Source organism: Vombatus ursinus, unplaced genomic scaffold (assembly GCF_900497805.2).
Source record: "Vombatus ursinus unplaced genomic scaffold, bare-nosed wombat genome assembly UNPS02014785.1, whole genome shotgun sequence".
Lineage (NCBI taxonomy): Eukaryota > Metazoa > Chordata > Mammalia > Diprotodontia > Vombatidae > Vombatus > Vombatus ursinus.
In genome coordinates this window covers 79,449-151,537 of record NW_020954563.1, presented here as the reverse complement: position 1 = coordinate 151,537, position 72,089 = coordinate 79,449, and the positions used below count along the sequence as shown (strand labels likewise).

General features: G+C 39.9%; 1 protein-coding gene across 2 annotated transcripts; it reads left to right on the top strand.

Annotated features, from left to right (window-relative positions):
• The first annotated feature begins 16,729 nt into the window (after positions 1-16,729).
• On the top strand, positions 16,730-43,731 carry CDK5RAP1 (CDK5 regulatory subunit associated protein 1). Of its 2 annotated transcripts, none has more exons than XM_027867346.1 (14): positions 16,730-16,784; positions 21,422-21,766; positions 22,696-22,799; positions 26,602-26,636; positions 27,218-27,318; positions 29,185-29,395; positions 29,675-29,795; positions 31,665-31,895; positions 33,252-33,349; positions 34,031-34,086; positions 36,572-36,702; positions 36,952-37,101; positions 41,882-42,022; positions 43,349-43,731. In XM_027867346.1, the coding sequence occupies exons 2-14, from the start codon at positions 21,454-21,456 to the stop codon at positions 43,427-43,429; spliced, it is 1,773 nt and encodes a 590-aa protein (XP_027723147.1). In that variant the 5' UTR covers positions 16,730-16,784; positions 21,422-21,453; the 3' UTR covers positions 43,430-43,731. The 2 variants fall into 2 exon arrangements, with proteins under 2 accessions (XP_027723147.1, XP_027723146.1); XM_027867345.1 differs by lacking the exon at positions 16,730-16,784 and adding an exon at positions 17,040-17,318.
• The last annotated feature ends 28,358 nt before the right edge of the window (positions 43,732-72,089 follow it).

Sequence of the window (72,089 nt, the reverse complement as noted above, 5' to 3'; positions counted from 1 at the left end):
AAAAAATTTACAAATTTTTTTTATTCTCAGTTTCAAATTATCTCCCTTTTTCTACCCTTTTCTCTTTCCATTGAGGAGACAAGAAATACAATACCTATTATACACATGAGGTCACGCAAAACATATTTCCACATTAGCCATGTTGAAAAGAAAGCAAGAAAAATAAAATGAAAAAAATATGCTTCAATCTGTACTCAGAGTTCATCAGTTCTCTCTTTGGCGGTAGATGGCATTTTTATCAGGAGTCCTTTGGAATTGTCATGGATCGTTGTATTGATCCCAGTAACTAAGTCTTTCACAGTATTTATCATTACAGTGTTAGGTCCTATTCTTTTTTCTCTGATCTCTTTGGGATACAGATTTAGTAGTAGTATTGCTGAGTCAAAGGGTATACACAGTTTTGTAGCCCTTTGGGCATAGTTGTAAATTGTTCTCTAGAATAGTTGGACCAGTTCACATCTCCAACAACAGTGTTGGTGTCTCTGTTTTTCCACATTCTTTCCAGCATTTGTCATTTTCCTTTTCTGTCATGTTAGCCAATCCAATGGGTGTGAAGTGGTACCTCAGAGTTGTTTTAATTTGCATTTCTCTACTTATTAGTGACTTAGAGAGCTTTTTTATATGACTATTAATAGTTTTGATTTCTTCCTCTGAAAACTGCCTGCTCATATCTTTTATTTGTCAATTAAAGAATGGCTCTTATTTTTATAAATTTGGCTCAGTTCCCTATATATCTGACAAATGAGGCCTTTATCAAAGAGACTTCCTATAATTTTTTCCTCCAGCTTCCTGCTCTCCTTCTAATTTCAGCTGCCTTGGTTTTATTTTTTTCTTTTTTTTCCCTTTGTTTTATTTTTGCAAAATCATTTTCATTTAATGTAATCAAAATTATCTGTTTTACTTCCTGTTATCCCCTCTATCTCTTATTTGGACATGAATTCTTCTTCCCTTATCCACAGATCTAACAGGCAAAATTTTCCATGCTCCCCTAATCTGCTTATGATATCATCCTTTATGTCTAGATTATATAGCCACTTCGATCTTATCTTGGTATATGGTGTGCAATGTTGGTTTACATTTGGTTTGTAACAGATTGTTTTCCAGTTTTCTCATCAGTTTTTGTTGAATAGTGAGTTCTTGCCCAAATATCTTGGATCTTTAGGTTTATCAAACATGAGGTTACTGTGGTCATTTACTTCTGTATATTGTGTATGTAATCTATTCCATTGATCAATCACTGTATTTCATACCCAATACTAGATTGTTTTGGTGGTTATTGCTTTGTAACATAGTTTGAGATCTAGTCTAACTACACATCTGTGTGAAGCCAGATGTTCTTCAGATACCTCAACCAAAATAACCTATCACAATAGATTGAATGCAGAAGCAGATATGAGAATCCAGTCATCTCCTATTAAGCCAGATATTAAAGAGATTTGTGAAAATACATAAAAATAACAGCACTTTTCTCACTTTTTTGGGAAATGTAGTTATTTTTATTAAAATATGTTATCTGTGATACTATTTAATGGGTTTATTATTTTTAAAGGATTAATAATTTTTTTTAAACTATGAGCTTTAATTTCTAACATGGTAAATTTCAATAGATATAACCCATATAAACAAAAGCTCTTTGGGTTCTCAATAAATTTTAAGAGTGTAAAGCAGACCAAAAAGTTGGAGAACTGCTGTCCTACTTCAATGGAACAATATAGAAAAACCCTGCAAGTGTTCTTTGTGTAGAGAAGAGAAGCAGAAAGATGAGTATTTTGTGTGTTCCCCAAGATATGGAGCTCCTCTGTTGAAGTCTTAAGGATTTTCTGTACAGTTTTTCATTTTTTCAACCTTTCCTGTTAAAAGGCACTCTGTACCTCTTGCTTCCTTCTAGGTGGTGAGAATAGAGAAGATTCTGAATTTCTTGACAGCTACCCTCTTGATACCAACTGTCAATGGTAAGATGGAACTGTCACCAATGCTTTTTACAAGGTATAAATGAGCTTAGAAAGAAATTGAACAATGTATAATATGGCAAGTTCTGGTCCCACAATCAGCAGTCCTAGGTTCTAGCTCCTTTGTGTGGTACTCCCTAAATCTTGGGCAAGTCATGTCCCCTCAGTGTGCCTCAGTTGCCACTTCTGTAAAGTGAAAATCAGAATCTTTGGCTAACCTTTGTCATAGGGCTGATTTGATATTGGATGATATTGGATGAAAATGATATTGAATGAAAAAGCACTTTGAAAATCATGAAGCTCCATATATGGTTATGTAAAGTAGTGATGAGTTCAAGGACTGACAGCTTGGGCACAGGAGCGTCTTGTCTTTAATCTCTTTCCCTTGGCCTGATGGGAAACAGTTGGGTGCTAGGCTAGTGCAAAGCTAAAGGGTCTAGTAGGCCTCCTTCCTAAATCAGCACCTTTGTTCTGAGATCAACCTCCAAACTCCCACTGACAAAAGGTAGCCTCAATTACCTAGGGGCAGGCAAATGTATTTTGAGCTTTCACCCATGTTCTGATTCCCTGGACAATGATTCTCTCTCTCTACTCTTCACATCTAGAGAAGTTTCAGAAAGGCTTCATCCTCCCTCTGCCAGAAGACATTTACTTTTACGACCTGGTTTTGCAACCCTATAAGGTCAGTGAGAAGCCCTGCTCCAAGGAGGAGCATGTGGTGGTAGGATTGTTGAGATGACCTGTTGCTCTGGTTGTGAGTGGTTTTTCACGGGTGTTGAAGGGAATAGAAGAATGTCTTTGATGGGGGATTAGCCTGAGACTTCACTAGGGTGCTGCCATGGTATGGACGTAGAGAGGTGACTGGTCAGGGGTAAGGATAGATGGACTTCCATTACACACAGCTATGGGGCTGCCAGCCATTCACTGACAAACGCTGCATCTGCCTTGGCCCTGACAAGTGAATCTAAAACAGGAGAACTTGATTCTAGCCCCCTTCCTCCCAACATATGTCTTCCTCCCACCCAGTAAACCAGACCAGCTAGAACTTCTGAGCCAGTCCAAGTTTCCGAAACTGATTTGGGGACTCAAGGAGGAAGGGAGAAGAGTGGCTTGAAATCTCTCCTGAAGTTGGTTTCAAGGCAGTATCCCTGGACACTTATACTAACAGAGTGAAACCGGGGATGGATGGAGAAAGTTGTGCCATATAGATGGCAATCTCTGTATTTGAGCTCCCAAAAGGGACTTCACCAAAGACTGCTCAATTCTCTATTTCACAAACATCAATGGGGAGAGCCAATAGAAGCACACTAAAGACTGGATCATTTGAAAGTCATTTCCAAAAGTCTGGGTACCTAGAGTCAAGCTGAGATTCAGAAAGCAAACAAAATGGCCCCTGAGTCTCTACAATAAATGGGATAAAGTTTATACTCTTAGGATGCCTCTCAGGCCCTCAGACCTAGCCAATTCACTTTTAATTTGTATACAATTCTAATGAACTGGGCTCTAGTCTTCCAGCCCACAGGACATTAGAAGGGGGAAAAAAAGTATAATGTATCAAGAAATAAGAAGTGACGGCTTACAGCTGGGGAAGATACAATATTATTATGAGAGTAGGTCTAAGATTTTAAAAATCAGAAGTCTAAGCCCATTAAGAAAGAAGTCAAATCATATTCCTTAGTCATTTAAGAAGAAAATAAAATGTCCAGTATGGTTTAGAAGGTTTTCCTACCAAAATGATTCAAATTTAAAAAAAAAAAAGAGTCTTTCACTTACGTGGAATCTGTATGAAAAGAAGAGGACTGACTGTTTTGGAAGCTAGAAGCTCTAGGTTCAAATCCTAGCTCTACTATTAACTTGCTTTCTGACCTTGGCAATTTTTTTTCCCTTCTCTGGGCTCATTTGCATTTCTTTATAAGCAGTTGGATGGTATAATGGATAGAACATTAGGCTTGAAGACCTGATTTCAAATCTGGCTTCAGACACTTTACTAAAATATATGATCCTGAGCAAGTCACTTAGCCTGTACCTCAGTTTCTTCATCTGTAAAAGGGCCACAATAATAGCACCTACCTCTCAAGGTTGTTGCAAGGATCAAATGAGATCATTGTAAAGCACTCAGCACAGTGTCTGGTATCTGGTAAACGGTCTAGAAATATTAGCTATTATTATTAATCTCTGTGCAATGAGGTTGAACTATATGACCTTTAAGATACCTTCCAGTCCTAAATCTATGTCTCTAAGACCAGCTTGTTTTCCAACCTCATGAGATGAATGAGCTGTTTCTTTCTGATCCAAACTAAGGGTAGTCTTGCTGAGATGGTGATGATGGTGGTGGGCTCCATTTGCTGTCTGTCCTCCAGAAGCAGCTTCCTCTGACTATTCCTCGGTGAGAAAGAGCAGTGGAAAGGGATCTGGCATTTCCTGAAACTTTGGAAATATCTTCTCCTTTGGGTGATGGGAAATGTAACATGGGGCAGGAGAGCAGCATGTGGCACCCACAGCTTTCTTGTGTGCATTCAGCACACAAAATTTACAAGGCAGTTGACATTTTTCTGTGTCTTCCAGAAAATAAACCATCAGTTTGTGAAATGATAGATAGGGCCCAGGAGCTGGACTCAGTGAAGATCACAGGGTTGAAGGAAAATTTGATTCCTATCAGTTGACCTGGTTTTAGGTCAAAGTGAGTATTTGCTTTTCCATGAAAGGTGTCTCTTCCTGCCCTGCCCCACCCCCCAAGTTAGAGAGGTGTCTTTTGTGAAGAAAGGTTCTTTACTATTTGTCCTCTTCTGACCCTTCCCTAGAACTTTCTGCTCTTAGGAGCCAACGTCCAGTAGACCAGAGTGAATACTGGCTGCGGAATATTGAAGAAATATCTGGAAATGAAAAGGCCACATTCCCACTTCTGTGGACTTGGGCAGTATTTCTCCTGCCTCTTCATCTGTTTTGGTGGATACTGGACGTTGTAACTCCTGCTAAGCAGTTTTTGAACATAGCGCAAGATACTTCCAGAGTATACTTTCTTTTTCTCATCCCACCCTCTCCCCTCTCCAGGGTCTAAACCAGGGGTGGGGAACCTGTGCCCTTGAGGCTACATGTGTCCCTCTAGGTCCTCAGGTGTAGTCCTTTGACTGAATACAAACTTCACAGAACAAATAAGGGAATTTGTTCCATGAAGTTTGGGTTGAGTCAAAGGACCACACTTGAGGAATTAGAGGTGCCACATGTGGCCTTGAGGTCACAGGTTCCCCACCCCTGGTAAACCATCCCCCAACGTCCCTGAAAGCAGAGCTCATGAGGCTTAAAGGAGTGGTGGTGCTTATTGTTTCAAGACAAAAACCATTAAATATTTGTTGCATCAACTTTGGTGTCAGAATTGATTTCAACAGGAAATATTTTTGCATATTTGCTCAGGCTTTGGAAGATTTCATAGAATCATAACTACAAGATTATAATTAGATAAATTTAATTTGGGAAAGTTCATAGGGAACGTCTGTCCTGGTCATGTTCAGTTGCACCAGGCAATTTGATGAAGAGGTAGGCAATGGGCAGGAGAGACAGGACCCTTGTGACGTGGTACAAGACCAGTAGAATATCATGATATATGTGGGTGTTGGGTCAGATGAATGCTATAGGGGAATGTCTACCCCAAGAGGTTGGCACCCTGGGAAATATCATTGTTGATTTTTCCAGGAGTGTGCTGGAGCCAGATCAAATTGGCTTATAAGAGCCAATTATTAAATTTTAAATGTAAGCATTTATACTTCAGAAATCAGCAAGTTGTAAATCAGAGCTCCAATTATTCTTTTGTTCTACGTGTGTAGCCATCTCTGCTATTGGGCTACCAGCTCAAGCTACACACAGAGATATTGTCTAAACATCCCAGGATTGAAATGTTGCCATAAAAGCAGCCTCATGGAACATCCAACTGAGTTTTCATTCATTCATTCATTCAACAATATTTATTGAGTACCTACTTTAAATGGGCTTGGCTTAGTTGTAAGAAGGAGGATATAGATATGAATAAGGCAAGCCTTTACCCTCAAGCAGCTCACCATCCATTCAGAGATGCAGTACATAATTCTCCTTCCTAGGAACCCCCCCTCCACAGTCCTATGTCTTTCTTTACCTTTGTCATATTTCCTATCACATCTTCAATTTTCATTATTTGGTTAAAAAGATTGAGAATTTAAAGCTAGAAGAGACCTTAGAAATCATGTAATCCAACCTGCCCTTTTGCACAAAGGTTCAGAGTTGCCAAGTAATTTGCCTGAGATCTGAAAGGTCATAATTAGCACAGGGGACATCCGGACCACAGTCATCTAAATGTAAATCCAGCATTCTCTCTGAGAGTAAAGTCTGTGCCATATTCATCCCTGCCTCCCTTACATCAAAGCCATGCATAGAACCCTAGTCATACGTAGCAAGGAATCAACAACATTTTTTGAATGAATTATTTCACACCCAACTATATATCAAGGAAAACATAAGACTTACCCCCAATTAAATACAAGACACAGGTCATGAGATTTTAAATGCCCAGTGAAGGGTGCATATAGTAAAGGACTGAGGGGAAGACAGGGTCAAAGCCAAATATTGATGTAAGGGCTGAAGTAGCCAAGGGAGGTCTCCTGGAGAAGATCAGGTTATATGCTGAGCCTTGAAGTATGCATGGGCTTTAAAGAAGGTATTGTAATCATTCACTCACAGAAGATCCTGCTACCTGGGAAATTTCCTCCTGTTTCCCATACTACACCATCCACCACCAGACAACATCTTTACAACCTGGTCGTGAGCCAGTCCAGGAGGGATTTGAAGTATCAGAATTGACAGTAGTGAGATGAAAGAGAAAGGCAGAGGGGGTTAACATTCCCTATAATGCTGCCCTTCTCCCTCACTGGATCTGTTATTCCCTCAATCCTGCCTTCACAGCACTTGTCTTCAAATTAGATTCCATAGCCCTCTTGGTACTGAAGTAGCTCCTGGTGTCCAGAGACATGGACTGAGGGCAGGCAGGATGCTGCCTGCAACCAGTGCAACTAGTGTAACCAGCTGCACTAGGAAGCTGTGGCTTCTAACTTCCCATTTATAACCCAGACTTTATGCCACAGGGAAAGTGAAATGTGTGGACTTTCCTTTCCCTAAGTCTCCATTCTGGTAAGGCTAAGGGAGATCATTGAACTGGGCACCACTTCCTTGCGGGGAGAAAGTGGTCCCAAGTTCCCCATTGTGGTTTCCCTTTGTATCTCCCTTTGGATGGTGATAAACACTCACTTGGGCACCATTTGATCTCTTAGTTCAACACAAGATCATAAGATTACGTTATTTAGATTTGAAAAGAACCTTCAGAATTTATCTAGTTCTTTACCTCCCCATTTTATGGAGAAGGAAGTTGAGGCCTATAAACAGAAAAGGGTTTGCCTAAAATCACAAACATAGAAAGTAGCCATTTTCTTTTTTTATATAACAACTAAATAAGTTTGGATTTTCATATATGCATATATATGTATATATGTATACACACACACATATATATGCCTTGTTTTAAGTAAATTTGTATGTGAACATCTACATTTTTATAGATATTAATCATGTCATCTCATTTTAGACCTAGAATCATAGAACCTAATTGAGATAATAATGTTAGAAAGGCTGCAGAAATACAGCCACACTGTACGAAACACTTTTGGTTTTGAAATTGTATATGACCATTCTGGGAAACAATGAGATATTATCCTGAGAAAGTAACTAAGACTTCTATACTGATGGCAGAGATCCCAATCTACACATATACCCTAAAAAAGTCAAAGGTAGAAAGGAAGATCCCATATGCCCCTCAAACATCTAGAGTAGCACTAGTGTGGTATCTAAGGAGTGGGAAAAAAAGCAGATGACACTGAGGAATGGCTAAACATATTGTATACATGAATATAATGTTAAAATAATATACTGTGACATAAGAAATGATTAGTCTGAAGAATTCAGAGAAGCTTGGAAAGACTTACATGATCTAATGCAGAGAGAAGTAAATATGAATCAGGAAAACTAGGTAAAGGATGACTACAGAAATGTAAACAGAAAGAACAAAACATTTCAGATCAAATGTTGTGTAATTATAATAGCAAAGCTCAATGGGGACTTTGAGATCATCTCATCCAACACACCCTCATTTTATAGATGAAGAAACTGATCTATATTCTGCCTTTTGCTTATCTTTTTATTATATTTGGCCAGTTCTGAGAGAGGAGTACTAGTCTTCTTCAAGTATTGTTTTAGTAGTTACACTTGTTTGTATTTCATTTAACTTTATTTTTATGAAAGTACATGCCATGCAATTTGGTGAATATACATTTACTATTGATATGTTTTCATAATGCAATTTCCCTGTTTGTCTATCTTGAGACTGTGAGTTTTTGTTTTTCCTTTTATTCTGGTAACAATATTTCCACTACTACTTTTTTGGAATTACCAAATGCAGAATAAATTTGGCTCCAGTCTCTCCTTTTCACTCTATAAAGGTCTTTATTTTTAGATGTCTTGCTTACATGCAGTAAATTGTTGGGCTTTATTTTTTAACCATTCTAACATTTTATTTACTTTTATCAAAGTGTTTGAGGCATTCAAATTTAGGGTTATAATTGCTAAGTTTGTGCTTTTCTCCATCTTTTTGTATTGCTTTTTATTCTCTTCTTCAGTCGGTATTTTGTCCTTATGATTAGTTGTGCTTTACTATTTTTATTCTCTTCAATTCCCACAGTCTCTCAGCCCACTGCTATTAGCTTACCTTATCCCAAATTTCTTAAATTTAATTAAATTGTCAATATCTTTCTTTTTTTATTTGTTTGCCTCCTACATACCCCTCCCACTTTTGGTCCTTCGCTGTCTATATCCAGATAAGAATGTAGTTCAAAATGTTAGGGTATTCTGAATTTTTTCCCACCTATTCATCAGTTATACTTGTGCTTATTCCTCCTTCATTCTCCCTTAAGGAGAGGTAAAGCTGGGAAATTTGAGCCCCCTCTTCTGTCCTGTTTCTTTGTCATTGTATTGTAAATTTTACATGGTTGAGCCTTTTACTTCTGTGTCTCTTTGCAACCTTAATCCACGAAGGAAGCTGGGTCTTGTGGAAGGAGGTACTCTTACTCCTATACCATGAGGTTCAGTACTTGTCTCTGCCTTCATGATCTCTCACTGCTCCTAAAGCCATACTATCCTATCTATGGCGTCCTGACTCCAAGTCCAAGACTTTTTGTAGTATATAGGACCCACTCTGCCAAATTCTTCTCCTCTTGCAGTTTTCTCTGCCTTTCTCTTCTTCCCTCTCCCAACACTTCCCACCCCTTCTACCTGCAGCCCCAATGCTCCAGTGTTCATGTGTGTACTTGGGAGGATGGAAAGCAAAGATACCAATGTATAGTAGTTCATGGCCCCTTCTACCACTCTGGATTGCTAGTTGCCTCTGGGGACCCATAGATACCTTATCCTGGGGTGGGATGCAGTTACAAGAAATTTTTTTTCTTACATTTCCAGTCTATCACCTGGGCAAGGATTGGGCATTGGGCAGAAATTGAGGCAAACCTGAAGACTTGTATTCTCTAGTATGAACTATTCTATTTCTCTTCACTCTGCCTTTTATAAATCTTCCCAAGTTTATCTGAATCTATCTTTTTATCATTTCTTAAGGCACAAAAGTGTTCCACTACATTCATATCCCATAATTTCTTTAGTTACTCTCCAATTGGGGGACATTCACTTTGTTTCCATTTCTTTGCTACAGCAAAAATTGTTGCAATAAATGTTTTTACGCATTGATGTCCTTACCTCTGTCTTTGATATCTTTGAGGGTATATATCTTATTAGTGGTATCACTGGGTCAAAGGTTATGCCCATTTCAGTGAAATTTTGGTTATAGTTACAAATTGCTTTCCAGAAAGTTTAAACTAATTCACAGCTCCACCAGCAGTACACTAATATGCCTTTCATCCCAAAGCCTCTCTAACAACTGTTATTTTCCTTTTTTTTAAAAAAAATCATCTTTGCCAATTTGAGGGGGATGAGGAAGAACTTTAGAGTTGTTTTAATTTCAATTTCTCTTGTTAGTGTTTTGGAGCACTTTTTCATGTGGATATTGATAGCTTGCCCCTTTTCCTTCGAGAATGGCAGGGATTGATTTCTAAAGGGTCTGGGTGACCCCTTTCCCTCTGCTCTACTAACATTTCCTAATACCTCTCCTTAAGGACTCAAACTGGAAGACTAATAATAGGGTGTCCTTTTGTGTACTCCAAGCATACATGTGCTCATCTTGTACACAGTTGATACAAAATACTCCTTTTGGTGCACTTTTCATACAATTTCTGAAGCTGTTACCTTGCATCCTGAACCTGAGCTTCTTTTCAATTGAACAGATATGTATTAACGTGACAATGGTATAGGCTGCATGAACATTTGGTCAGCATCTTAGGTAGGAATGTACTGGTAAATGCTTAATAACCAGTTCTGGGGGGAAAAAAAAGCAGACACAACATACTTTTAAGTTTAATTTGCATCATTAACATTTTTTCCATCACTTTCTTAAGTCTAGACAATCAACAAAAGAGTAAAGTAAGTTTTAATTTGTGGTGTTTGCCAATTTCGGAGGATTAAATGCTCACACTGAAAATTTAACAATGAGCTCTTGCTGGTTGATAGGAGCTGGCTCCAACATACCCTTTGTCCTAGGTAATTTGTTGCAGTAGCCTACCTCACTGTCCAGCTTTCAGCAGATCTACAGAAAGGAGTGTAGTATGTATTTTGGCCACCAGATGGCTCCATCCTCAAAGTACTAGACAATTCAGAGCTTATCCATTGCACATGTGCTATTAGGCTTTCCCAAAAGCTACAACGTTCTTGATACTCAACAGAGGGTATTCACCTATAAGCTCATAGAGTACTATCTTTCACACTATAGAGACAGCTGGGTAGTTTTAGTCACCTTCACTAGCTAGCTAGCTTTGAAATTTAGTCTAAGGGAAAAGAAAAAGAATTATCAATCTAAAATATCAAAATCATTAATTCTCTCATCCCACATCAACTTTGGGAAATCTGCTTTTTGTTGATCAATCTCATTCATAAGACTTAGACAATTGGTTTGTCGATGGACACGTGGTTGATTAAACCCAGTAAAGGAATATAAGTAGTTATATATGAGCTTTTGCATAAGAAAACCAGAAACAATCCCCCCAATAGTCTCTGCTTTCCAAATCTCTGAGCTAATAGGTCATGAGATAGATAGGCCACTGAGGACATCTAAGAGAAGGATTTTTGCTTCAGAAGACTGGCTCTGAGTCATATAGATAAGGGGAGCAGGAGCTAGGATTCTAGACCGCAAAGACAATTTGATTTGGTAGAGAAAAGGAGGGAAATTTGGGTTTGGAACTTGCAAAAACTAGATCTGCAAAAAAAAAAAAAAAATTGGAGAAAATAGAGAGTAAGAGGATGGGATAGGATCAATCTACCAGCCCGATCTTGCCAACAACTTAAAGTTTCACTGCAGTTGTCAGTCTGGACTCTGCTATCACACTGGTTCTTCCTAGCAACAGTGGTCTGACTCACCAGCACAATGTTTCAGTCTTATCTCTGTCCCACGATCACCGTCATTGCCAGTCTTTGAACACCCCTTGCTACGTCCAGCTTAGGATACAGTAGCAGTGGCAGCTCCAGAAAGAAGAAAACAGTGAACAGTAAGAGGCTGCTTCTGGCTGCCTATCTCACCAGCAACCTGGGAAAAGAAGGTTTTCAATGTCATGCTAGAAGTTTCTTCAAAAGGAAGAGAAGAGGACACTCAAGGATTTTGTGATGTCTATGTATGTCTATATAGCTTTTGCTGCCTTCCCACTTTCTCCCTGATCACCTGCTCTTTTCAGTCTTCAGAGAGAGGGAGGGGCTGGTTCATAGCACCTATACTATTAGGTACCTATTATATGCATATGCATATCATATGGGGTGTATGAAGTGTTCTAGGAAGACTAGCATCTCTAATGTGAGGGCTTGCTGAGCCCTTTTCAGGGCTGTTCATCCACATTTGGTGTCCACCTGATTCATCCAACTCTCACCTGTGGTTCCAAGAAGCTATAGCATGTGCAGTAGTCATAGCCCAGTAAAACCATCTTGGCAGATGCTAAACCAGGTTGTGGGTAACCAATGGGCTTCAAACCTTTCAATGAGTTAGGAGTCCTAAGCAAAACAAACTCTAAAGATGTACAAAATATTTGTAGCTCTTTTTGAGGTGTCAAAGAATAGGAATCTAAGAAAGGGTGCTCATAAATTGGGTAATGGGTATACAAGTTATAGTATATGAATGAATAGACTACTATTATGATGTAAGAAATGATGGGAAAAGTTTCAGAGAAACCTGAGAAGACTTTTATGAACTGATACAGAATGAAGTGAATGGAACCTGGAGAACAATTTATACAATGACAATAAACAATTTTGAAAGAATTAGAAACTTTTATCAGTGTAATGACAAACCATAATTCCAAAAGATTGATGATAAAATGTCGTTATTGTAAGACTATGGTGAAACATGCTATCCTCCTCCTGATAGAGAAGCAAAGGACGCAGAATGTGGAATGAGACACTTTTTTTTTTTTAATATGGCCTACATGGAAATTTGTTTTGATTGACCATAGATGTATGCAATGGGCTTTATTTTTTCTTTTATTCTCATTTGGGAGAACAGGAAGAAGGGGTTTGGGATGAGAAAATTTAAAAAGTTGATTTTTGCTGATTGAAACAAAATGTATTTTTTAAAAACCTGTAGTCCTCATGAAGTAGAATGAGGACTAGAAGAACAAAAACCATTCTAATTAGCAGGTAAGAGGTCATGGAAGCCTTCGGTTATGAAAGTGACAGAGGATGTACGGTAGCTTGAAGGAATTGCGGGTTCAAGTAAAAACTTTTTAAAGGGTAGAGTAGGCCTGGGTATAAGTGTAGGTAGCTAGGAAATAAGCAGCAGCTAAGAAAATATTGAAGATAAGAGAGGAGGAGGCAGTGATTTGTGGGGCCAATCCCCAGAGGAAATAGGAGGGGACCTAGAGCACAAGTAGAGAGATTGTTTTACGAAGGAGAAGGGCTACCTCTTCATGACAGACTGGAACAAAGGAGGAGAGGGCAGGGCATGATGAAAAAGGGCTTTAAGGTGTGAAAGAATGTTTTTAGTAACTGGGCAGTTTAAGGCTAGATTGCTCTGAGCCAGGAGTGGGGAACCTGTGGCCTTGAGGCCACATGTGGCCCTCTAGGTCCTTAAGTGGCGCTCTTTGACTGAATCCAAACTTCACAGAACAAATCCCCTTAATAAAAGGATTTGTTCTGTAAAACTTGGACTCAGTCAAAAGGCCAAACCCAAGGACCTAGAAGGCCATAGGCGGCCTTGAACCCACAGGTTCCACCCTGACTCTGGCCCCTTTCAGTTGTTCTTGAAGATTTGTAAGTTATAATCAGCCAGGATTCATGAGTTTGAGTTCCTGGACTATTTTTTTTCTGAGTGGTAATTGACCTACCCAGCTGACAGTGTTTTCTGCATTCATGATTGGTTTTTTACTTTCAAGGGTCTCAGATATAGGCAGGTATCTATAGTCTGGGGGAAACCAATGGTAATCTGCTTCCTGTAATTAAGTAAAGGATTACATATGGTCAGTGACATTGGGAAGTGAGAGTTGTCTTGGGATGGTCTGCTCAGTTTCAGTACTAATAAATATCCTGAGAGAGACATTGACAGAAACTACTGTTATCCTAAGAGTATGAGTGTGTGTGCCACACTCCCACTATCCTGTACATGGGTGGGAGAGGGAAGGTATTGAAGATGGAGTTGAGAGGAAATCTTTTGAAGAAGTTAGGGGGGATAAAAGGGAAAAAAACCTGTTAAACTTATGACAAGCAAATTTATGAAGCTATAAACAAGTATGCTTCAAAGAAAACTATTAAATTTTAACATGCAAGCAAAAAGGATTATAATAAATCATACTTAATACAAAAGGTTTTCTATTCTTAGGAAAGCAATCTCTTAACATGGGGATTGCAATACAGTTTCAAGAGATAATAAATAATAACTGCTACAACAATAATGGTTTGATCCATCAGCAATCAACAGCTAGAAATTCATGCATTAATAGGGCCTCAAACTAGGAGATGAATCATAGAATTGAAAATGCACACTGGCTAATGAAAAAGGCCACCAAGGACATCTAGGACAAGGATTTTTGCTTCAGAAGACTGGGTATGAGTCATACAGATAAGGGGAGCAGGAGCTAGGATTCTGGACCACAAAGACAATTTGATTTGGTAGAGAAAAATGGTGCTTTAAAGGCTTTCCTCTGACAAGTTGTCTCCCATGCACATGTCAAAAATAATACAAGTTTCCTTTAGAGATAGAACAACAAAGATAATTTTGCTTGATGACCCTGATTGTTAATATTAAGTGAAGGATTCATTCATTCATTCAATAATAATTACTAAGCATTTACAATGTGCCAGATACTATGATAAATGTTAGAGATGTAAAGGGGGTAAAAAGCACCAATTTCTGCCCTCAAGGTATTTCTGGTTTTTATTGGAAGAAAAATAATGTACAGAAAATTAAATTCAAAATATGTATGATGAAAATAAAAAGTAGTTTCCAAGGCTCAAGGGCATGAATAACTGGAAAGAAGGATCAGCTTTAATGTAAGAAATGGTATTTGACCTGAAATTTGAAGGAAGCTAATTATTCTACAAGAGAAAGTCTAGAAGAAGATACATTCCAGGTAGAGAGCATGTACTATGTAAAGACATGGAGACAGGACATATAGTTTATGGCAGCAGTGTGTGAAGCCAGCTCCTATTGATCTGGAGTGCTTACCCCTTATAAATGAGCAAATTACCAATCAGGGCTTGATTCATTATTTTTTGTTGTCTAAGAGGCTTAAGAAAAGAATGGAGAAAATGTTAATATAAATTAAGCTTAAAAGTATGTCATGGGCACTTTTATTTTTCTAGCAGGTTAAACATTTACCAGGATATCCAAGTTTATGAATAACATTAAGAAGGGCCGTTTGGCCATAATGTAGAGTACCTGAAAGAGAATAATGTGTGCAATAAGACTAGAAAGGGAAGGAAGAGTCAGACTGAAGGGCTTTAAATACCAAAGAGGTATTCCTAGAGGTAAGAGGGAGCCACTAGGGCTTCTTGAGCAGCGGAGTGACATAATCAGACTTGAGCTTTAGAAATATCAATTTGTCAACTGTGTGGATGCTGCATTGGAGAAAGGAAAGATCGGGGAGTTCAGTTAGGAGGCTAGTGCAGTAGTGGAGGTGAGAGGTGATGAAGGCCTGAATGAGGGTGGTTGTGATGCCAGTGTCCAATGTAAAATACATTAGGGAGGTAGAATTGACAAGATTTGTCAATCAAGAGATCATTGGTAACCTCTGTGGAGCACTTCCACTTGAGTGATGGGGAAAGCCAGATTGTAAGGGGCTGGGAAGTGAGAGGAAAGTGAGAAAGTGGAGGAAGTGGTCACTCAATAAACATTCATTAAGCACTCCATGTGTGTCAGGCACTGAGCTAATTGCTATCAAAGATTCAGTCAGGACCTGAGTTCAAATCCAGTCTCAGATACATGACGCTTACTAGCTGTGTGACCCTGGGCAAATCACTTAACCCTTATTGCCTCAGCAAAAAAAAAAAAAAAAAAAAAAATTCAGTCTAATGGGGGAGACAATTTACAAAAAAAAAAAAATGTACAAATAGGAGCTATACTGGTTAAATTAGAGATAACAACAGAGAGAAGACATCAGCATTAATGGGGATGGAACAATGAAGGGAGACACTTTTTCTAGGGATTTGGCAGTTTCCCTGTATCCTGTTCCCTAAAGGTGTTTGCCATGGGCATGGAGAATATCCAGGGCAGAGTCCAAAATTGAAGATTTCCTTATAGATACTGAGGTCTTCCAGATATTCCTGTTTGTAGATGAGATTTGTGCCGATTGTACAATGCCCGGAACACTGCAGAATCCCTTAAATTAGAGCTATAATCACTGGAAAGAGTTTAGCCTGATTGTCCACATAGGAAAAAATGATGCCTATTGCCCAGTTTTAAGACGCGTACTAGAACAGATAATCCTTAAAGCTTTTCCATCAGCACTCATGTCTTGGAAAGATCCTGCAAAATGGATAAAGGCTTTCAATCAGAATTGAACAGAAGGAGAAAAACCTTTGGGAAACTGGAGTTCTTTTAAGGACCATGAGCTTGCCCTTGAAACAAAGGCTCATGATTCTAACTACACTAATTTTCAGGCGACGATGTACGACTGCAGGTGGTGGAATACTATAGCCTCTACTAATTTCCTTAGAGCCAGTGTAACGCTTCCCTTCTGAGACTTCCACCCACTGCTCTTAAGCCTGTCCTCTGGGGCCAAGCAGGACCAGAACATTCCCCTTCCACATAGCAGACTTCCAAAGACTGGGAAGGCTGTCATCTTGCCCCACACGTTGCTTCTTCGGATTCAAGATCCCCAATTCTCTAGTGGATGCAGGATCCATAACATTAGAAGTCATAGGATTTTCCCCCCAGGCCCTCCATATTAGTATCCTTATCATTATTTCCTTGGGAAGGGGAGGGTTGTCGCCCACATTAGTGAAGGTAAGACTTTTCCTGTTGCAGGGAAGCCGAGAGAATGGAGCCGGGGGCGGAACTCATCTCCCGGGGCGGAACTCATCTCCCGGGGCTTGTTTCCGCCAGGGCCCGCTGCGGACCGGACCAAACGCGCCTGCGCAGTCGTGGAGGGAACGTGGAGTGATCGCGCTCTCGGGGACCTGGAGGAGGTAAGGCGGTTGCCCGGCCTCTGGCTGCCGGCTCGGCGCTCTCCGCAGCGTCCTTGCAAAGTTGGGAGGGTGACCACGGACGGAGAAGTGGGAAGGAACGATATTTTCCGGGTTCAGCTTAGCGAGTTAAAAGGCCCTAACGCCAGACTGTTGGACCGACTGGCGTGACTGGGCGTCCCCCACGTGTGTGCCCCGCCCCCCCGCTCCCCCCCCTCTCCCATGTGATCTGGGGTGTCAGGACGGTTCCTCCCTCGTGACCTTGAAGCCCTGGGTCCCAATGGCGAACTCGGAGGGACCAGCGGGCAGTCAGGATAGCTAGAGCTGGGGGAGGAGGCCGGTGACTTTGCACAGGTCGTGTCAGGAAGTGACTACCCCGAAGCCGGGTGGGGACCCCCCCAGGAGGTGGTGCCTTGCAGGACGGGCAGAAGGTGTCAGGCGCAGATCCCGCATTCCGCGCTTGCCCCACTGTATCCTGAAATCGAATGGGCTCCGCGTCTGAGTGGATACATTTCTGGAATTGAAACTTGTTCCTTTGTAAGTATTATTGAGGTGGAAGAGCACAGTAAAATGAACACACACACACACACACCACCTACACTATACAGTAGAACTTAGGATGACACACCGTCCTAGATAAAAGTAAGAAGGACATAGCACAAAGTGCACTAATACTCGAGAGGAAAATTTATCTCCCTAATCCTAGTAGGAGTCTGCAAATTTTCTGGTAATATATAGTCATGACGTATATAGTCACGAAAAAAAAATTCTGTCTCCCACCTGAACATTTAAGATTTTTTTTTGTAGAAACATTCTCTCTCTTTCTCTCACACACACACACTCTCCCCGCCCTCTCTCTCACACACACACACACACACACTCACACACTCACACACTCACGCCTGTATTTTAGACTTGCCATCTGTTTGATCTTTGTTTTTAGCTTTTCTGGGACTAAAAGGTAAAGTCTCCAGCCTTCTTTTCAAATCAGAAGTTCTCATTAGTCATTCATTTTCAAATAGCATTTGTTGAGGTTCCACTGAGTGTGATTTGGTGTACTTTGGGAATAAACAAAAGCAGTGAGAGTTGTGGGCACTGATACAATAAGGAAATGGAAGTCTAATTAGGTAGTCAAAACATTGGCATAACATGAAACAACTAGAAAAATAAAAAGTATAAAAGAGAATGTTACATTAGATGGCTTCTTTCTGCTCTGACATCATGATCCTGGAGTAAGGTGAGATTAATTGGCAGATTTCTTGCAAAATGGCAATATTTCATACAGTTTTGGAAAAGGAAAGAGTATATGTAGGTGAAAAGGGTGTTCTAAATGTGGATTTTGTGAGAATGAGAAATTCCTTTGCTAGGATATAATGAGATTTACCTGGCAAGTGTGCAGCATGAGTTGAAGAGGAATGTGATAGGAAGTTTGTGATTTGAGGGACTTTGTCCGTGGAAAGTTTTAACGATTTATGTGTAATACTTCACATTAAATGGCTTTATGTGGGAGAATTGCAAAAAAAAAAAAAAACTGTAAGATTCAAGTATTTACTGTTTTTCAAAAATTTTGTTTCATTTATCATACTTTGAAGCTTGGGATCAATGACTTTGCTGATGTGAACACATCCTCTAAATTGCACTCTTTTTTTTCTTTTTCTTTTTCTTTTTTTTTTCTTTTTAACATGTGTTTTTAAAACTTTGGGTTACAAATTTTCTCCCTTCCTCCCTTCCCACTCACCCTCATTGAAAAGGCAAGCATCTCAGTACAGGTCATAGATGTGTAGTCATGCAAAACACTTCTGTAGTAGTCCTGTTGTGAAAAATTAAGGATATTTCCCTTCATCCTATCCTACCCCCCATTTATTCTATTCTCTCTTTTGACCCTGTCCCTCCTCAGGAGTGTTTGCTTCTGATTATCCCTTCCGCTAATCTGCCCTCCCCTCTATCATCCCCCTGCTCTCTTATCCCCTTCTCCCGTATTTTCCTGTAGGGTAAGATAGATTTCCATACCCCATTGTGTATGTTATTCCCTCCTTAAGCCAAATCCTATGAGAATAAGATTCACTCATTCCCTCTCACCTTCCCCCATTTCCCCTCTATTGTAAAAGCCTTTTCTTGTCTGTTTCATGTGAGATAATTTACCCCATTCTACTTCTCCCTTTCTCCTTCTCTCTTTCTCTCTCACCCCTTAATTTTATTTTCCAGATACCACCCCTTCATCTTCAACTCACCCTGTGCCCTCTATCTATCTGTCTGTCTATCTATCTATCTGTCTATCTATCTATCTATCTATCTATCTATCTATACATACATACATATAATTTTTTTCCCTCTAAGTACTCTAATACTGACAAAGGACTCATGAGTTACAAATATCATCATTCCCTGCAGGAATGTAAACAGTTCAACCTTAGTAAGTCTCTTATGATTTCTCTTTTCTGTTTACCTCTTCCATGTTTCACTTGAGTCTTGTATTTGAAGGTCAAATTTTCTATTCAGCTCTGGTCTTTTCCACAGGAATGCTTGAAAGTCCCCTATTTCATTGAATGACCATTTTTTCCCCTGAAGGATTATACTCAGTTTTGCTGGGTAGGTGATTCTAGGTTGTAGTCCTAATTCCTTTGCCCTCTGGAATATCATACTCCATGCCCTTTGGACCCTTACTGTAGAAGCTGCTAAATCTTGTGTTATCCTGATTGTGTTTCCACAATACTTGAATTGTTTCTTTCTGACTGCTTGCAATATCTTCTCCTTGACCTGGGGATTCTGGAATTTGACTACAGTATTCCTAGGAGTTTTCCTTTGGGGATCTCTTTCAGGAAGTGATCAGTGTATTCTTTCAATTTCTATTTTGCCCTCTGGTTCTAAAATATCAGGGCAGTTTTCCTTGATAATTTCTTGAAAGATGATGTCTAGGCTCTTTTTTTGATCATGGCTTTCAGATAGTCCAATAATTTTCAAGTCCTCTCTCCTGGATCTATTTTCTAGGTCAGTTGTTTTTCCGATGAGATATTTCACATTCTCTTCTATTTTTTCATTCCTTTCGATTAGTGTTACAGTGCCCTGATTTCTCAAATTGTTACTAGCTTCCAATTTCTCCATTCTGGTTTTTAAGAAAGTATTTTCTTCAGTAAGTTTTTGGACTTCCTTTTCCATTTGGCCAATTTTCCTTTTTAGGGCATTCTTCTCCTCATTGGCTTTTTGGACCTCTTTTGCCATTTGGGTTAGGCAATTTTTTATGGTGTTATTTTCTCCAGTCTTTTTTTTGGGTCTCTTTTAGCATCACTCTCAGTTTTTCCTCTACTTCTCTTACTTGCTTCTCAAAATCCTTTTTGAGCTCTTCCATGGCCTGGGACCAATTCATATTTTTCTTGGAGGCTTTGGATGCAGGAGCTTTGGCTTCATTGTCTTCTTCTGGTTGTATGTTTTGATCTTCTTTGTCACCAAAGTAAGATAATATAGTCTGACTCTTTGTGCTGCTTGCTCATGATCTCAGCCAGTTACTTGAGTTACAGACCCTTTGTTAAGGTAGGAGTCTGTTTCTAGTGTGGAGAATGTACTGTCCCAAGCTTCAGGGGTTTTGTGCAGCTGTTTTCAGAGATACTTCTAGGGACCTGTAAATTTTAAGTTCTTCCAAGGCGCTATGATCAAGGGCGAGGTGTTTACTCCTTTTCTGGCCTGAGCTCTGGTCTATGAGTACTTTTTTCTGTCTTGGAACTGTGAGGAGGGTTTCCTCTCCACAGCCACTAAAAGCTCCACCACACCAGCGCTCCTCCTTGCCGCAGGACCACCACATAGAACTGTGACCCAGATCCAAGCACCAGTAAAGCAAGAGATTCCTGCCTCAGTACAGGCAAAGAGAGATCAGGCACTCAATTCCCCCTCAGTCTGTGGGCAGGAAGCTCAGGAGGCAGGCAGCCGCGGCCAGAGCTTGGGACTTGCGGCTGAGCCCCAGCTTCTCTCTAACCGAAGTCACAGACTTTTCCCATTGACAAGTTGTCTTTGACGTGCGTGGGTTGAGAAGTCTGGAAACTGCCATAGCTGCCCGCGATTCAGTTCTCTGAGGCCTGCTCCAGGGTCGCTGCGGCCTGTGTACCCATGCTGAACTACGTTCCTCTCCCCGCCCGGCACGATACACCTTTCTGATCAATCATCCAAGCTGTCTTTGGGTAGAAATGTGTTTCACTCCGTCTTTTTGTGGGTTCTGCTGCTTTGGAATTTGTTTAGAGCCATTTTTTATAGGTATTTGGAGAGGTTTGGGGGAGAGCTCAAGCAAGTCACTGCTTTTACTCTGCCATCTTGGCTCTGCCCCCAGTTGCACTCCTTTTTAACTTGATTTTTTAACTTGATAGATCCCTCTTCAGAGATGCTTGGTTAAAAAATTCATCACCTGTGGCCAAGCTAGTGCCGAACCTCTGTGAATTTAGATAGAACCGCTGGATAGCCAACTTACAGTTGGTCACTGAGTCCATACTCAAAGTCTTTCTCAATTGATAGGACAACCAGGGCTTGCACACTGTTGTTATGGTCTGTGAGGATCCAGTGTTGTCTCCATGCCATAATGAGGCATCAGAAGCAGACTTCAGTAGAGGTTGGTTCATTGATTGTAATTTGTTTGTAATATGTTTGTGTTTTTTTAGTCTTTGCACAGTTTGGATTCCTTGCTCCCAACATGCAACCTTTAAAATATGCATTTAAAACCAGTCAGACTCTGAGGCAGAGTCCATTATTCTCAGTAATCTGGCAGATCCTCAGGACCTACAGAAGAACAAGCCATCTCAATGCAAAAGTATATCCAGAGTTAGAGAAACAGCAAGATGATGGAGTCCAGAGGGATTTCAGCTCCAGACTGGCAGCAGGACCAACATTTCAGCACTTTTTAAGAAATGCCTCAACCCCTCAAGAGAAATCTGATTCCTCTGCAGCAGTGGAGGATCCTCCCCCTTATCTTACTACAGAAGCCCTTGTAGGAAGAGGGAGAAAAGGTCTGTTTTTACTTCCTTTCTGTCTCTTTGGTCTCCCTCAGTGCCATCTTACAGTTTTCATGTCCCAGGTCTTAGTTTTCAAAAACTGTCGTAATATTGATTACTGTGAAATTTATTTTTCTTCCCTCTTTTGTTTTATTTTGTAGGTCCTTGACATTTAATTGCTAAGATAAGGACCACTCATTTTTAATATCTATTAGTTAGAACCCATAGTTTTTAAGTTAAGCAATAATCTGTAGAATGGATGCATCATACTGGTTCATAATGGTCCTGAGCCTGAAGAGCTGAGAAGATTTGGCTCCAGTTGAGGGTCATTATGGAATTGGATGTTTCCATGTAAGAAAACTTTGAAAGTATTGCAGATATGAAATTTCACAGGGTTGCATGTTAACATAGAGGAACTCTATTTAGCCTGCCTGGGGTTTGAATTCCTGGGAATTTATCCTGTTAGTATACCTTTCTCTTCCTGTGTGACCTTTGGATAGTCTCTTTGTCCTTTTAATTGTGAAAATGATTGCCAAAAGGCATAGAAGGAATAAAGAATCATTTAGGTTTATCATGTTAAACAAATTCACTGTTTTTGAGTTGGGGATTCCGTAGAACCTTAGTTATACTTTTTAGTTTTATAGAGAGTTTTGTAAAATTGATATTGCTATTTCAGAATAGCAGGATCATAGATCCCAAAGCTGGTAGTGACCTAATAAATCATCTGGCCCAAATCCTTTCTCATTTTATAGATGAGGTAATTGACATATTGTGGTGATATGACTCTGTTAACGTATAGGTACAACCATTACTAGTAAACCTGATATATCGCTGTAGTATTTCCAGGTGTTGTCAGGATATTTGAAAAGGTATTCTTATCTATGACCCTTTGTTTTCTCCCTCCTATGTACTGTATTTACATAGGATTTTCCTTCTTTTTCTAGTCTATCTAGAGACTTATGGCTGCCAAATGAATGTTAATGATACAGAGATTGCTTGGTCCATTCTGCAGAAGAATGGCTACTTGAGAACTAATAGCCTCCATGAGGTAAGATAATCATTTTAATTTTTCTTATATCCTGGAACTAGAAGAAAATTTTCATTGATGGTAAGTTCTTAAATGTGGTTTGGTATGTTGGTCACATAGAAGAAATAATGATATATACTTCCCTTCTCTTGGTAGAAAGGTGGAGTTCTATGAGAACAAAATGATGCTTAAGGTATCAGGCATGATTGTTTTGTCAGTTGATTTTACTTAACTTTTTCTTTGTTATGGGAGGGAAGATTTATTGGTTCAGAAAGATGGTGTTTATTAGGAAATAATTTATGAAAAACAAAAAGAATCGGTAAGATTTATTAAAATGCAAAAAAAAAAAGTGGTTTGGAGTGCACATTGGAGTCTTCTTGTTCAAGAAAAAAACTCCCACATATGAGATGATATATTCAATTCATCAGCCATTAAATGTCTATTATATGCTAGGTACTCTGCATACAAAAATGAAAAAATAACAGTTCCTGCCCTCAAGGACTGTACATCTACTAGAAATAGTGTGTAAATAAACATGATAAAAAGTAGAATGTGAAAGTGATAAAGCAGAGATCCAGATAAAATAATCTAGGTGAATCAGGAGAGAGTGCTCACTTTTAATTGGGGGAGGGGGGGGTGGTAGATAGAGATCAGAGAAACCTTCATTGAGGAAGTGGCATCTGAGCCTCCACCCTGAAGGGAAGGAGAAAGTGATTTCAACCAGTAAAGATGAGGAAGGAATTGTGTGTCAGGTGTTGTGGGCAGTTTACATGAATGCATATAAGTCTGAAAGGAAGGATGAGGTCAGGGAAAAGCTCATAGTTTGGTTTAACTATTTAGAACCTAAGGTGCCTGAAGTGGAATTGAATGAAAAAATGCCAGAAAGGTAAGTTGGAGCCTGAGTATGGAGGGCCTTATATGCCAGACTAAGAAGTTTGTATTTATCCAATAGGTAGTAGGGAATCACTGAAGGATTTTGTGTGATGAATGACATAGGTAGAGCTGTGTGAATGGTTATTTTGATGGTTGTGTGAAGGACAGATTTATGGTGGGAAAGATTCAAGACAAGATCTCTTCCAAGGCAAGAGAAAATGTGAACTAAGGTGACAGGGTTGTTAGTTGAGAGAATGCAAGATGTGTTATGAAGATAGAATTGATAGGACCTTTTGTATGAGGGAGAAGGAAGAATCAAAGAAAACACTTGAGATTCCATTCTGGATGACTGGGAAGATGGTGGTGCCATCAATAGAAATACGGAAATTGAGGGGAAGGGTGACTGGGAGGAAGATGAGTTCAGCTTTGTGTATATTGAGTTGGGGGTGCTGTTGGGACATCCAGATATAGATTGGACCTGGATACATAGATTTGGGAGTCAACTACATAGAAGGGACAATTAAAGTCTTGAGATTGAATGAGATCCCGTTAAGAAAGAATACAGGAAGAAGAGAGAAGAGGGTAGAAGATAAAGCCTTAGGGGATACTTACACTTAAGTGGCAGGTGGAGGATGAGAAACCAATGAGCAGTCAGAGAGATTAGAAATCCAGGAGAGAGTATTGAAAAGAAGGAGATAGTAAATAGTGTGAATTACAACAAACAGGGCAGGTTTTGCAGTTTACAAGTTATTGATGATCTTAGAGAAAATAGTTTCACTATAGCACTGTGGTCAAAAGCTGGTTTGCCAAGGCTGGAGGAGTGAGTGGATGGTGAGGATATTTTATAGAATAGTACAGAAGTATGTAACTACTAGAATTATTGGAGTGTCAGTTACTCTTTTTAGAGGTTAAGCAGTTAAGGTAGTAAGAGGTATTGGTGGAAATGTCAGGTTCAAGGTAAGGTTTTTAATTGTAATATCTGAGCCTATTTGTAGATGATGGAGAGAGGAGCTGATAGATAGGGAAGAATCAGAGATGATGAAAGAGAGGTTGGGAATGATTTTTGGAACAAAATCCCAGGGAAGATGAGAGGGGATAATAACAAAGGCCCATGTGGATGATTAGCAATTGCAAGGGTGTGGAACACCTCATCCTCTGAAACTGCTTTCTCAGAAGTTACCAGTGACCTTTTAGTTGCCAAATGTCATGGCCTTTTCTTAATTCTCGTCTTTGACCTCCCTGAAAAATTGACGCCAGTGATAGTCCTCTCCTCCTATGTATTCTGGGTTTTCATGATACAGTTCACTTTTGGTTTTCCTCCTACTTATGGGATTCTCATACTTCTTTGCTCAGTCATCATCTATCACACCATCTAACTATGGATGTGCTCCAAAACTGTTTTCTGCCTGCTTCTGTCCTTATTGGCTCTTATGGGTTTAATGATCATATTCCCTACAATTCATTCAATAAGTGAGTAAACATTTATTAAATACCTATTATGTGCCAGGCACTGTACTAAGTGCTGGTGATACAAAAAGAGACAAGAAACAGTCCCTGCCCTCAAGGAGCTCACAATCTGATGGGGAGACAACACGTAAGCAAATATATACGAAACAAGTTATATACAAGATAAATAGGAAATAATTGACATAGGGAGAAGGCACCAGAATTAAGAGGAATTGGAAAAGGCTTCCTATAAAAAATGAGATTTTAGTTGGGACTTAAAAGAAGCCAGGGAAGCCAGTAAATGAAGCCAGAAAGTGGAAATGAAGAAGGAGAGCATTGCAGACATGGGGGACAGATACCTCGGGTAAATACCTGGGGCTGAGAGATGGAATATCATGTTCGTGGAACAGAAGGCAGTCCAGTGTCCCTGGATTGAAGAGTAAGTTCATGGAGAGGAATAAAGTGTAAGAAGACTAGAAAGGTAGGAGGGGGATAGGTTATGACTGCAATTGACTTCAGTCTATTTTATCTTGCTCTAATCTCTTTCCTGAATAACAGTCTTGCATCATTAATTATCTGTAGGACATTTTAAACTTCATGCCCTCTATACATCTTCCATTTAACTTGTTCAAAAGGTTGTATAGATTGGGCCATTGTTTTCCTCTCGAATCACCAAACCCACTCCTCTTCTGAACTTTTTATTACTGTTAAGGGCACCATCATCCTTCCAGTTACTCAAGTTTGCAGCCTCAGTGTCATCCTTGATTCCTTACTTTACTCATTCCATAAATCCTGTCATTTATCAAATCTTGTCATATCTACCTCTATAACATCTCTCAGATCCATCTCCTTTTTTCTGCTCACACAGCTACCACCTTTGTATGCCCTTTATTACTTCTTTTCTGGACTATTGCCATAGCATTCTAATTGGTTTCCCCACCTCATCTCCCCTCTCCAATTCATCCTGTACGTAGCTACCAAAGTGGTTTTCTTTGTCCTTTTCACTCCCCTACTCAATAAACTTCAGTTGTTTCCAATTGTCTCTAGGATCAAGGATAGACTCTTCCCTTTGGTATTCAAAGTTCTTTACAACCTGATTATAACTTACCTTCCTAGCTTTATTCTACATTACTCTCCTTGAGTCTACAGTCCAGCCAAATTGACCTTCTTACTGTTTCCCATTCATAGTTTTCCATCTCTTATCTCTGTATTTGTGCACTAGTTGTTTTTAGGGTTGGGGTTTTGGGTGATAGGATAAGGGTTCAGAGGACTCAAGGATAGGGAACCATATAGTTCAACTGGTTATCTGTAGGTTCTAGATCTTGAAGGGAGGCAGGGGAGGGCAGACCTGGAGAGAGAGCTTGGGGAGTCAGGGCAGGGTAGAATGACTGGAGATTGTCATGAGGAGGAGAATAGGTGGATCTTGTAGTAATAATTCTTCAAGGGAATCAGTGACTTAAAAAATGATCATTTTTCTTTCTTTTTTTTCCTGTTCTCATCTCAGGCCGACGTGATTCTTCTTGTCACATGTTCAGTCAGGTGAGGCTTTGTCCATATGAGCAGATAAGAATGATTCGCTGTCTTTTGTATTATGGAGTGCTGACCTCCAACTGTAGGATGTGTATAGATTAAAAAATTCTCAGTTCCCAATGTTCCTCTCCCTGCTCCTATAGAACCCCCCCAATAATAAAATTCAGTTATGCAAAACAATCCAATCTGTTGGCTGTGTCTGAAAATGTATATGTTACCTTCCATACCTGTCATCCAACGCTTCTCTGCAAGTGGTCAAAGGCTTGTTTCATTGTCAGTCCTCTGAAGTCACTATTAGTTATTGCGTTGAACAGTTCTGAAGCCTGTCAGTGTTGTTTTCCTTTATGTTCCCTTTTAAATTGTTTGCTCTGCTTACTTTGCTCTACTTCAGTTTGTACACATTTTCCATAATTATTTTTCCATCACTGATTGCATTGAAGTTACTTTATATTAATGATCCTTCTCTGCAAGACCACTAAGAGGACCCAAGTAATTTATAACATTATTCTCTCTACGTCCAGTTATGTAGTGGCACTTCTGAATGTCCTGATCATTTCAATTTTAACTTGGTCTATTGATTTATGCCACAGGGAGAAGGCTGAACAGGCCATCTGGAATCGTTTAAAACGACTTAAATCTGTAAAGGCCAGACGTCTCAAATCACAGGTTCCTCTTCGAATTGGGATTCTAGGTATCCTGAAGTTTGGAAATGAAAGTCATTTTGGTGGATTGGGCTCTGTATTGCTGGAATGTACTAGATTCTCGCTCGGAGACGGCCACTTGTGAACTCTGAGCAGACCCAACAGAACATCAGTGTATCTTGGCTTCACTCTACAAAGACCTCCCATAGTATGAAATTTTGTATATTATAGTGTTAGAAAAGAAAATAAAGTGACAACATGTAGTTTCTACAAGTAAGTGGCAGCCTAAAGGAATGAAGAAAACATATGGCCCTATGTATGTTGGGAATACGTCTGATAAAAGAAATCTGTGTAGGACAGTGCCTCACATACCTCAAAAGAACTATCATTTTTATCAGTGTGAGGACTTTCTCCACAGGCACAGATTACAACTCCTTCATACCTCAATTGAAGGCAATGATGATTGCTATGGCCAAAAAGTCATCTGGTGGCTAACCTCCTGGTTATGAGTCTTTTTGAGCTTAACTGGACTGTCCTTAGGATTTAGAGCTGGAAGGAACCTTGAAGAGTATCTAATCCTATCCCCTCTTTTAATAGATGAAGAAATTGAAGCCTAGTTCTTCAAACAATGGGCATAACATGTAGCTGGTCCCTGAGATCATACTCTACTACAACAACAAGAACAACAAAAGCAACAACTCTATCATGTTTGTGATAGACAAACTCTGTCAGAGTTTGTGGTCTTCTAGGGTACCCCCCCATAGGTCGCCTCTATACCAGGACTCATCAGAGTAGCACTTTCATGAAGGCTCACTCTTCCTAAGCCTCTAAATGAGATGCTGAGACTTCTCCTGAGCCAATCCTTGATGATTCCAAAAAGAACAGGGGAATGAGGCCAGCATCTATGATAGCTTCTCAAACTTTTGACCTGAAACACATTGTTGGAAAAGATAAGCCAAAAAGTAGAATGTTTGTCAGTGTAATACTGTGGAAGGAGCACTGACTCTGGAGTGACAGGACCTCTGTGTTTACTACTTGTGTAACCTTAGACAAGTCACTTAACCTCTCCCGGCCTCAGTTTCCTCATCTAAAGTATTATCCCACCCTAAGTTTATCATCTTTTGACTTCTCATGGTATTCTGAGCTTCTTGGTAGTTTCTTTTAAGAATTACATATATACCAAGATACATTTTTTAAATTTCCTCAAATATTTCATTAACCTGTGATTGCGTTGATGTTCATGCTTCTTCCACAAATGCCGGTGACTCCTCTATGATTTAGCAAAATTTCTTGAAGAAGTGTTGTATTTGAAAAATCTGTCGCATTGCAGAAAACTGGTAATGAGCCTCTCTGAATGTAGTTTGTCTTTGCGTGAGAGACACACAGTCAATCAGCAGGTCCCTTCTGGTAGCACCCTCCTTTCAACCAGGCACCATCGGGTGACTCTCCAACATATGCTGGATTTCATTTCCCATATTTTTAGCAGCAGTATCCACTGGGAAAGGGGTGGGGGGAGGGAAAGGCATAGTTATAGTTGTAGAAAAAAAGTTAAATGAATTCCTGGCACTGTGTTATTTTTGGCCTACAAATCATTACAGTTAACTCTCAATTCAGTTTAAGGCTCATGCATTTAAAAAGTTTCTGAATAGGTAGATGTTTCCTTTTCCTCAGGCAGTTTAGTGAGTTGGTGATCAGTTGACCGCTTTGAGGATTTAAGGTTCTTTCTTCTTGAGTTACTTGTACAGAAAAATATTGATTGCAAGATTATTCATGTTTTGGTCACTTTCACAGGATAGTTGAATGCTCTCAGACCCCTCATGCACATAAATTTCATAGGTGAATGTGGGTTTGTGTGCTTAGCATGAGCTGTGAGAACAAATTCCACTCCATAACTATATTTATTTTTCCCTTCCCAGGATGTATGGCTGAAAGGTTGAAGGAAGAGATCCTGCAGAGGGAAAAGTTGGTGGACATTATAGCTGGACCAGATGCTTACCGTGATCTTCCTCGGCTGCTGACTTTAGCTGACTCTGGCCAGAGATCTGCTAATGTTCTGCTTTCTCTAGAGGAGACCTATGCAGACATCATGCCTGTCCAGACAAGTTCAAATGCCACATCAGCATTTGTGTAAGTCATTTCCCCAATGTTGGGTTTTGACATTCTCCTTTTGATGATCCATGTAGTACATCAGATACAAAGGATTCAGAGCAGAGCCCTGTGTTTTAAGCCTTAATTCTTAAAGATGACAAGTTTCTGCGTGTCTCTTAAGATCTGAATTTGATCTTGTGTGGATACATAGCTTTAAAAAACCAAAAACAATGAAATATGGTAATGTTGTGAAAGTTTTAATTACTTTTTGGATCTCAGGGAACATCCTTTGATAATTTCTGATGATTTTCTCCCCAGGTCAATTATGCGAGGTTGTGACAATATGTGTAGCTACTGCATCGTTCCTTTCACACGTGGCCGTGAAAGGAGCCGGCCAATTGCCTCCATTCTGGAGGAAGTGAAGAAACTCTCTGAGCAGGTGATATATTGCCTGTGCATTATTCCTTTTTAGTATTTGGGGAAAGTAAGAGAGGCTGATATTGTGGGTTTGGTCTGCCAGTTCTAGAAGTGAAAGACAAAGAAGTGGGAAGGGGGAACTTTTCAAGTGGAGTTAAGTAACAGGTCTCTAGGCAGTTGATATGTGTATCCATGTTTATGTGTGTATCTTTAGCTTCTTGCTGTCAACCAATTATTTCTCTTTTGTCTTCAAACATACCCAAGTTCTTTATCCTTAAAAATCCTTTAGGGCCTTCTCATTTCCTTAAGATATCATCCTATTTTTCTTGTTCCTTTCTCAGCCAAATTCTTTGGAAAAACTAGTTTGCACTCACTGCTCTATTTCCTCTCCTCTCACTCACTCCTTTGCAATCTGGCCTCTAATCTAAACTAAAACTGCTTTCCAAAGTTATCAATGATCTCTTAATTGCCGAATCTGAAGATCTTTTCTCAGATATCATCCTTGTAAATTGTCATGAGATTTGAAGAACAAGAATGTTTGGTAGCTCATCCCTGTTCAAGCCACTAGCTAAACTCATGAGTATTATTTATACTCATTCTTCATAGTTTCATATTCACCTAGCATGGTCAGATATATGTTCATTTAGTGTAGTCAAATTAGAAAGAACATTATTTGGAAACCATACTGCCTTGCAAAATTATGATCTTTACCAATATGTCAGCAGAAGCTATTTATTTCAAATAGTTATATGGAGATTATTTGATAATAATGTAATTAACAAAGAATTTATTATCTTTTATGATGATTTCTTTTGAATATCAGAAACAAATATTTAGCAGTGTGACTAAAGAAAGAGTCCTGATGCAATTCTCTTCATATTTTTTTTAAGTTCCATATTTTTTTAAACTGAAGTTAAACTAGAGCCATCTCATTAGTATTTATTCAATCACAGAATGCTAAAATCTTAACGTTAGAAGATATCTCAGGAGTTGCCAGACAAGACATCCCCAGTTCCTTCCTTTCATTCTTATGTGGCAGGGTTTTCAGTACTGTCATCTTGGTTACCTTCTTCTGGACAGTCTCCAGCTTGTCAGTGTCATCTCAAAAATGTGATGCCTGGGACTGAGTATAGTGTCTTAAATGTCATCAAATTAGAGCAGAGTCCAGTGGGGTCATCACTTACCTCATTATGAATACTGTGCTTCAGATCAACACATCTTAAGATCGAATTGTTTTTTTCCCCTTAATGAAATATCACACTGTCAACTTACTGAATTTGTAGTCTACTCCAATCCTGAAGAGTAAATTAATTTGATTATGTTGAAGTTATGATTAAGCAGGAACTTCCCTTATAATTCAGTTCCAAAGGAAGTAGTGGGTGCAAATTTAATTTGATTTCCTTTTTCTGTTGAGCCTGAAGTTCTTAATTACATTAAGAAGTGAGAAACTGGATGTCCTGGGATTCTGGAAAGCAGATGGCTTTCTTTTTAATATTACCTATGAGTAACAGATTTTCTTTGGAACAGGCACTTATAGGAGGAATACCGCCACTTCTTATAGGTTGCTGCTGGGTTAAATCTGTTAAGAGTGCCTAAATTGTTCCGTAGTTACTCAGTTTTTTGTAATCTTACCCAGAGGTCTAGAATAATGTAGTCAGGTTCTGAATCATCTTGATGGTTACAGTTTGGGGAGGTATATTGGTACCTGAGTGGCAGTCATATCAAAATAGTTTTCGTCACATCTTATCTGCTACTTAAAATATGATATAATTGCTTAAAAACTTAAACTTCGATTTTATTTTTCCACTTTATTTCTAAAGTAATGGTTTGGTATGAAGGTGCAATGAGTATTTCCTAATTCCTCGCATTATGTGTTTGTGCCATTGTACAGGGCCTGAAAGAAGTAACACTCCTTGGTCAGAATGTCAACAGCTATCGGGACAACTCAGAGATCCAGTTCAATAGTGCCACGCCTACTAATCTGAGTCGAGGATTTAGTGCAAATTATAAAACAAAGAAAGGAGGCCTTCGATTTGCTGATCTTCTGGATCAGGTCTCCAGAGTTGATCCTGAAATGAGGATCCGCTTCACTTCTCCCCATCCCAAGGACTTTCCTGATGAGGCAAGTGTGGAATCTCCACGAGGAAGTGATATTGCTATTATAATGGGAAGCCTTTCTTTCAGAAAGTCCAAGTTCAGGACCAAGAAGAAATCAGAGGGCTGGTGTAGTGTATTCCCTATCTTTGAAATCCATTGTTCTTTTGTAGGAATGTAAAACTTATTTCTGGATAAAGATGGAAGGTCGAGCCTATGATGAGTATGAGGTTGAGGCCAGCTGTTGGCTAAGTGAATGTTGGGAGGAGAGGCCGGGCTGAAAGAAGGACAGATTATTGGAACGTAACATTTCTGAAACATAACATTTCCTTCAATAAAAGTTAGTTAAGACAGCCAACCATTTAAGCAGATGATATTACTCTCCTCTGACAGTAGCGTTCTGTGATTGTTCTGTTCTATTTTCAAAGGTTTTATGTTGTTATGCCAGTTAGTAGTGTGGGTGGGAGAGTCAGCACGTCTTATAACTCAGTCAACCAGCATTTATTAAGATGTGCTGTGGTGTCTGAAGTTAGAACCAAATTAGTTTGAAAAGAAATTGAGCTGTAGTCAGATATAAATTTGAACCCATATAAAACGAGTAATAGTTTATACCTTTTGTGGCTATTGATATTCATGACCTCATTACTGGTAATGTAGGGTAGTACACTACACTAGTGTAGTAGTATAGAGGACAACTTGGAATCCACGTCCCCAGCCTCTGAGGCCAATATTGTTTCCATACCATATTATGCCATTTTGAGTTCTGTGTATTTAAGAAAATCTAGCCAGATCTCAGATCTCAGTTATTAGTGGATAGTTTGAAAGTCACAAGTGATTTTTTAATGTCATTTATTTATTTTAATGTCATATGTCATTTTAATGCCTTTAGTTTCTTTTGCCTGAGCACTGACAGCCTGTAAAATAGTTTTGCTGTTTTATCTTTTTTTCTCCCCCTCCCAGTTTTGTGGGAGTGCTGTGAGACGCTAGAAAGGAGGAAGAACAAAACCATAATCTAAGTAACAGCTAATATTGTCCCTGCTTCTCTGGCTAACGGATTATGGTCACTTAGGGAAAACATGGCCAGCAAAAAAGGCTAACGAATGTTAACCTGGAATGAGAAGTTGTAGATAAAGTAGGTGAATATTGATAAGAAAATGGCAGAACACACTGTGCCACATGAATGTAATGGAATATTACCGCACCACTTAAAAAAAGGCCAACATTGTTTCCATACCATATTATGCCATTTTGAGTTCTGTGTATCTTCTTCTTCAGGTATTGACTATGAGGAGTAAGAATAGTTAGCTATTGGCCGTAGAAGGAGCAGTACTGTTTGTTGAAACTTTAATGACCTACCCTCTTTCAATTGTTCTCTTTGGTCCAGGTTCTACAGTTGATCCAGGAGCGGAACAATATTTGTAAGCAGATCCACCTGCCAGCCCAGAGCGGAAGCAGCCGGGTCCTGGAAATCATGAGAAGAGGGTCAGGCTTGTTTGGGACTACTGACTACCACCATAAATTGCCATGTATTTTCACTAGGCTTAGTTTCAGCATTGCTCACAGATCTGTAGAATTTGTAATTTAGTATATGCTTGGCAAAGTAAAGACCGAGAAAATAGATGTACTTTTACAGTTTTTAACATTAACATTCTTAGGCCTTAGAATTTAAATTGTAGCTAATGTTTAGATATCTGTTGTCATGAGTATTAACACTGCGGAGGTAGTAACCCGAGGAAGATAATTTAGTCCAGAACAAGCTTGAATTATGCCATCTGGCTTGTCTTCTACATTGGTACAGACTTTTGGAAATCCCCTTAAATGTTTACTCACTCTTTTCTTTATTAAAGAAGAAGTGAAAAGAATTAACACTACCACCCCCAGTCCCCAGATTAGTCTAAAGTACGGATTTTCGGTTATAGTAGGATTTTCCTGGACTTCTACCTAAAAATACTATAAAATTACAGAACCTTAGGGATATGGTATTTTGGTGAAACAGAAGCAAAGTTTGGCCAACCACAATACTTAGGATCCCTTACATAATATAACTTTGTTCCTAGGATCTTAGATTTGGATAGGGAAGGGATCTTAGAGGCCAAGGAGCCACCTAGGCCAAACCTCTCATTATGTAGATGAGCCAATCTTTTTCTTTGCCTCCCGTTGTAGATATACAAGGGAAGCTTATTTGGACTTGATTCACCATATCAGAGAATCTATTCCAGGTAAGCTTTTTTTTTTTTAAAGTGATGCCTTTTGATTTTTACACATCAGGTATTCCCATTCCCACTCCCAAATATTCCCTGGGTATTAAAAAAAAAAAACCAAAACAGTTAAGTCAAACTTTCTTAATCATTTTTGTGTTATGGACCCCTTTGGCAGTCTGGTAGATCATATGGTCCACCTTCTCAGAATGTTTTTAAATGCATAAAATAGAATATGTGCGGTTATGAAGGAAGCCAATTATGTTGATATGTAGTTATCAAAATATAAAACAAAAAAAAAATAGTCCACAGATCTCACATTAAGAACCTCGAATTGAGAAAGACTAGATGACACAAGAAGCATCCTGCACCAGCAGTCTTCCCTCTTTCTTTTTGGAGGAGGGAGATGTGTTTCATCACCTGTTCTTTGGAATATTGCTCATTGCCTTTAATCTAAGTTCATCTGTCTTTTAATGCTCGTTCATTTACATGGTCACAGTCATTCTGTATATTAATGTACACAATGAGTCTTCTGTCTTGGGTCATCTTAACTCAGCATCAGTTCATTTTTTTTATGATATCCTCTTTTTTTAAGTGGTACGGTAATATTCCATTACATTCATGTGGCACAGTGTGTTCTGCCATTTTCTTATCAATATTCACCTACTTTATCTACAGCTTCTCATTCCAGGTTAACATTCATTAGCCTTTTTTGCTGGCCATGTTTTCCCTAAGTGACCATAATCCGTTAGCCCAGACATAGGTAACTTTGGGCCCCTAAAGCAATCATTTTGGGGTGTCCACTTCCCTATACTCACCTTTTATTCCTTCCAGCTTCCTGGTTTTCTTAGCAAACATTTTTTAAGCACCTGTTCTGTGCAGTGTACTCTTCCAGATACTGGGAACATAAAGCTAAAGAGCAGCGTAGCCCTTGCCCTCTTTGTACTTGGACCCTTTCTTCTAACCTCCGTTTTTTTAAGCACTTTAGATCAGAATTTAAGAATACCCCAAAGGACTAAGCTGCATCAATTGAAATGAGCTTATTTTATCCAAAAACAAAATAGAGATTGGAATGAAAAGTTTTATTTCAAAGTAAAAATGTTTGTGTCACTTATCACATCAGACCTTTCTAGAGTTAGGCCTGCTGCATCCATACATTCCTTAGCAAATTGCTTCACCTCCGGGCTAAAGAGATTACCAATTCCAGCTCTGTATTCTAGTTTCAGGTCAGATGAGAGAGAGATCATGCTCTCTAAATGCATATTTATACAAGGTCTGGAATAATTAGTCTTAGATTCAGATTTATGCAGCTAATATGTGTTAAAATGTACAGTGGCTATTACATAATATCATATGGTTTTGAATTCTGGAAGTGAATCCTTTTCCTATTTGAGATTATAAAAATTATTTACCTGGCAGTTGTACTTGATTGTTGTTTATATTTTGTATTTTACTTTTAAGTGTTTTATTGTCCCATTATGTGAAACCTTCTTTGGTGTAGATCACAAGGAAATTGCCAGATTTTCTGTACATCTTGAATGAACAATGTTAAGCTGAAATTCCAGAGGCATACATTAGTGAGTGATAATTAAAAGTAGAACCAATTTGGAAACATGGACTTGAATTGACATCCTAAGCCAATATTTGGAATGAAAATTCTTTATTTAACCAGACAGAATGCCAACTGGGAGTACAGGCCAACTGTATCTGTAACATGGCTAAGTAGGTCCAATCTTGATTTCCAAGCTTTAGCTTGAAATAAGTGGAATTTGTATGTGATAGGCTCAGAAAAGGTGAGGTCAGCATTTTGTCTGTATGCCAGTCAGTAAAGACTCTTCTTGGTGTGTGCCTAGACTGCTATATCTGTTCCTCTGGATTATCGTCAGACCATGTCTGGAGTCCTGTGCTTTGTTATGGGGACACATTCTAGGGTGAATGCAGAGAAGCGAGAGCATGTTCAGAGATGAGTGACCAGTATGGTAGAATAACCAGAGGCTCAGTGCCTCATGCCATTGGAGGCTCAGTGCCTCATGCCATTGGAGGCTCAGGAGAAAGAACTTGGCCTTAATTGCTTGCCTGTTTGAAATTACCTTTTGAAAAGTTGTTACTTAAGAGCTGAACTTGGCTTGATTTTAGCTTAGCCCAGTGAAGAGAAAGCATAGGAAGGACATTGGCTTTAAGTATGATAGTAGGAAGGCTGTCATGTAGAGGAGCAAGTAGAGGTGTTCTTGGCCCCAAAGAACAGAATTGAGAGTAATACAAAGAAGTTGCAGAGAGGAGAATCTGGACTCAGCATAAGGAAAAGTTTCCTAACAATTATAGCCATCTGAAAAGAATGGGTTGTCCTGGGAAGCGATGGATCCTCCTTACTGGAGGCCTTCAGGCAGAGGCTAGATGGCTTCTTGTCAGCTATATTGCAGAGGGGAGTGCTAGTTAGGTATAGGTTGGACTAGATGTCCTGTGAGGTCCCTTCTCACTGTTAGTTTCTGTGATCTTTGTATGGCAGGAGTGAGCCTCAGCAGTGATTTCATTGCTGGATTCTGTGGAGAAATGGAAGAAGATCACCTCCAGACTTTGTCCTTGCTTCAGGAAGTCCGCTACAATGTGGGTTTCCTTTTTGCTTACAGTATGAGACAGGTAAGTTCTGGGAACTTAAAAGAGACTATTTCCTAACATTCTCAGCTATCCTTGTGTCTGGGGGTATGGTAAGCTTCCAGGAGTGACACAGAGTGACAGCAGAGTAGCTCTGGAGAGCCTCCACGTGCCTTGCACACGGTTGGTTGTGTGATAAAAGAGCTGTACTCTTTTGCATGTGCTGCTGTATATATTGGAAGTTGAATTAACTCAGGTCCTTTCTGACTCCCTTCGCCTCCTGTCCCATTGTAGAAGACACGAGCATATCACAGGTTGCAGGATGATGTTCCAGAGGAGGTGAAACAGAGGCGGCTTGCAGAGCTTATCATTGCCTTCCGAGAAGGTGCCGCTGAAGCCAACATGGCTGTGGTTGGCCACACGCAGCTTGTCCTTGTGGAGGGGGTAAGAGCCTTGGGAAATTTTCATCAGTCTTATACATGAATACCTTAACTTTCCCCCGTTCAGTGGACCTTCTTCACTGTTCTCCCAATATAGAGATGGATTTGCAAATTTTCCAGTGGAAGGATAATTCCTGCCAAAAAGAATGTGAACATTTCCCGTAATTATATTTGTGTCAGATTGGCCCTTGCCAAGGAAATTTTGGCAGGTAACCAAGCATTCATGTTAATCAGATAGTCCTGAATCTAATCTGGAAATGCATCTCCCAGGTGCAAGGTGTTAGGTATCGAAGTAATGCAACAAGGAGAGGAGTTCTAAAAGCCCCTCGATGCCCAGCATTCTAGGTGATGACTTAAGGGTGAATCTCCTTACTTGGCAGTGGATAGAGGGTGGGCTGTGTGACTCTGGGCAAGTCTGTGTTAGCACAGACAAGTGCATTGATCTGCATTGATAGAGATTGTTCATTGGGAATTCCAAAGACATCTTTGGTACTACCTCTGCACCAAAAAAAAAAAGAGTAAAACTACTTAATAGTAAGAAAAAGGGATCATAAGATTTAGAGCTAAAGATAATCTTAAAGTTTCTTCGGTTTTAGGTCACTTAGGATAATAAAAGAGTTGGTACTTGGTTATCTACAGTGATTTATCTAACATCTGAATCAAAATGTCAGCTATTATTATCATTAACTTTAATCAGTATTTTATCCTGGACGATTTTCACTCCATCACCTAACAGGTTCTGAGGTGACAGTTTCCTTTGTTTTTAAGTGCTGAGTGCCCAAGAAGTACAAATTTAATTAAAATTGTCTGAACATAGGTGGGATGGCAGTTCTGCTCCCAATATAATTGTATATGCATATCTTTTGGAAAGGAAGCTTTTTTTGTAATTGAGTATCTTTCCAAAAAAATCTACATCAATCATGATTTGAAGTTGCTTTTGCTATAGCTACATGGCAGAAAATCTCATGGCATCGATTCTGTTTGTCTATGATTATTTCAAGATAAATAGGCCTCTCTCTGGTGTAGGGTTGTAAAGCCTGCAATTTGTCTCTCTCTTTTTTTTTTTTTCAATTAACAAGCATTTATTTTCTCTTCCTTCCACTCATACCTCCAATTTAAAGGAAAAAAAAAGAAATAAAACATTTATAACAAATACAAATAGTAAAGCAAAACGAATTCCCACATTGACCATGTCCAAATATCTATATCTAGCAAGCTAGCTAGCTATCTGGCTAGCCATATCTGTCTTTTTTTTAATTTATCAGCCCTCTGTCAGGATGTGGGTAACCTTTCCAGAATGGCTATACCAATTCATAGTTCCACTGACATTGTATTAACATGCCTGTTGTGTAGCTCCTCCAACATTCTTCATTTTTCTGTTTTAATCATCTTTGCCAATCTGATAGATATGAGGTGGAACCTCAAAGTTGCTTTTAATTTGCATATATCTAACTATTAGTGATTTGTAGGGTTTTGTTTTTTTTTTTGAGGCTAGGTCTCTCTATTGTACCCAGGCAGGAAATGCAACTCATAGACCTGATCTCAGAACAGATGCTGATCTGCATTAGTGGAAAATAGAGTTTCTCACTAAGATTTGCCAGTATAGTGAAATCGCAGATCCAGTCTCTCCCCAAAAAGAAAACAAACCCACCCACATTCCTCACCTTTGTATTTATTTGTTCACATAGGTGAATCTCATGTTTTTATTAGATGTTTTCCGTTTGGAGGCAGCACAACAGATATAGGAAGACAGTTTGGTTCCTTTTCTTTTTCCCTATTTCTCTCTTACTTTCCTCATTGAATCTGAGATCCTTTTACATAGAGTGTAATCCTGCCACACTAAAAGTTATTTTTATTCTTTCTTTGTTTATGTGAATACAGCTAATTTTCAGTAAAATACATACCTTGAGATGGGCCACAGAACTTCAGAGTTGTATTTGAGAGGCAATCTGGTACAATCAGTATCTGCAGGAAACAAGTGCTTCCATAACATATGTGCCACGAGGGGCAGCTAGGTGGCGCAGTGGATAGAGCACCGGCCCTGAAGTCAGGAGTACCTGAGTTCAAATCCGGCCTCAGACCAAACACTTGTCACATACTAGCTGTGTGACCTTGGGCAAGTCACTTAACCCCAATTGCCTCACAAAAAAACAAAAACAAAAAACATACGTGCCACATATACCGTACCTAGCCTTTACTGAAAGACCTTAAGTGAACGGGAATCCGTTGCCTTCCGTGGTGGCTCCCTTCATGTTTGGATAGCTCTGGTTGTTAGGAAGTTTTGTCTAACATCAAATCTAAACCTGCCTCTTTCCTTTACCTCTTACTTCTGGTTCTGCCTTATGAGACCAAATAAAACAATTCTAATCCTTCTTCCCCAGGATAGCCCTTCACGTACTTGAAGACAATGATCATGCTTCCCCCTTAGCCTTATCTCGTCTCCAGGTTCAATAGCTTTTTCCTCCAGTAGTTCGAATTCAAGGCCCTTGAGCCTCCTAATTATCCTCCTCTATATATTCTCCAGCTCATCAATGCCCTTCCCAAAATGTGATGCAAAAACTGAATAAATTTGTACCGTAATCCAATTATTCCTGGAACTGATATCTTTCTTAACAAAAGATAAAATTGCATCAGCCTCATGGCTGCTAGATCATACTACTGATTCATACTAAGTATATTGTCCACTAAACCCTCCCTAGACCTTGATTAAAAAAAAAGCTTTCGAAGTTAAAATTCCCCATTAGAGAAGTTCTCACCCACCCACCCACCTTTCTCTGGCTGTGAGCGCTGTGTAACCATGTGTTTTAAAAATTGGCGGTTTCCAGAATGGGATCGCATTCTGCTTTTCAAAGTTCTCCTAGTCCTTGTAGCCATATCTAAAAATGGAAATAAATCCTCTGTAATGTAATGAGTGTCCCATTTCAACAAGTGTTCAAACAAATGCTCAGTGTTATCTGCCTGGGAGCATTAGAGTGAATTAGTTGGTTGCATAAGGGGTTGGACCAGGATTTCTTATAGGACTAGGTGTTTGTGATCTTGCATGTCCTGCCATGGCAGTAAAGACCTTGAACATCTTTCCTCCTTGATAATCTTCTTGTTGTGTCAAATCATGTGTTGCCCTCTGACCTCAGCAGTCATTTATAGTCCTTGTGCTTTCACTCACCAGTTCTGTCCCACTGAACTTACAAGGTTCTTTTTAGAACAAAACAAATGCAGGTTTTGCGAGAGGCTTTGAAAGAGGACAAACCACTATGCCAATGTAGTGTTGTTTTTTAAGCGGGGCAGCAATAACAGTGATACTTTTCTCTTACTACTCTGTGTCTTTACCTTGGCTTGTGAATCATTTGCTGGTCAATGATGCTGACCAGTGATGCTCAGCATCAGGGGATGGTAAGTTTGCCTACAGTTCTTCATATTACTGAGATTTACCTTGTTCTGAAGTTACTTTGTATTATTCCCTTCTTCATGAATGCCCTTCCCTCTTCCTCCTGCTTATCCACGTCTTGTCCATTTTTCAGGGCCCAACTTAAGTCTTATCTCTTTTGTGAAGTTTCTGTGATCACCACAACCCCACTGATCTTTCCTCTTCTCTGATCATTGACTTGAAAGCAGAAGGAAGCCCTACGGCTCATCTAGTCAAGCCCCCTCACTTTGAAGATGTGAAAACCGGGGCCTACAGAGATTAAGGTCTCATGGGTAGTTTAGTAGCAGAGCAGAGATTTGAACCCACTTGTTCTGACTCCAAATCTCGTGTCTCATTCCACTACACAGTTTAGCACTGTGTTGATCTGTTGTTGTCTTCTGTTATTCAGTGTTGCTCCATGTGATTTAATTTTGCCTCTCCAACTAGATACTAAGCTTCTTGGTCTCTAATGTTCTTTCCTTTGATTCTTTGGGACCATGTCTTAAAGACTTCTTCATCCCCTGCATTGCCTAGTTGCTTAAATCACACCCAGTACTTTTTAGTAGAATGGTAGTGCTCTAGCCCTTGAATCTCTAGCAGTTACCTTCTATGTTATTTCCAAGGATTGTCTAAGCCAAAATCAGTTCCTATTCTGCTATCCCCAATTCTGTGATCCTAAATGGTTTAGCATTGTATTATTCTTCTGCCTTCTCAATAAATCAGTCAGTTCATAATTTCCCAGCAACAGCTTGGTTTTTTATTTAAAAACCCTACATTTGACCATTTTGTTTCCTGTTCACCAACGTCCAGGGTTATTCAACCATAGATACAAGTAATTATCCTTTAAAAAAATTATTGTTATCTTTTATTTTTACATCACCATAATTTCCAGATGTGTCTTTCTTCCCTCCCATCCCTAGAGAACCAAGCTCTTGTAACAAAGCATTTTTTTTTAAAGCAGACAGAAAAGCAATTCAGCAAAGTTAACCAGAAAATCAAAGCTGACCCTATGTCCAGTATTCTATACTCATGCTTTCCCATCTCTGGAAAGAAGCGATGGCAGGGCATTTTCTCTTCTCTTTTTCGTGACAAGCTTGACCATTATACTTACAAAATGTTTGGTTTCATTGTTTTTGTCTTTGCATTTACATTTTTGTAGTCACTGTGTATATTGTTGGTTCTGATTCTGCTTATTTCAGTTTGTATCAGTTCATAGAAATTTCCCCATGCTTCTTTATATTCTTCATATATATATTTCTTATAGTAAAGTAATATTCCCTTAATGTAGCTTGATTTTTTTTAAGCCACTCACCCATCCCAAGTGATTATTCTAAATATCGTTCACTGCCCTATAGATAATCCATTTTACTTCTCTCTGCAGCCCAGTAAGCGCTCTACCACTGAATTATGTGGAAGGAATGATGGAAACATCAAAGTAATCTTTCCAGACACAGAGATGGAAGATGGCACTAACCCTGGGGGCCTAATCCGAGCCCAGCCAGGAGACTATGTGTTAGTGAAGGTATGGATCCATTTTTAATTTGTTTGCTTTAGAAGATTAACGTTTTATTTTTCTATTAGATCCGTTTCAGTAATCATTTCAGTAATTTCTGGCATGACATTCATACTACTGAAATCCTCAGAAACGTACTTCTCAGTTCTTACTTGACTCAGTGCTAGTTGATGCTGTGTTTGTAGGAGTCAGGGGAAACGGAAATTGGAAAATACATCTTACTATTGCCTCAGGACTCTTCCTGGCAAAGAGTAGAACATGTGGAAATGGAAGGAGGAGTAGAAGGAAATTGTATTTGCTTCCACCTTGCCCCTCTCCTACTTTAAAGGAGATGGGAGAATAAACTCTATTCTGTCTCTACTCTTCTTTTTTTGTTCCCTTTTTTAGGCAATTGGAGTTAAGTGACTTGCCCAGGGTCACACAGCTAGTAAGTGTGAAGTGTCTGGTCTGAGGCCAGATTATAGTTTAACAACTTTTTTTTTTTCTTTTCTTTCTTTCTTTTATTTTATTTTTTACTTTTTTGGTTAGGCAATGGGGTTAAGTGACTTGCCAAGGGTCACATAGCTAGTAAGTGTGAAGTGTCTGGTCTGAGGCCAGATTATAGTTTAACAACTTTTTTTTTCTTTTCTTTTTTAATTTAATTTAATTTAATTTTTTACTTTTTTGGTTAGGCAATGGGCTTAAGTGACTTGCCCAGGGTCACACAGCTAGTAAGTGTCAAGTGTTTGGTCTGAGACCGGTTTTGAACTCGGGTCCTCCTGAATCCAAGGCCTTTGCTCTATCCACTGCGCCACCTAGCTGCCCCTATTTTATTTTTTTTTGCAAGGCAGTTTGGGTTAAGTTACTTGTCCAGGGTCACACAGCTAGTAAGTGTCAAGTGTCTGAGGCCAGACTTGAACTCAGGTCCTCTTGCCTCTAGCTGGTGCTTTATCCACTGCGCCACCTAGCTGTGGTCTCCACTCTTCTTACAGTTCTCCATTCTTGTTTCTATTCTTCACCACAGAGCCCTCACTCCTCTCTCTTCCCTCCAGCCCTTGTCCAATTCTCCCTTGACTTGCATCCCAGTTCTTCACTTCCTGTCATATGCTCTGCCTTTTCTTCCCTACTCACTTCTTGTAAGCCCTTACCCTCCAGAGTGCCACCAGAGCATCTTTCTCTGTAGGTCTTCCTATATGGATTCTCTGGGGCTACTGAAACTTGGAATTCCTTAGTGGCCACCACACCTCTTTTCCACAGTAGTCCTCCACTCAAAGAGCTACAGATGAATTCTTTATGAACTGATGCTTTTGGCCCTGTTAACTGTGTTTTTTTCTTGAATGGCTTTTTTTTTTCCAGATCACCTCTTCCAACTCCCAGAGCCTGAAGGGAGTTGCTCTGTGTCGAACATCTCTGCAGGAGCACTCAGCATGCTGCTGACCTAAATGGCCAGCCACAAAGTTCTTCTGGATGCCCACTTGTTAGTGAAGTTATGAGGAGATACTTGTGGCTATAGATTGGACTAGATACTCTCTGAGGTCGTTTCCAACTCTGTAATTCTGTGATAAAATGGCCCTGACCAGGTTTTGCCAAAGAGAAAGGGAGAAATGACTGGTTACAACAGTGGTATTTCTCTGACGGGAAGTAAGTTTATGTCAAACAGAAAATGAATTTTCTGGATTCACTTGCTAGATGGAAGCATCTCTAAGAATCACTATTAAATGATTCACCTGCAGCTAAAACGTTTGTCTTTTTCTCTTTTCTCTCATGTAATTTTTCTTTGGTTAGGTTTTTGGGAACTCTGTGAAATTTAGTAAGCTCTTTGTTTTGTCTCCTCAACATCAATCAGTTTTCTGATTTAGTTGATAGGTGGGTTAATAGATAATCTTTCACCTCATCTTGCGTGACACCAGGACTCCATAGCACTTCCTGGGTTTCTCTACCCCACGCTGCCACAAATACTCCCCTTCCTTTTCCCTCCCCCAGTGTGCCCTGTCCAACCCCCTTGTATGTGCTGACTTCTCTCGATTGAATGTAGACTCTTTGAGGGAAGGACTGTCTTACATTTGTATCCCCAGCGCTTACACAGTGCCTGGTACATAACACTCACTCTTCTCCCCTTTTCCTCCCTTCTCTTTTTGTCTCTGCCTCTCTCTTTCTCTCTCTCTCTCTCTCTCTCTCTCAACCACTGAGTGCACAGTTAAGCATTAAAGAGACCTTCAGAGGTAATTTAATCCAACTCCCAAGAACCTGGACCATAAGCAAGTACAGTATTCCTAGCAAGTGTTTGTCCAATCTCTGTTTTAATACCTCTAGTGATAGGGAATTCATTGCTTCCAGAGGCAGCCCATTACATTTTGGGATACCTCTAATTCTTTTTTCCCTTGATAATTAATTTATTTATTTTTAGTTTTCAACATTCACTTCCATAAGATTTTGAGGTTTAAATTTTCTCCCCCTCCTTTACCTCCCCCCACCCCTTCCGCCAAGACAACGTGCAAAATGGTATAAAGGCTCTACTTATACATTAATATTAAGCATGTTTTCCCATTAGTCATGATGTAAAGAACAATTAGAACTAATGGGAGGAACTTATTTTGAAATAAAATGTGTTTCACTGTAGTTTTCACCCCCACCCCCATTAAATCTAGTTCTACCCTCTGAGACCAAGAACAAATCTCATCCCTTTCCTACATGATAATCCTTTAAGTAATTGAAGGCAGCAATCTCATACCTCCCCACAAAATCCTCTTTTCAGGTTAAACTTCCCTAGTTTCTCCAAGTGATCCATATGACATACTTTCAAATCCCCTTCCCTCCTGATCATCCACCACTTTATCAATATGCCTCCTAAAACATGGTATGGAGAATTAAATGTTTTTATTCAAGTGTGGTTTGATCAGGGCAGAACCCAGTAGGACTATCTTCTTATTCATTCTGAAAATTAAACTTCGTTCAGTGAAGCCCAGGACTTCATTAGTGCTATGTTTGGTTATTCTGCCACACTACTGACTTATAATGAGCCTGCTGTCCAAAAACGCTTCCACATCTCTTCATATGAATGATCTTATCAAACTTCCCATTTCCTGTACTTGTATAGTAATTAAGGAAGTTAGTAAGTAAGGCATTGGGTGTACTCCATTTCCTGGTCTATGATGTATAATAAGTGGTCTGGTTAAATCAGTATGGCTAATCACCCACGTCCCAAACAACTGATACTTTTACTAATAATTAGCCATAGAATAAAATCCCCCTATTTTTAGAAAATTAAGGAAATGTCACTTTCTTTTTTTTTTTTGCGAAGAAATATCATTTATTGAGGGAACAGTGACAGAAATGCAAAAAAGTACATGTTGCCAAGACATACTTATAGCTTTTCACACATTTGATTAAAAACGATTGGTTAGAATAAAGTACCAGTAGGTAGTTAAGCTTTGATGCTCAAAAACTCCTACAATCATGTGAATGTTCTTGGCTCAGAAGGTCAGAGAAAAAGTGTATGTCAGGACTTGTTGATCTTGCAGCACTCTTCTGGTGAAGACTGGAAAAACTCATCCTGGCTTCAGGCAGGTTGTTTTATTTACTTGCTACCAGATCACCCTGAGGAGGTGGGAGAAGAGAATGATAATTGTTGACGCTGTAACTTCTTATGGTTACAAAGTACTTAACATGCGTTGGCTCATTTATTACTTACAACATCCATTTGAGATAGATAGCATCAGTAGTAGTATCATTGTTCTATGTATTAGAAAACCTAGGCTCCAAGAGGCTGTGATTCACAGTTGGTAAATGGTGGTATGAACCTGGTTATCCATTGTTCTTCCCACTGCACTATGCTAAGCATGAAACTTCATGAAACCAAGAAATAGATACTTTTAGGGGTTTGTTTCTGTGATAATTATTTCCATGAGAAACAGTTATGATGTTAAAGTGAGAGGACCAGAGAACGAGGTGGGATCATGATCATCCTGACCAGTAAGAGTGATGCCTGGCTTTTGAGACCTTCCATTTTCCGGCCCTACCCTTATCTTACATTTTCCCATTCAGATCCTCCTCCTCCTCCTCCTCCCACCCAAACCCCCAGCACCTAACTGAAGTATTCTCCTTCCAGCTTTTTTTAAGATCCCACTGATTCTTCAGCTCATGTTATTTCTCCAGAAAACCTTCCATAGGAATCCCAGCCCACCCTGAGCTTTCCTTCCTCTCAACACCTCTTGAAATGATAGTAGCACACCCAATGTAAATACCGCATTCAGTGTCCCCTGTGTGTGATTTGCTTAATGAGTAAATGGATTTATATTTTCCACAATGTTAAGCACAGGCTCATAGGACTTAGAGTTGGAAGGGATACTATGATCAGTCAACAAACAGTTATTGAGCACCCACTGTATGCCAGGTGCTACTTAAACACTGGGAATGCAAAACCAGAACAATACACTCTGCCCTCAAAGGAACTCAGGTGGGGTAGAAAGCGTGCACCTATCTAAGTATATATGCAACAAACAAAAAAACTTGGTGGGGGAGAAATGTAATAGCCAGGAGGACTGTGAAAGACCTCTTCCGGAAGATGGCATTTGAAGGCAGCCCATTACATTTTTGGATACCTCTAATTTTTAAGGAATTTTTTATTTTGAAATAAAATACGTATTAGGGGTACATGTAGAAGGGCTGGCTTTGTGGAGGAGGAAGGTGATGTCTTCCTCAGAGACTGGAGTAAAGGAGGAGAGTGGGGAACATTAGTGGGTGAGAGGAAGCTCTCAGTAAGTGACCTTCATTTTCTTGATGATTCTTTCCCCCCATTTTAAAGAGGAGGAAAACTGATTTACTAAAAAGAGGAGTCACTTGTCTAAGATTACATTCTAAGTGGCAGAACTGGAACTAGAATCAAGGTCTGGAGCTAGATTCTGTGCTTTTCCCCCTACCTCACATTAGTTCAACTAAGGTTATAGGTGCAAAAGCAAAAAAACTTAAATTTAAAGCTCATGGTACTAGAAAGCTCAGGTGAGGATGAAACAAGTGTAAATCATGCCATGTAAATCATATGTCTTAGAAACAGGATTTCTTGTGGCTCCTTATCTAGGTTGGGTTGAGGCAAGGTAATGGGGGAAAAAGAACTATGGGAGGTAGGATGTCATAGTATAGACTCAAAGATGGGAGGAGTTGTAGAGACCATCCAGTCCAATTCCATTTTATAGAAGAGGAAACTGAAGCCCAGAAAGATGAGCTAGTCCAAAGTCACACAGATAGTAACTAACAGACCTGGTACTTGAACTTGGGCCCTCTGACCCTAAATCTGGTACTTATTAGACTGTTCTGTGGTGTTTCCAGGGATTAACAGAACCCTGATTCTAGCTAGGAAGAGAAATAAGGTAGATTTTAGGAGGGTGACCGAAGCCAGGAAGAGCAATACCCTGATCTTGATAGTTCTTGGTCTTCCTGGGAAGATCCCCAGGGATCCCTAAAAAGACAATACCCAGATTGAGCTTTCTTACCTGAGAATCAACTTGAACAGGGGCATTGTTTAGAAGTTCAATTTCTGGACCAGGTGGCACGTTCATGCGTCTTACATCCTCTACAGTGAAAGAGAACATTCTCTTGAGATGTGAGCTCAAAGGAAATTAGGCTTAAACCTTCAATGGGTTTGAGGAGCTGAGTCATCTCAACCAACGCCAACTTCTGAAACAGCCTTTGTATCCCATTTGTGCACAAGGAGAATGATTTCCCATGAAGGGCTTATGCAACCCCAAGAGAGTTCTTAGCTCCCTCCCAGTGTTTCTATATTTGAATTAAAGCCTGCCTGGATTTTCAAAATAATTCTGAGTATACATAAAATCAAGATTTAGAGCTAGAAGGAAGCTTGGAGATAATGAATCTAGCATCTTCATTTTACAGAAGAGGAAACCAAGGCCCAGACAAGTAAAGTGACTGCCCCAAATTCATATAAGCATTAGGTATGAGAAACTCTATTTTAAGATCTGTTGGGGTGTGAAGATGAATACAGGGCAGACATAAGGTCACAGTTACACGGCAGTAGACCGCGAAAACTTTTGTTTATGAAGCTGCTACTAGTGACCCACTATCAGAAGGACACGTGCTCTAAGTTGTTTGTCCAGCTGTGGAGATGGACTGCATTCAACCATTCACACTTTCCTTCCAGTCCTCTGGTGCCCAATTGTTAAAAGTTAGTGAGATGATGTAGGGAATGAGTTTTCTCTATGCAGCGCCAACTGGCCACAGGCGAATAGAACATCCTCATTTGTCTTTCTTAGCACCACACAATTTGTGGCCTGTGCTAATACACAGTAAGCACAAACAAGTCATGCTTTGGTGTAGGATACCAGAGATGTGTATCTAACATTTGGAGTTTCTCAAGAACTCAGTTTACATAAAATCATAGAATGGAGAGCTGGAAGGGAGCTTGGAGATATTTAGCCTGACCCCAACAGTTCACAGATACTGACTTGTCCTTGTTCACACAAGCCGTACCAGAGCAGGGATGAATAAAACACATCTTCAGATGCCAAATTCATTGCTGTTTGCACTCTGCTGTTCTGCCTTCAGTGAGGCTGAATGAACTTGGCCTCAGCCCTCTTTCAGTGGTTCAATGGAACAATTCACATCGTTAAAGTTTTCGGACCCAGCTTTCTTGTCCACTATAAAGACTAAGACTTCAAATGGTAGAGTACCTAAAAGCAAGGACTGACCCTACAGTAATAGAATTAATTATGCACTTGGAAGCTATGGAATCCCCACAGTGACTTAGGCCATGCAGTTTGTCATTACTGATCCATTGGGCTATTTACACCTTTAAGTTTACAGATAGCCAATTCAACATACCATTTATTTTGCTCACCAGCTTTGAAACCATCTGTTTTCCTATTTCTTTGGCAACTTCGTTCTGCAAGAAGAGCAAGGAGTAATTTTTTTTAGCATTTTAATTTTTTTAAAATTCTGAACTTGACAGATGTCAAGCAAACAAGAACAATTCCACATACAGAAAAGAAAAAAGGGGATTATGTATGAAACTACAAATCTCTTAAGTATAGTTTGGTATGTGGGTGTGTGTGGCGTTTGTATACATGAACATGTATATGTGTACAATATAGATTATATATGGCATATACATATATAGTAAAATATATACACACGTGCATATAAATAGTATACATCTTTATATCTATATATGATTATATCTATAGAGATATATAAAGATAAGTGCAACATATTAATTCCAAAGCTGTCCTTTTTGCTGTTGTCTCTTTTGGATTTCCCTCTGTCTCACACATTTAAACAAAATATTTCATTAACATTCTTTTTTTTCCGCATCATCATCACTAACCCTCCTTCAGTGCAAAGAAAACACCTAATCAAAAGTTTAGCCTAGCCCAATTAATCTTCACATTAGTTATGTCTGAAAATATATATCACTCTGCACCTCTAGACCATCACCTCTCTGACAATGGCGGTAAGTACGCTTCCTCATTGCCCTTCTGGGTAACAATCAGTCACTGCATTGATCAGGGTACAAGAATTCATTTTGTAAGTGTTGTTGGGATGGGTATTCCTATGCCACCACTTAATAATTAAAGGTGGTGTGAAGAGCTTGACCTGTACCTCAACCCACTCGATTTTCAGTTGATGATCAGTTCAAAGGGTCTCAGATTGGGAAGGAACCTCAGGCTGCCAAGTGCATCCTCTGCTTATGGCGGGGTTTCCTCTGTGGCATTCATAGAGAGTGCTCCATTTGAAGACCTTGAGGGATGGGACTCTGGAGAGACCCTACTCCAAATATCAACAGTTCCCTTCATTAGAAGACTTTTCTTTCTACTGATCTCTGTGCTTCTCTGTAACTTTTTTCTATTGCTCTTTGTTCTGCTCTCTGAGGCTAATCTAACATTTATGTAGCGCTTGAAAGTTTGCAAAGCACTTGGTCCTCACAACAACCCTGTGAGGTGAATGACATTAGTACACTCATTTTACATGTGGAGAAACTGAGGTAAGCTTAAATGACTCACCCAGGATGTCATAGCCATTAATTATCTGAGGCACGCTTTGAGCTTAGGTGTTTCTGGCTCCAAGTCCAGCATTCCATTCACTGACTCCTAAGGCCAAGCTGAACAAACCTAATTCTTCCACTTGGGAGCCCTTCAGATACTTGGAGACATTGTTCACATCCTCTTCTCCTCCCCACACCAGCCCTCAAGTCTTCTCTTCCCTACCTTCCACAGTTCCTTTGACTGCTCGTCCCTCTCACCATCCTCATTGTCTTTCTTTAAATGTGCTTCTACTTATCAATGTCTCTGCTAACTCTACTATCTGCTATGGTTGGTGGATAAAGTAATCTGGCTCATAATGAGTTCCTATCTATCCCATTTAAGGATTATCATTTTCAGAGAGCTGAAACATGATAAAGTCCATTTAAATCTAACATGATAGTGAGCCTACTTACAACATTTGGGGATTCTGAAAACACTGGAGAAATTGGCAAAGATTTAAGTTCCTTATTATGAGCATTAGTTCACAAGCCCAGAATTTAGAGATTGTCTATTTCAACCTCCTCATTTAACAGATTTTTAAACTGAGAATTAGAGAAATGGAGTCATGCGATCCAACTCACAGTTAGATGCCAGAACTGGAATTCATTCACATTTTAACTGAGTCCTCTGAATGCAAAGCCTTTGCTCATTCCAATAAAGGGTTAAGAAGTGAGAAGGAGCATTTAGCAAACTCCTATTATGTTTCAGGCACTATGCCAAATGCTTCACAAATATTATCTCAATAGATCCTCACAACAATCCTGGGAGGTAGATATTATTATTATTCCCATTTTATACTTGAGGAAACTGAGGCAAACAGAAGTGACGTGACTTGCCTAAGGTCATATAGCTAGTAAGTGACTGAGACTGGATTTAAACTCAGATCTTCTGGAATCCACGCCCAGTATACCGCATTGCTTCTATTTTTATTGTATTTGAGATGGAATTGGCCCCAGCCCCATGACATATACTAGGAACTAATTAACTGCCTTTTTGATAAATCCCTACTAGATAAATACATAGGCAGTTAATAAAGAAGTTTGTGTTATTTTAGCTAGTTTCTTTATAGCTTATCTCTTCCAGCTAAAAGTTGTCTACAGAATATACAATTTACTAAATAAACTATCTTTTATTAGTTTATTTAACTCAACATCAGAAGTGTATATAAAATAGGTTAGGGCTGTCTTACCTGATCTCTTAGCTTCCCCAGGGCCTTGTACAGTACTCTGTACCCAAAATGTATTAAATAAATGTTTGTTGAATGAATGAATTCTGCATAGTCATGGTGGAAAAGACTAGGAGCAGTTCAGGGAGTTACAGGGAGATAAGAGTTTGATTCAAAATAAAGCACTTCATAACAGTTAGAGCTCTCCTTTGCATGAATGGACCGTCCTGTCACTGGAGATCTTTAGATAGAGGTCAGCTGATTATCTGCTAATGATGCTGCTGCGCACGATTCATGCCTGATGTGGGGCATAGGCTAGCTAGCAGTTCTGAAAAGTCATTTTCAACTTGAAGATTCTATTATCCTGTAAATTTGATTGATATATAGTTTGGCCACCATTACATTTTAAAAGAATTTTTCATTTTCAAATTATTGGTGAATTTGGTCCTAATGAAAGTAAGGAATTATCTAATGACCAGGGCCTAGGGATATTTTCTGATGCTCATCTTCTACCTTCCCTTATAAGAAGGCAACCATGATGAGAAGTACAGAGTCATGTATCTTCTCCCATAATTCCACAAGGCTACGTTCAGCCTCGAGCAAAACCCATCCCAGAAGAGAAAGTATTGTTCTAACAATGCACTTAGAGTTATCTTCAGACTATCTCTGAAAATGTTAGCATGTTAGAGCTGGAAGGGATCTTAAAATATACAATATTAAAGCTGAAAGGGACCTCAGAACACAAATGATTAGAGATAGAAGGAGCCTAAGAATACAGGATGTCAGAACTGGAAAGGACCTTAGGAAGCATTTAGTCACAGCCTCATAACTTTAGAACAGGAAAAGACCTCAGCGGCCATCTAGTTAAACTTATACCCTAAAAAGAATTCCCACATGACTGATAAATGATCACCTAGCCTCACACTGAAGTTTGCCAAGCAGGAGGAACTTGCTATTTCCCAAAGCATCCCGTTCTGCCTTTAGACAGTTCTGTTAGGTAGCTTTTCCTAATATCAAGCCTAGATTTGCCTCTTAGTAACTTCCACCACCTACTCCTACTTCTACCATCTGGCGCCAAATAGATCAAGACTACCTCAATTCTACATTAAAGCCTTTCAAATACTTGAAGATAGCTACCATGTGCCCCCTGAGTTTTCTCCGTGCTAAACATCCCCAATTACTTCAACTGATTCTCTTAGGGCATATGTGCAACCACTTCATTTTAAGACTAGGAAACTGAGGCTGAGAAGGGAAATAGCTTGTCTTTGGTGACTGGATGTTAATGGAAGACTTGGAGTTAAAGCCTAGTTCTTCTGACTAGTTTTGGTGTTGATTCACCCTGTTTTCTGTCTTCTCCATTTTGACCCATATTAATCTTTCCTTCTGAATTCCTATTGCCCTTATAGTATGCACTAAGGTCATTATTTCTTATATATGTATGGATGGATATATATTTGTTAAAAAAAAAACTAGTTGACTTACATCAGTAGGTTCTATCTCATGTTCAGCACTGTAAGGAAAGGAAATATAAGAAAAGATTGGTTTTGTTTGGTGTATTTCCTCCCTCTACTAAGGTAGATTTTTTTTAGATTTTTGCTATTTGTTCTCTTTCATTTCACCCAGTCTGCAATGAGCTGCATAGTTTTGGCATTCCAGTACACATTGGGAAATAGCTAATGAAATAACCAGATGACTGGACAAGAGCAGATGAGTTTAAGACAATGTACTGCTAGGCTAATCACTTACTAACTCACCTGCCATCCCTGACCGATCAAAAATCTTCCAAGCAATAATATGGGAAAAGGGAAACCTGCCTACGGGAAAAGATCTGTGATTTTGTAAGGACAGGAAACTCCTGTTGGGCATTCTCTGCCCCAACAGCATATTAAGTCCTCTATGATTTAGTAGATATGCCTTGTCTAGTTGCCAGAGGCAGTGTTGTTCAGTCATTTCAGTTGTGTTCAACTCTTCATGACCCCTTTTGAGATTTTCTTGGCAAAGAGACTGGAATGATTTGCCATTTCCTTCCCCAACTCATTTTACAGATGAGGAAACTGAGGCAAACAGAGTTAAGTGACTTGGTGAGGATCACACAGCTAGTTAAGTACCTGAGGTCAAATTTGAACTCAGGTCTTCCTGACTCCAGGCCCAGCACTCTATCCACTGTGCCGCTTAGCTGCTTGCTGTTGCAAGAGGTACACATTGCTAATAAGCATTAGAGGTAGGATTTGAACCCAAGTCCTCCTGACTTCAAGCTCAGAAGTATATTCACTATGCCATGATGATGATGATGATGGTAATGGTGATGGTGATAGTGATAATAATATTAGTAATAATAGATTTCTATAGCTTTCCAAGGTTTATAAAACAGCCTTTGAAGTAGGGAGTACAAATAGCATTTTAGAGATAAGGAATCGAAGGTTCAGAAGTATATTGACTCAGCAGAAGTCACATAGCCACTAAGTCAGACTCTCTGTTGCACCAGGCTACCTTAGTCTTCCTCTTGTTCCTCTTTTTTTTGTGGGTCTCTCTGAACATGGCCTTAAAGTCTATTAAGTACTAGGTAGATAATGCAGTTCTATACAGTACCTTAAAAGGTTGACATTACCAAGCAGGTAGCCATTGCTAACCACACAGCCATGGGAGAGGTTAACCCTCTAAGATGAGAAAAAAAATAAAGTGAGTTAGAAATGAGAATTGTCTTGAGTGTACAGATTACAAAATAGTTTCACAGGATGTCATGAGCAGGAAGCTTTCTTCTCTACAGTCTGGCCTCATCCTATTGAATCTAGCCCATTTTCCTCGCAAACTGACCCTCCATTACAATTAGGCAGACCTCATGCTTCCCTGTGTTTGAAGTACCTCCTCATTCTCTTCACCAGCCAAATTACCCTCCTTCCTTTGAGGCCCAGCTTAAGTGATAGAATTTAGAGGTGGAAAGGGTCTTAGAAATCATCCAGTCCATCCCCCTTATTTTATAGATGCGGCCCAAACAAGACAAGTGACCTGCCCAAGGCCATACAGCGGATAAGCTACAGAACTGGGATTCAAGCCAGAGTTTCAAAATCCCATGTTCTTTCCCTTGCTGCCCAGGTCTCTTCTGACCTCTCCTAATGACTCATCCGCCTAACTTTCAGGGTCGCTGAATCCGAACTCTCTTCTCAATACTCACTGAATATACCGAGGCAGTGCTGATGCCATTCTCTTTCAAATCAGAGTGGATATTTAATCGGGCTTTTTTGTTGAGTAGTTTATAGCTTATGGTCTTCACTTTAAGTTCCCCTGCTTTTGACTGTTCATGAAAAGAAAGTAACAGGGAGTATGAAGACAAAGGAGGATTGTCAATACAACCAAGAGTAATTTAAAAAAAAATCTTAATGATATTTTCTGTTTTTATAACATCTACATTTCCCAATGTATTCTTCTGCAGAACCCCTCCAAGAGAGCAATCCCTTATAACAATAATAAGAAAGAGGGGAAAAAACAGTTCAGCAAAACTAACCACCACATTGAAAAAGTCCGACGTAGTCTGTGCTTTAAACCCATAACCTCCCACCTCTACAAAGAAGGGGGTGTGGAATCCACTCATATGAAGGTACTATGTAGTGTAGTAGATAGGAAGATTTGAGTTTAAACACTGCCTTAGATGTTCACTAATTCTGTGACCTGGGAAAGTCCCTTCTCCTAACCTTAGCTTTCTCATCAGCAAAATGAAGATAAAAGCACCTATCATACAGGGTTTGTTACGAGACTCAAATGATATAATATATCTAAAGCACTATGTAAATTATTATTCTGTTATCCTTTGGAGCCATATGTAGTCATTATAATTTAACAGCAATCAATTCTAATTATATATGTTGTTTCCATTTACATTGTTACGGATATTACATATTGTTTTCCTGGTTCTTCTTACTTCACTTTGCACCAGTTAAGAGAAATCTTTCCATGCTTTTCCACAGTCACCATATTCATTGTTTCTCATAGTTTAGTAATATTCCATTATATTCATGTGCCACAACTTGTATAGACATTCCCCACTTGATGGGCGTATACTTTATTCAATCAATAATAATTTCACCTTGCTTTTATACAGTCTTTTAAACCTTTCAAAGCACTGATTTGGTACTTGAAAGAGCCACAATTTCATCTTTTTGAATATTCCTTTCATTTACATAGATCAAAACCCCTTAAGAATTTCTGTGACCGAGGTAGCTAGATGGTGCAGTGGATAGAGCACCGACCTTGGATTCAGAAAGACCTGGGTTCAAATTTGACCTCAGACACTTGACACTTACTAGCTGTGTGACCCTGGGCACCTCTTTGCCTCTCAAAAAAAATAAGAATTTCTGTGACCAAAAAATTCAATCAACAATCTTTTGGTAATGAGTTAGGCTGACACTTGAAAGACAGACACTCAGTATATCACTGGCATCATACTCCAAATCTTGACCCAGTAAGACCTCTGACACTTTCATGCCTTTAGTGTACATAGGGTTGTGCCCATACCACAATAAGATGAGGGACTTTAGTACCTTTATTCATATGTTCTCCTTGAATCCTCACAACTACATAATGTCAATGTTATTATCCCTATTTGCCAAATGGAGAAACTGAGGTTCAGTCAGATTAAGTGACTTTTCCAAGGTCACACAGGAATGGAATGAAAAGATGGGCCAGAGCCTAGATCTCTTGAGTTCCTAGTTCAGTGATTTTTCGATACTACTGCACCGTCTATCATTAAGATAGCTGTAGCCTTTATATTGCTAGGGAACCCTCAAGGCATGGCTAGAACTTTGTCCCTAGCAAGACGAGATGCTTGTGATAGACAGTCCCACCTATTCACACTAGATACACAGCCACAGGAAGGAGGGCTCTCATCATGCCCTCTGAGCCTTGTCCCCTGAGGCATTACAGTTCAGGCCCTCCACAATCTGGCACCATCTTTTCTTTCTAGTCTTTCATGTTGTTCCTCTGCTTTGGCCAAGCTAGATTTCTGTTCCGTCTGAATACGTTCTGCATCAGCCTGGCTCCATGACTTCAATCACGCTGTTCTCTGCCTGCAGTGCTCTCCTTTCTTCTCTTTGCCTGTCAAATGTTAACTGTCCTTCAAATTTCGGTCAGGTGTCATTTCCTTCATGAAGCCTTCCCTGATCTCTTCCCACCATGGTTGTAATACAGTTCCTCCTCACACGGTAGTGTTATTCCTCTCTCTGACGTACTTAACATGTATCATTGTGCGTTAATGATCTGTGCTTGTTTCTTTGCCTCTTGCTAGACTGTGAGCTCTGATAGGGCAGAGACTGGATCTTTTCTAAACTTTGTACTTTCCTCAGTGCCTGAACAGTAGGTGCTTAATAATCGTCTATTTAATGAAAGAAGGAATGAGTGGGCATGCCTGAGTATAATTGATTTTCTCATTTAGCATGCTGGCCATTAGGTCCTATGTGTCTGGTGAAATTCACAGAAGAAAAAAATGTAGAGTGCCATCCTTCTATGACATCTCTACATTAGAATCTCTTTGATAATTGTTAAAAAAAAAAAAACAAGCAAAGAGAAGACAGAATAACCTCACTTGAAAGTCTCTCAGAAGGAAGAGTTTGTTCTGGGACATGTAGTTGGAGGAAGATGGAGGAAGATGGTGAACTGAGAAGGCAAGTCAGATTTTGTTTTGGAACTTGGGGCTGTTAGTACATTGCTTCTATCCATTATTTTTCTTTTGGTCTTTCCAAATAACTACTTTTTAAAAGAGACCCTGCATTATTTTCATGCTATTTATCTCTGATAAGGGCCTTCCAATCACCTGTTAGGACATATGTAAAGTACTTGGCAAACCTTATTAGCTATATAAATGGTGGTAGTGGTGGTAGCAGTAGTGGTAGTAGTGGACAATAGTACATGGTACGTAGTAGTAGTGAGATCAACAGTTGAACTCGGGTTTATACTGAAGTTTGTAAGTAGACTTAGGTACATAGTTTCTAGAGTTGAAAGGAATCTCAGAGGTCATCTAATCTCACCCCTTCACTTTACAAATGAGAAAACTAAGACATGAAGAGACTTACCCAAGGCCACATAGGATGAATGGAAAAAAGAGAAAGGAAAAAAGAAAGAAAGGTAGGAAGATAGGAAGGAAGGAAGGGAGGGATGGTGGGAGGGAGAGAGAGAGGAAAGGGAGGAAGGAAATGAGGAAGGAAGGGAGGAAGGGAGAAGGGATGTGGTAGTTGCTATTATTATCCCAAGTTTACAGGTGAGGCTAAGAGAGAGGTTTTTCTAGCTTGCCCAGAGTCATATAGCTAAAGTGAATGAGACCAGATTTGAATTCAGGTCTTCCTGACTCCAGGCCCAGCATTGTCTCCACTATGCCATCTAACTGAGGTAGTAAATAATAGCACAGAGCCTTGAACTCAGGCCTGCCAACTCTGAATGCAAGCCCTTTTCTGCAACACTATTCCATCTTGAAGAGATTAAAAAAGAGCAAGGAGGCTTCTCAGCTAAGTTCAGAAGGAAAGGGCCCAGCCCAAGGAAATTCCCTTTGGAAACCACTGTTGACAATGCTTACCTTTACAGAGCTTTCCTTCACAACATCAGTAATTAGTGCCTTGACTATGCTGGAAGAGAGTACCAGGGAAGCATCAACATCTTCAGGGATTGGAGGAGAAGGGCCACCAGCCACAGGGATTCTCTTATCTTTAGAATTGATCTCAGCCTAGAGAGAGACAGAGAGTCAGTACTTCAGGTTCTAAACAACCCGTCTATTTGCTTGGATATTGCTCTTCTACTCTGATTCTATTATTCTGCACGACCCAGCAGCTCAGCATTATCCTTGAGGACCTTTGGGAAATCAAAGAAAACTCAGCTACCAAGCTTAGATGAAGAGATAAAATGCATTTTAGATGCACTGCACTGCTCCCAAATCCATTTCCAAGGGTTCAGCAGGGACTATAATTCTAAATTACCTCAACAGTCCTATGCAAAGAAGGCTTTGAAGTGCTAACCAAAGACTCAGGGTGGAAGTAAAAGGAACACTCCAAAATCAATTCCCAAACTGCCTTTGTGGTATTAGTGAATTAGGTCTCTGGCTTTGTCTGACTTTACCAAACCCCCGTTAAAATCTCTACTTGGAATGCTAGAATAATGGTGGAGATTGGTTCAGGTGTCACAAGTCCTAACCTGGCATTCAAAGATCTTTGTCATCTGACACTAGATGGCACACTCTGTTCCAGGCAGTTGTGTCTCCTCGCTGTGCCTCCAATATCATGCTCCATCTCCTCTCTGTGTCCTGTCCCTCCACCCGCCCACCCCCACCTGGAAAGTTGTCCACTTCCTGTCTCTCCTTTTCCAAATCCTGCCTAACTCCAGTGACTCATCCTTCATCTAGTCTTCCCTTTTACCCTAGGGCCCCCTAGTTTGTGCCACTCTTGACCTCCTATGAAACCACAGCTCATAAGATTTGGTGCTGGAAGGGACCTTAGAGACTGCCAAGTCCAACTCCAGAGGCCCAGAGAAGGGCTTGTCCAAACCATACAGATAGAAAATAATAGATGCATAATTTGAAGCCAGGCTCTGACTCCAAATCTAGTTCTCTACATCGTATGGCCTCAGTGTAGCCAAGCTGCCAAATTTGGGATTTTCCACAGATAGCGCCAATTATAAATAATCTATCCAATTTTATTGAGTATTCTCTTCCTAGTCATTTTATTCTTTAAATAAAGGATTCAGCACAATTTATTTTTTAAATGTTTGTAAGATTTCTTATATAAATAAATCTGTACATCAAAGAAAAGAATCAATCAGACTATATGCCTTGAGTTTTAATTTGGAAAATATGAGCACTTGCATATTGAATATAGGCACTGCAAAATTTGGCAGTTACTGGTTTCTAAAACATTTTGTGCATAAGACTTATTTCTTTAACCAGATTGTAAACTCCTCCAGGGCTGGATCTATCAGCTCTTCTTTGCTTTTATTCCCCTCTACCCTCCCCACAAACTTGGCACTGACCTGGGGGCCTCATCAGTATGCACTCACTGATTGATTTTCACCTCAGCAACTTGCCCATCATGGGGGAACCTGAATGGTTGGGTAATCTGGTGTGGCTACTCCTGATGTTTGCCCAATGCCTCAGAGTTGGAGCAAGTCAGGATGCTCAACAAGCTGGGCCCTAATTAAAGGAATAGGGACCAGACAGGAGAAGGGCCTAGCTTCCTATTCTACCAGGAAATATTTCTTTAGCTCACAGGAGCATCCGATTTTCATCTCATTCTTGTATGAAAAATAACACTTACACAGTAGGAAGCCAGAAGGCCCTTGGAGGTGAAATTCGCGGTCTTTTGATGGTAAAAAAATAAAACTCCCTTACCAAGTACAGCTCTTTCTGTTAGACACAGAAAAAAAGAATGTTAGAGCCTTGTCGACAAAGACTAAGCAGCCAATGAGTTTGGGGGGGGGGCAGCTTTACATTCAAAATCTTTTATTTTTGTTTTTGTTGGGGTTTTTTTTGGCTAGGCAATGGGGTGAAGTGACTTGCCCAGGGTCACGTAGCTAGTAAGTGTCAAGTGTCTGAGGCCAGATTTGACCTCAGGTCCTCCTGACTCCAGGGCCGGTGCTCTATCCACTGCGCCACCTACCTGCCCCCCCGTTCAAAATCATTTTGCTGAAGGATAAACAATCACAATAGCTGATATTTATAACAAGCTTAGTTCATGGAGCCTAATCCCAGAGATCATAAGATCATATATTTCAAGCTAGAAGAGACATTAAGGGGTCATGATAATAGCACTTTAAGGTTTGCAAAGAATTCTTATGTATCTCATGTGATCTTCACAACAACCCTAGGTTGTTGTTTTTTGTTTCAGTCGTATCCACCTCTTCATGACTCCATTTGGGATTTTCTTGGCAGAGATACTGGAGCGGTTTGCCATTTCCTTCTCCAGCTCATTTCACAGATGAGGAAACTGAGGCAAACAAGATTAAGTCACATGCCCAAAGTCACACAGCTAGTGAGTGTCTGAGGCCAGATTTGAACTCAGGAAGATGAGTCTTTCTGACTCCAGGCCCAGCACTTTATCCACTGTTCCACCTAGCTACTGAGAGCCATTATTATCCTTAATTTACAGATAAGAAAACTGAAGTTGAGCAAGGTTAAGTGACTTGCCCAGAATCACATTCACACCCAGGTGATCCTGACTTCAAATCCAGTGCCATGTTATCCACTATACCACCTAGGTGCCTGTCACTTAGCCTAACCCCCTTATCCTGGAAATGGGGAGATGAAACCCAGAGAGCTCCTTAAGCAGGTAGTGAGTTGTTTCCCGTCGGCCCAGGACACAGTTTAGGTGCTGTAGGAGAGATTTAGGGCCACAGAAGCTCCAGGGAATGTTTGGCAGTCCTCTAATGATGTAATGCCCTGACCAAAGTCACAACATTGTAAGATTTAAGAGCTGGAGGAGACTTCAGAGATCCATTCAGAGAGTCCAATTTTGTTCAATCATTTTTTCAGTTGTGTCCAATTCTTTGTGATCCCATTTGGGGTTTTCTTGGTGGGGATCCTGGAGTGGTTTACCATTTCCTTCTCCAGCTCATTTTATAAATGAGGAAACTGAGGCAAACAGGATTAGGTGACTTACCCAGGGTCACATACCTAGTAAGTGTCTGAGGACAAATTTGAACTCAGGAAGATGAGTCTTCCTGACTCTAGGCCCAGCACTCTATTCACTGTACTACCTAGCTGTCCCTATTAGTCCAATATCCTGATTTTCAGATGAAGAAATGGAACCCCAGAGAATGGAAGCAACTTGCCCAAAGTCACACAGGTAGTAGTAATAGCATCCTGTTGCCCATAAGATAAAAGTTTGAACTCCTTAGCCTAGCAATCAAAGCCTCCCAGGATCTGATACCAATGAACTGCCCATTCATTCATTCAATGAACACTTGAATACTTCCTGTGTCCTAGGCGCTGTATAACCTTTTGGAGAGTTCCCTTCCTAAACCCTTTATTCCAGCCAAGCTGATGGACTCTCTTGTACACCTTGTGTTTTTCCACCTCAGCTTTTGCTCAGACTCTTCTCTCACATCTTATACTTCCCCCACCCCCACCCCTTCCATCTAAATAAATCTAAATCATTCTTCTAAACTCTTTCTTACCAATTTTGTTTCCCTCCCAAGGCTAAGCACTGGACTCTGTACACAGCAAATACTTGTTACTTTTTCTTTTCTTTATTTTTTTGTATTATATTGTTTTATTAGGTAGTAGTTCAATAACTATGTTGAATTATTGATTTCAGTACATCTGTGGGCAGAACACAACTTCAATCAGGTAATCTTGCACATATGCATGTTTACATTCATTCATTATGCCAATCAGTTATTAAATTCCTATTGTGTGCAGTATATTGTTCAATCAACTAGAATCTCAGCATCAGCCCCAATAATTTGTATTCCCCAAAATGGGAATGACTAAGACAATAGTAACCACCATCTGGATGGCCACTTATCAAGATGTAGACCATAGAGCTATGGGGTTGAAAACTTTCGAATCTTCTAATTCAGAGATATCAAGCACAAGACCAGTAGGCTGCAATGTGGCAAGTACCACCTGAGCCAGCTTAAAATGTCATTGGGAAAAATTTAACAAAATAAATAAAAACACAATAAAACATAGATAACATTAATTTGTGGTTTTCTAAGTCAACATATGGCCCACTAGGACCCTCATGTGTGATTTAGTGGTCCTCATTTCTATTTGCGTTTGATACCACTGATCTAGCCCAACCCCTTCCTTTTAGAGAGGAAGCCCTTGATGTGTGCAGAGATGGAAAGGGCCCTTTTTTAGTCACATGGTTTGTCAGTGGCAGAGCCAGACTTGGATTCTAATATTCTGTGACCCAAGACAGTGTTATTCCTGCTCACTGGGAGGAAGAATATTTTAGAAAAAGGGTTCTTCACCTGAGTTCCATGAATCCCTAGAAGGTCCATCAGTAGATTTCCCTTGGATAGGGACAAAAATTACCTTTGTTTTTTTACTAATCTCTAACTGAAATCTAATATTCCTTTCAAAAACACAATTCTGAGAAGGGGTCCATAGGCTTCACCAGACTGCCAAAGGAATCTAGGACACATCAAAATGATTAGAGAACTTCTGAAGCACCAGCTTATGAAATTGCTGCTGGACTAGGCATCGAAAGACCTGCATTTGAATCCCACCTTGTGTAATTCTTGGATGGACAATTCACCTAACCTTTCTAAGCCTGTTTCCTCTTCTACAAAATGGGAACGATAATGCTCATACTACCTGACACAGCTGGGAAAAAAAGTTCTTTGTAAACCTGAAAGCCTTGTAGGAATGACAGAGCTCAAAGACTCTTAGGACCTCTTTGGCTTTTACATTAATTTCATAACCATTATCTTTAGTCTATGTAATGAGGACTCAGAGTTGTCAGAGGCATTTCATCATTTGAGATCGGCCAGCCAGTGTGTTTGGATTTGTTCCACTCACCATTTATGCACGTAGGATTCTTTAAAGTAAGTTCGCACTCTCCTTCCTGTAACATAGAATCACAGTGGGGCTTCAGGGAGGACAGACTGAGAATGTCAGAGTTGAAAGAGACCTTGGAGGCCAGCCAATCCAGCTCCCAACCAAACAAGCGTCCCCTCTACAACGTGCCCAATAAGAGGCCCTCAGCCTTTGCTTGGACAGATCCATTGAAGACGAATCTATCACTTCCCAAGCTAGCCAGTTCTCGCTCGTAGGAAGCTGTTGGTTTGGATTCCTGAAATCCAGTCTAAATCTACCCCTTAGCACTGGCCTTGTCGCTCCTTGTTTTCCCCTTGAGGGCCAAGCAAAGCAAATCTAATCCCTCTTCCACAGGACAAGAAAGACAGCTACCATGTTGCCCTTTTCTTCTCTAGGCTAAACAACTCCAGTTCCTTCATCCATCCTCATTTGGTATAAATTCTCAAGGTCCCTCACTACCCAGGTCACCCTTCTCTGGATGCTTTCCAACCTTCTTATAATGTAGCCCCCAGAAATGAACATAGCACTCCATATGTGGTCTCATGAGAAGAGAGTACAGTGGCATTATGATCTCCCCCATTCCTGGACACCATTCCTCTCTTCATTCAGTCTAAGATCTCATGAGCTTATAGGGCTGCCTTGCCATGTTACACTATCAACTTTTACTAGGCTTTCATTCTACTAAAACAAAACAGAATAACAACAAATACCAACCCTTCAGTTTGTTGAAAGGGCTATTTTATCTGGTTTAGAGATTCAGGTTAAGAAAAAGAAGCCAAATGCCTTACCTGAGTACGGGCAGACTGTGAGAACTGTATCCCTGAGTTACATTTAAGCCAGCCATCATGACTTGAAAATCTGCATCTCTTTCTTTTCTTTAGATCTCTTTTCTATCTTATCTTTCCTTTGGCTTGCCAGTACCTGCTCCCAAACCAGGTATTACTTCAGGGTGATCCCTAGGTTTAAGGATGCAGCTGACTTTTAACCTAGGACCTTATTTGAGGCTTAGTCACTAAACTCAGGTTGTTAGTGGGCCAGGCCTAAAGAGACACTGCATCATGCCCTTACCCGGCCAAACATCATGCCTAACACTAAGGTGGTACCCTGTAACTTACCGGAGATGATACGTTCACCATCAGCAATGCAGGTACAATTGAATCCAGTGGAATTGGTATTGGTTCCTTCAATTCTCTTTTGATCCTGGAAAAGCAAAGGGGTGGTCTCTTTGTGTTACAGTCTTTAGCACAGGTACCCAGAAACCCATGGGGTAAGGGAACTATCCCTCTTGATTCATACTGCTTTATTGAATGCCCTAACATTTGGGTATCAGAGTCCCTAAATTGCCTTCTACCCACCTGCAGTTCCCCACATGTACTTGTAGTCAGAGGACCTGGATTTGAATTCTGTCTCTGCTTATTAGCTATGTGAGCTTGTGTATGGCCTGGCCTCAGTTTTCTCCTCCATATGAGAGGGTTGGAATAGATCAGCGGGTCTCAAAATATGATCCAAGGACTCCTGGTGGCCTCTGAGACCTGGGAGTCCATGAGATCAAAATTATTATTATAATAATGATAAGTCTAGTCCCTTTTCCACCCTACAGTGCTATTATGAAGAAGGCCTCTTGTAAACTGTAAAACCTACAAATGTTAGCTGTGCTATTGACATTCTACATTCCGTATTTTGAGATTGCTCCCTGCCCTGACATTCTAATTTCTTATCTCCTTCGCTGCTCTGACATTCTGTATTGTAAGGTGCCTTCCAGATTGGCCATTCTATAGTTCTATGATTCAGTTCTGATCCTCCTTGAAAGAACCAAAGAGGTTGCTACAAATGAATGAAAGTTTCTCCTACTCACCTATCAATTATTTTAATTTTCATCTCTTCAACTTTCATTTTTTTCCCCAGGATTTCAAAGAAGATACATTTGGTACCATTACCCGGACCAATTATCAGTTCCACTGTAATTCCCATTTGGAAGCCCATTAGGTCTGTGACAGAACCCAGCAAACTAAAGATGAAGCAAGATTTAGGTTAAAATGTATCATTAGTAAGTAATTATTCGTTAGCCCAGAGTACAGCCAGACCATGAATCTTCCAGTCAGATTCATGTGTCTTTTTAGCACATTTTCAGCCAGCTGTAATCATGGCCTGGCCTTGATTATCATATAAGAAAAACAAAAATCAGGCAAAGTTAAAACCTTGAGTTTTTAAAGGAGAATGTGAGCCTTGGCACAAGATTAGAGCTATATGAATATGAAAGGGCAAGGATCCCCATGGGACCCATCTGCCTCTTACATGAGTCTAATGTTGAAGGAATCCACCTTTAGGTATAATATTTAAATTTTTGGCATAACATTTATGTTTTGTGACATTTTTGTTACTTAAATTTAAGTCTTTTAATTTTTTCTAGAAAAGGGGCATTTTGTTTTCAAGGTATGATTTTAAAAGTCATTCACAGGCACAACTTTCATGACATTATTGGTCCGCTTTAAAAACAAAAAAAAAAGTGGAACAAATTTATGCTCTTATAATTGAAATCATTTGGATCATGGGAATCAAATTGTAGAAGTCCATCACACACTGAAACCATTAAGAACCTCTTTTTGTAAAGTAAGATAGCCAGGCATTGTGTGTGTCATGAGCAAAAGGGTCTTCCTTTGCTCACAGTAAATGTAAAATTCTTCAGGCCAGTGGTGGAGTCAAGAGAGTCTGCCAATATTCATAACTTTACTTTGGGAGACTTGCCATGCTTCAAGCTACAGGGATGGTAACATCTTTGTATGCCAAATCCAACAGCCATTTTTAAAAAGACCATTGGAAACCTTTGAGATTTTCATTAATGAAGGAGGCTGAATCCTTCAGGATCAAAATATTATAAGGGAACTTAGATCCTTTTAACCCATGGAAAGGTAGTATGAGTAGGACAATAGGATGGAAGATAATACTACATACTGACTTCCCAAATTAGTACTATGTGAATGTTTTTTCTTGTTTCTGTCCAAACACTCAGTTCACTAAACATTGCTTAAGTGCCTGCAATGTGAGAAGCACTGGGGCTATAGAGACAAACAGAAACGCCTTCTCTGTTCTTTGGAGCTTCCATTTTCCTGGTTGTGTCTGGGAAGGGTGGCTACATAAAAATAAGTAAGTATAAGGTAATCTGAGGAGGGAAGGAGTATTAACCTTTGGCTGGACCAAGGACAGCTTTATTGGAAGGTAGCATTGAGGATTCTAAGAGGTGGAGGTGAGTAAAGGCCTTGCAGGCCTGGGTGAATGGAGGGAGGTGGAGAATGGAGTGTTGAGTTCAGGAAGCAAAAACTCTCAGGTTCTAAGTTGTTAAGGGGTAAAGACAGTGGTTATGGCAATGGCATTGGGCCGTTAAGGAACACGTAAGGGTTTGTAAGAAGAAATTAATTGCCATTGCAGTGTTTCATCAGCAGGGATTGAACCTCGGTAGATGGGGTTGATAAGAACATTGGAGGACTGTAATTGAATGAGGCAGAAAGGAACCTACTCATCTGATCCAGTGATGTCTGCTTCAACATAGGCTTGTACATTTATGAAATTGTCCTCTGTTGTTATAGTAATATTCTTTATAACAATATCGCTGGCATGAAGTCTGTAAGGCAACAAGACAAAGAGTTAGAAGAAACTTAGGGGAATGGATTCTCCAAGGAGGGGGAAACACCTTTACAGGGTGCCTGATAAACATCTTCTTAACTCAACTCCACTGGGCATATTTGAAGGATTTGTAGAAGGGATAAGTCTTTAAAATCCATGAGTCCTCTCTTACTTCCCTCCCTCCTCCAAATTACACAGAAAATCCCTCATCTCTGATCAGATTTCTAACTAGGGAACCAATTTTGTAGTATAGAACTTGACTTTGGTTTGAGTAGATTATAATTTGGGGTGGGAGTGGGTAGAGAGCAGAGAGGGGGAAGTTCAGGACTTTTATTTCATCACTATAGGAAATTCCCTCCATCAATGCAGATCAGCAACTGATTTGTAGCTTATTGTCTCAGAGGGTTGTTTGAGAGGTTAAGTCTCATGGTCACAGAACTACTTTGCATCAAAGTAGGACTTGGAACCCAGGTCTTCCTATGTCCAAGACCAGCTTTCTACCCACTCTGTTATATGGCTTTTCAGATTGTAGATTTCTTCAATGTAAACTCAGCAAGGATAAAGGCTATGCTTTACAGAGTGACTGATTCCCAGAGCATTAAGGACCTGAAGGACCATCATAGCTGAGAAGGAAACCTCTCTTTTAGGGGTGATCAGCCTTCTGCTTGCATAACTCCTGTGGCTGGGGGCCCGTGGTCTCTCAGGGCAATCCATTCTGGTTTTAGCCTTACCTCCATTAAGACTGTGCATCTCAAGAACTTCCCTTCATGGTCTAACTAGGAATAGTTATCCTCTCTGGGACCAAGCAGGGTAAGTCACATCCCTTCTGTAACAGCCTTTCTAATACTCAAAAATAGCAATAAGATTTCCCTCTTTGCAAATATCTTCTTTTCCAAGTTGATCATCCTCTGTTCCTTCTGCTGATCCTCCCAGTAGTATAGTTTCTGGTCCCCTCTGCCACTTGCCATGGCCCAAGGCAAGCCCCTTCCTATCCTCACTCCACCCCACCAGATTCCAGTCTCCCCATCTGAAGAGAAATGGGTGGCAGGTGATCCCAAGGTTCTCTTTAGCTTCAACAGTAAATGATTTTATAACTTAAAAGTTACCATCACTTGAAAATCTATCCCATTGCTGGACAGCTCTGATTATTACAAACTTTTCCTTCCTTATATCAAGTTTCAAATCTACCTGCCTGGAGCCTATTGTCCAAGGTCTGCCCTGCTGGAGCTGCCCAGCCCAAGTCCAAAGTAGCATCTTTGTCTATCTCCCAGCTTGGTATTCTACACATAATTAGTGTTTAATAAATGGCTGTTGAAGGAATGAATGACTGAATATGGGCATTGGTTTGTTGGAAAAATAGCTTTTCCTTTAAACATGTACATTGTCTCCACTGTGAAATGAGGGAATAGGCTAGGTGGTCTCAAAAGTGTCTTCTGGCTCTGTTATTCTCCAGCTCTCTGTTTTTAGGGATTTTGTGATAAATTCAGTTTCAGAGAAATGTGGACCTGGTGCCCAAAGGGACTTTTCCCAAGCCAGTGAAGTAAATGTTTATATAAATAAAGACAAACCTGAAATTAGAGTCAAGGCCCAGTCCTGACCATATTTTCCTCTTCACCTACACACTTTTCTTCCTCATCTCTTCATATTCCCTTAGAAAATTCACCAGCCTTTTGACCTTGAGGAGAACTCAAGAATATCTCTTTCATGCATCATTCTCCCCATCTAGCTACTGACTTCAGAAGATCCATTTGCCTCTTTGTCAAGATACTATTCGTTTACACAAATGGGACCTACTTCTTCTGCCCTAAGCTTAGTTAAAAGCTTAGGATCACAGACTCTCAGATCTGGAGGAGACCTTAAAGACTTTCTTGTCCAACATGTGCTTGAAAAAGAAGCCTTTCCAGAGCACAGATGGCACAAGTGAGTCATCCATCCTCTGCTTTGATTAAGTAGGGAACTTTGCTCCCCCCAAATCCCCCCAGAGTGACCTTTTCTACCATTTAGATGACTCTCCTAAATTCTGCCTTGTATGGAAATCTAATCCCTTCTCCACAGACCAGACCTTTAAATACTATAGATAGCTATCATGGCCCCCTCAGTCATCCCTTCTCCAGCCTAAACCTGCTGGCTGCATTAAGAAAGTAACTAATCAGTCAGTATGCTTTCTGGCTAAGGAGTTGACTTACTTTAGATCCAGGTTTTCAAGTAAATGACCTATCTTCGCCGGGTTTTCTTGTAAGGCACCCAGGTCCACACCAGATATTTCATTTGGATCTGAAGAGGCAGCTTTTTTAATTGTATTTGCTAGATCTTCACTTTCGTCTAACCCGTGGCTTTCAAGCAAATCACCAGGATTCTTTCCTTCCAGTGGCTTTTTACTTTCACTCAGTATATTATTTGCTCCTCCAAAAGTGGTCATCAGTTTCTTTACATTCCCAAATGAGTTGGATGCAAAACTAAGACCACTGGAACCACTTATACCTGGTAAACCATCAGGCAGAGAATCGAAAGGGCCACCAGACATACCACTGATGGGAAGAGGAAAAGAACTCGTCAAACCAGAAAAGGGATTGCCATCTCCCCCTAGACCTAATACTGAAGCATATTCGAGTATCTTGTCCAAATCCGCTGACTCCAAAACCATTTTAACGATTCCTGTCAAGCCCAATTCAGCACAGTTGACAAAGGCTTTAATAGCTTCCGGGATAGTGTCATTCAGATCTGAAAAGAATGACGGAAATCAGGTTTACATATGATAAGTGTTGAGTCCCATGTGGAATCCCCATCTTCACTTAGTGAGTATTTTCACCATTTAGGGGTAGGACTCAAGGTAGAGAGAGGAGTTGGTATATTTGGTGACTGTGCCTGAGAATCTCAGAAAACAGAAATGACTCAGCAAGGAAGGTGGTATGGTAAGGAGGGTCTTACACAGACACCCAACTTGAAAGTACTAAATCAAACCATCTAGTCCAGGGGTGGGAAACCTGTGACCTTGAGGCCACATGCGGCCTTCTAGCTCCTTGGGTATGGCCTTTTGACTGAGTCCAAAAACAAATTCTTTTATTAAGAAGATTTGTTTTGTGAAGTTTGGATTTAGTCAAAGGACCATGTATGAAGACCTAAAGGGCCACATGTGGCCTGGAGTAACAGGTCCCCCACCCTGATCTAGTCCAACCCATCCTTGAGTGAGGATCTCCTCTCTCACATTCCTGACAACACTGCCTCTGGAAGCATTCCATTCTACTTGGAGGGCAGTTCTCGCTGAGAGGGATTTTTTTCTGGACATCAAACCAAAACCTTTCCTTCTGTAGCTTCTCTCCTCTGCTCTTTATTTTGAATCCAGGACCAAGCAGAGCATGTCTAATCTCTCTTTCCCATGAAAACACTTTAAATATAGTGATCATGTTCCCTTCTAGAAAAGCTATTTATCTAGATTGTTAGAAATCAAGGAGGCAGAGAAGCTAGTACAGTATTTTCTTATCTCATCATTTACTGCCTATTATCATGGCCTGCTAGGGTACTTGTAAGTAAGCTCTGGAAGATTCTACCAGCTGGATAGGCTTTGAGTAGGGTCTTGCTGATAGACTGTTGGTCTGAGGATAATGCTGAGAGTCTTATCTTCAGCAGGTTGCTTCTCAATTAATCAACAAGACTTATGAAGTGCCTACTATGTGCCAGGCCCTGTGCTAGGTGCTAAGATTACAAGCTCAAAGATGACACAATTCCTACTCATGAGCAACTTATATTCTAATGGGAAAGCAATAAATACTTACGTAAAAATATACAATGTAAATATAAAGTGAATAAATACCAGAGAATTTGGGGGAGAGGGCACTAGCAGTTGGGAGATCAGAAAAGGCTTCATGCAGTAGATGGTGCTTGAGTTTGCATCTTAAAGGAAGAGAGGGGCTCTGTTAGAAATGAGGAGAGAGGACATTCCAGTCATGGTGGATGGTCAGTGGAAAAGTGTAGAGATAGGAGATGGATTGTTGTATGTGAAGAACAGAGAAAAGACCAGTCAGACTGAATTAGAGAGTGCAGGAAATGTCCAATGAAGCTGAAAAATCAGGTTGAGACCAGGTTGTGTAGAGTTGTAAAAGCTAAAGAGAAGTGTAATAGCAGATTTCAAACTATATTATAAAGTAGTAATCATCAAAACAATCTGGTACTAGCTAAGAAATAGAATGGTGGATCTAATGGAATAGATTAGGTACACAACATATAGTAGAAATGACCATAGTAATGTAGTAGTCAATAAACCCAAAAATCCAAGCTTTGGAGACAAGAACTCACTATTTGATAAAAACTGCTGGGAAAACTGGAAAGCAGTTTGACAGAAACTAGGTCTAAACCAACATTTCACATAAGATAAGATCGAAATGGTTACATGATTTAGACATAAAGGGTGGTATCATAAGCAAATTAGGGAAGCATGGAAAAATATGCCTGTCAGACCTATGGATAAAGGAAGAGTTTATGACAAAACAAGAGATAGAGAGGGTCACAGGAAGTACAAGGGATACTTTTGATTACATGAAATTAGAACATTTTTACACAAACAAAGCCAAGGTTGCCAAAATTAGAAGGCAAGCAGGAAACTAGGGAAATTTTTTGACGGCAAGTTTCTCTAATAAAGGGCTCATTTCTCAAATATACAAGGAACTGAGCCAAATGTATAAAATAAGAGCCATTCCACAATTGATAATGATCAAAGGATAGGAACAGACAGTTTCAAAAGAAGAAATAAAAGATATCAATAGTCATATGACAAAAAAAATGCCCTAAAGCACTATTGATTAGAGAAATGCAAATTAAAACAACTCTGAAGTACCACTTCACACCTATCAGATTGGCTAACATGACAGAAAAAGAAAATGACAAATGTTGAAAGGAATGTGGGAAAATGGGTATGCTAATGCACTCTTGGTGGAGTTGTAAATTGGTCCAATCATTCTGGAGAGCAATTTGCAATTATGCCCAAAGGGTTATCAAATTGTGCATACTCTTTGACCCAGCAATATCATTACTAGGTCTGTATTCCAAAAAGATCTCAGCCCCCAAAGGAAAGGACCCTAGATTACAAAAATATTCAGAGCAGCTCTTTTTGTGGGGACAAAAATTGGAAATTGAGGAGATGCTCATCAATTGGGAAATGGCTGAACAAGTTGTGACATGTGATTGTGATGGAATAGTATTGTACTATAAGAAATTATGAGCAGGGTGCTTTCAGAAAACCCTGAGAAGACTTACAAGAACTGAACTAGGTGAAGCAAGCAAAACCAAGAGCACATTGTATGTAGTAACAGCAATATTGTAACAGTGATCAACCATGAAAGACTTAGACACTCTGATTGATACAATGATCCAAGACAATTCCAAAGGACTCAGAAGGAAAAATGCTATCCACCTCCAGCAAGAGAGCTGATGAAGTCTGAGTGCCTAATGAAGCATACCTTTTTCACTTTATTTTTCTTGCTTTTTTTTGCAGCATGGCTAATATGGAAACAGTTTGTGTGACTTAACATGTACAATTAATATAATATCACTTGCCTTCTCAATGGTGGGGGATGAGTGAGAAAGGAGAAGAGAATTGGGAACTCAAATATTTTAAAAATTAATGTTAAAATAAAGTATAATTATTTTTTCAAAAAGAGATGAGTTATGTTTTATCCTAGAGGCAATAGGATGTCGCTGAAGTTGATTGAGGAGGGGAAATCACATAGTTGGACAGAAATCTGAGGACAATTTCTTTGGCAGCAGTGTGTA

Coding starts and splice junctions, on each gene's coding strand:
- CDK5RAP1 (XM_027867346.1), top strand. CDS start 21,454: ATGCAACCTTTAAAATATGCATTTAAAACCAGTCAGACTCTGAGGCAG. Junction 34,087..36,571: donor TATCAGAGAATCTATTCCAG/GTAAGCTTTTTT, acceptor TTTGTATGGCAG/GAGTGAGCCTCAGCAGTGAT. Junction 36,703..36,951: donor TTGCTTACAGTATGAGACAG/GTAAGTTCTGGG, acceptor GTCCCATTGTAG/AAGACACGAGCATATCACAG.